At 32.2% G+C, this 72,089-nt stretch overlaps 2 protein-coding genes and 1 long non-coding RNA gene across 4 annotated transcripts in view; all 3 read right to left on the reverse strand.

Moving 5' to 3' along the window:
* LOC143072260 (max dimerization protein 1-like) overlaps positions 1-2,661 on the reverse strand; it is an 8,332-nt gene extending 5,671 nt beyond the window's left edge. Inside the window, exons 1-2 of the mRNA XM_076247118.1 lie at positions 2,486-2,661; positions 2,285-2,372 (exon numbers count right to left, since the gene is read on the reverse strand). Of these exons, the coding sequence (XP_076103233.1) occupies positions 2,285-2,372; positions 2,486-2,543 (146 nt within the window). The 5' untranslated portion in view covers positions 2,544-2,661. The remainder of the gene's footprint in view (positions 1-2,284; positions 2,373-2,485) is intronic.
* Positions 2,662-11,510: 8,849 nt separating this feature from the next.
* On the reverse strand, positions 11,511-58,397 carry LOC143072261 (protein mono-ADP-ribosyltransferase PARP6-like). Of its 2 annotated transcripts, none has more exons than XM_076247119.1 (23): positions 58,232-58,397; positions 53,042-53,137; positions 52,135-52,224; positions 51,393-51,553; positions 50,280-50,374; positions 47,925-47,988; positions 47,568-47,658; positions 44,840-44,909; positions 44,361-44,459; positions 42,237-42,386; positions 41,543-41,801; positions 40,338-40,433; positions 39,591-39,683; positions 36,223-36,348; positions 35,385-35,518; positions 34,125-34,173; positions 33,594-33,706; positions 31,741-31,813; positions 30,799-30,903; positions 30,263-30,326; positions 29,047-29,131; positions 27,823-27,939; positions 11,511-15,894 (listed from the first exon to the last, which is right to left on the reverse strand). In XM_076247119.1, the coding sequence occupies exons 1-22, from the start codon at positions 58,317-58,319 to the stop codon at positions 27,858-27,860; spliced, it is 2,283 nt and encodes a 760-aa protein (XP_076103234.1). In that variant the 5' UTR covers positions 58,320-58,397; the 3' UTR covers positions 11,511-15,894; positions 27,823-27,857. The 2 variants fall into 2 exon arrangements, with proteins under 2 accessions (XP_076103234.1, XP_076103235.1); XM_076247120.1 differs by lacking the exon at positions 11,511-15,894 and adding an exon at positions 26,734-26,836.
* Positions 58,398-67,715: 9,318 nt separating this feature from the next.
* On the reverse strand, positions 67,716-71,640 carry LOC143072262 (uncharacterized). The gene is made up of 3 exons (XR_012977093.1): positions 71,488-71,640; positions 70,683-71,271; positions 67,716-68,979 (listed from the first exon to the last, which is right to left on the reverse strand). It is a non-coding gene; the product is annotated as an uncharacterized LOC143072262 (long non-coding RNA).
* Between the last annotated feature and the right edge of the window lie 449 nt (positions 71,641-72,089).

Consider the following 72,089-nt stretch of genomic DNA (forward strand, 5'->3'; position numbering starts at 1 on the left):
CTGCATGTACATTCAACATTTTTTTTTACAATGAGCAAAACCCATACACTTTACATGTACATTGCTCTCCTTAAGTATAATCTGTTATTTCAGCACTAAAAACTGGCATTGACTATTTATATTGCTCTTTGAGTGACCATGTTGAAAAATATGTGCATGTAATTAATATATGCATTGGTAAGATTGGATACATTACAATTTACAATTTTACATACTTCAAAATTTAGATGCTTGTTTTCGTAGTTTTATTGGGGTGGAAAAACATTTTTAAACCAAACATATTCCTATGAAGTTCAGAAAGGCTTCATACTAAAAATGTGCGTAGGGTCAAGCTTTTACAACCATATAAAAATCAAAAGCATCACATTTCAATGCAAAAAGTTGACATTCCAAATGAAATCATGTTTTGTTTGTTTTGTTTAAAATATTCTTACTATTTGTTGGAACGTTGTCATGGAAAGCATCATGGATCTTGGGTCTTATTGGTACATAAAACACCAGGTAACATTGTTGTCATCTAAGCAAAATGATGGGATCCTTATATACAATGTATAATTATAAAACATCCATTTAATCATTGTAATTTTATATTTGTTTAAAAATTCTCTATGTCATTGGGGAAAGAAAACCAGGCACATCCCTGTATTTTTTTTTAATTTTTTATTTATTTATTTTTTTTTGGGGGGGGGGGGTTGATACATATATGTGAACATATTACTTTCACTCCATAATGGGTTGGCTTAGGTATTAAGTTACTGTTTTCTATAACTTATAAATCTGGATCTACACAGGACACTAAGCTAGCAAATATGAATATATGTACATGTGTAGCTACAGATGCACAACAGTGTTCCTTAGTAGATTGCCTATTTAGAAATCCTCATCTTTTAGACTTTTACATGTTAACCCAAATAATTAGGTTACTAGGGAACATACATAATGACAAAATGTGTATCACATACATTTTTGTAATACATTACCACATTAATGGTACCAATTTTGTTTGCGCACTTCAAAAAATATTACCTCTTCATCAATGTACAAGGCCATAATAATCGAAAAATCAAAGCTTATTAAAAAGATGAAGAGCTTACATGTATAAACAAAAAAGGACAAAAAGTATAGCCAAAGCTGGTCAAGGAATCAGAGCTTTGCATCAGGGAGATATATATATTGCTTAATTTTGAAACAGCAAATTTTAATTACACAATATCTGTATTGTCATGCCAGTACCGCAGTACTGGCTACTAAATGATTGTATCCTAAAGGTTAAAATTACAAAACTAGATCTGTCATTTTAATTAAACATGTGCCAACCCTTTACATTTTGCTAATCAGAAACTTAGTTATTGGTTAAGAATAAGAAACAAAAAAATAGATTTAAACAATATAACATGTCATATTATATATAATAATTAGTAAGCTATTACAAACTGGTTTTCTATTGTAAATATAGACTGAATTAACCATACAAAGGAATTAATGATCCAAGCCAATAACTCGCATGTCAAGCTATTTCCACGTGGGCATAGTAAAGCAAAGTTTCCGTTAATTCTTGATAGTGATTTCATCTGAATTTAAATAAATCCTAAACCACATTAAAAAAAAATTTAAAGGGAGAAAAGGGAAATTTTAATATTTATTATTCCCTCTAAACATATTTATTTTTTTAAATCATTTGCAGTAGATGCATTGAAGATTGGGAACATGTGGATTGAATATTATTACAATACACGAATACATTTGTTTTGTACTAACAACTTTGCAAATTTCCCTACTTCCATCAATTAAGTAGGAAGAATTTGGAAAACTTCCAAGAAAAATTAATGGCCATTAAAGAATTTGGAAATTGTCCTCTATAAATTAAAGATTCACTTTAATATTAAATCAAATTGTTAATTGTATCCCTTTGGTAAAAACAGAGCAAAACAATAGTATAAGATATAACTTTTTTTGTTATTGTTTACATTTTCTTCGGCTGCTGTATTTTGTAAACATCAGCGTTTTATCAAAGATGGCCGTCCACATCGATTTGGGTCATGGTGATCCAAAATATTAGGAGATAAAATGCATTCATATTACATTGCAGTATACAATAAAAACTAAAATATTTGAAGAAAAGTACTTGAAATCTAATCCTTTTCATTGGAAAATAATCCTTTCGGTTCACAGAAAAGAATTCTGCTTTCGTTTCAATTTTGTTTTGGGAAACTCTCATCAGCTGATTCCAACATGGCGGCGATGAATATTGACACGTGAAATTGACACTTATCGAACAACTTACCTATTACCCTGAGATTTCTTTGGTTTGATTTTCTTTTTGCTCACATAATCTGGCATAGGAGCTGTGGATGCATAGCCATGCTCTGCCTCTAAAATACAAAGTAAACAAACATTTGTCTATATCCAAGAGTACCGTTGTCAGCAAAATTTGTCAACAAACGATTAAAATCCGCTAAGAAACGCATTAAAATGATAAATATACCTCTTTCACGTCTTTCTAGATATTCAGCAGCTTGTAGTAGTGTTGTTATATTAAACATATTATCAAAAATTAAATTTCTTTACAAAAATATCAAGCAAGCATTCGATATCGTGTGTTCCCTAACAGTAAAATTTCCTACTGTCAAAGTTACACGTTGAGGCAAGCGATGTTTGTTTACTTCGGGTGTTTGAAAGCGACTGGTTTTGATTGGTCAAATCTTTAACATTAACCTTCAACCTCGGCTAATGAAAAACCATAACATATAAATGAAAACTTTTGTAGACACGCCCATTACAAAAAGGCTCCAAAATTAAATTTATAGTAAAATTGACCTAAATCGAATCAGCGACTTATCTCAGAGATTTTAGATTAAAAAAAAAGAGGGGGGGGGGGGGGGGGGGGGATATCTCTTTGGCCTAGTTACTGTATTTTCGTAAACAAAATGGTGCATTTTTCTTTAAAAAAAATATCGCGTAATTGGTCTGTAGATATTTTATTTTCGACTTTTATTTTATATATATGATCATATATGTGTTCTTTATTGTGTATATTATCAAAAAGTAGGAGGGGGGGGGGGGGGGGGGGCTCATTACATTTACATATTCTGTACTTTTTCCCCAATTTTTCTCTATTCTAATTATTTTTGCAATTTTTCTCTACCGTGTTAATCATATCAAACCAAAACCATTCCTTTTGGTTTAATATTTCTTGTTGTTATATATAGTTGTTTAAATTACATTTGAATAATGTTTCCGGCACACAAACAAGGTTGTTGAGACCCCGGCGGTCCCCATTACTCATGATATGGCAAAATTTTGATTTAGTACATTTTCCGACTTTTACTGACCGCCCCTTTTTTAATTTCGTTGGTGTCGCGGTTCCTTCGGAGATCCGCCATGGCCTTAAATGTTTTATTTTTAGCCATGCAGAATTAATATACAGAGTCCACCTGTAAAACACAACGCTTCGTGTAATGTCAAATCATATCTCCTTAATATTGAAAAGAGAAGTCGAACTACATGGCTTTTGATATGAAAAATGTATATATCGTCGAGTTGTCATGCTTTTCGGGAGGGGACAAGGAGCATGACTGAAATTATTCAAAACCGTCCTGGTAGGAACTGAAAAAGATTATTCCTGCACAGTAGATTCTGCAACTCAAAAATGAGAAATGTTGTCTTGAAACCTCGACACTCGGATATAAGCTAGATCCATGTCGCCGAAAAGAAGATGGTTGAAATAATACATTTTAGTCATGCTATATCTGGGACTTAAAACAAGGACTTGAGTTAAATATATACAATTCCTTGATTTAATTGATAATATTATCCATTGTGGGTCCTAAATTGTCAAACTACGCTAAGCGCCTCATTTCTCTCAAAATAGAAAATCTATCTACTGATCATGATTACTGAAAAGTGTGATAAGCCGGCTATTTCGTCATATTAATTTCGACGATTGACGTGAAACTTGATGCAACACACGGAAGCAAGGACTGGTCATAAACAGGAAGATTCAGGAAGGATATCCGGATAAAAAATTAAATCCTTGTTTTTTTCATGTTCTTTAATATAAATTAATAATTAGTCAATTAATCGATCCATCTAACAAATTAAATGCATCAGAATCAACATTATATATTTTTTTTAATATTGATTTTTTCGTTGAATAAATCAGACCAGTTAAAATTTAGCCGATAGAAATACACAATGAAACAAACAGAAAGGTATTTAAACAGCTTTTTATTTCAATCACCAAAATATTGGAAATTTATAAACATCAGAAGAGAATCAATGAAAAAAATGATAAACATAACTATACTTAGTGATGCGCGCATGTCGAAGAGTAGACTTTTAAAGCACCTGCAAGATAGGTGACCGTATTGTAACGGTTCTTGCACACATTCAAGGAGCCATCTGCCAGAACACAGCACAAACGGCGGCGCGTGTCATTATTGATCTTGGGTATCATTACAACCCAAAGTACAAACAATAACAACTTTGAAAGCCCTTTGTTGGTACCAAAAGAAGTGGACAGGTGAGACCAATAAAAGATGTTGAGTGTTTGAAGGAGCAGTCGTACACCAACCATTTTTGGCGGGATAGTCCTCATTGTTAGATGTTTGCATACTCACTAAAACAGACAAATCACAGGACTGAGATTTGTAAATTGACCACTTTCATCGATTATTTCAAACCAGTTATGCAAATAAGATTAGAAAAAGAAAATCAAGCATAGTACATGAATTTATTAATCAGAATCGTTCAAAGCGCCCTTTCTTGATATACCTCCATCAGGAACACCAAACATTTGAAACGGGAGGAGAGTGTATAAACACGTAGTAAAAAAGAAGGGTATATTTAACGAAAAAAGGACTTTGATAAAAGACGAATTCGGCTGATGTCAAATTTGCCTTAGAAATTTGCGGGAATCTTGGTTTGTTAGTGTTTTTTTTAACTTATCAACAGGGAATTTTAGAGAAAATTTTTTTTGGGGGGAAACTGAGAAATAGGGGATAATTATTGAGAATTCAAAATTTCCACAGGACTTGAGTCTAACAGAAACTAACGATTCATGATTGAAACACAAAGATATTTATCTTCAATCCTCGTCTTGATTGTATACGCCATGTACCGTTTGTAGTTAGACATTGACAGAAGAACAAGTTGATTTGTTATTTTGCATGAACCTAGTTGTTAATTTTTTTATTTTGTTGTAAGAAGTAATTTTGCAAATTGTTATAGCGCTTGGGGTTTCATCGTTGTACAATGGCATATATAATGGACAGTTGCAATTGTAGAACCTTATATTAATTGTCTAATTCAATCTTTTGGCATTTCTAGTATATATGTATATTTAATCAAAACTCATTTGACTATAACAGGTTGAACAACTGATGTTCTTTAACCCTGCTGACTGCCATTGGCGATTGCCAAATAAAATTGATCACAAGATGTAACAAAATGGATCTTAATATAAATTTAATACTAAACAGAAAACAATAAACTTGTGGCCAAGATGTTATGCCACAAATATAAGGAGTCAATATTTTTTAGTACACCAGATCCGGATTTCGACAATAAATGTCTCTTCAGTGATATTAGGCATCGAAACGGTATTTGGAAGGCCATATAATTTACCCTCATGTATTACCCTTATGCTGAAAAAATAATATACATATATATTTTTTCAATATTTTCTTTAGTATAATGAAACTATTTCTGTAGTTTTTTTTTACACAAAATATGCATAATGTCTTCTATACTCAAATACAAACGAGAGGTGACAGAGGAATAGAAAGATGGTCACTAAACCGTTGACAAGCCGGAAGGGGTGTCCATTTAGCTGTGCGAGATAAAAACGTACGCATTCCACGTTCGGTCAGTATGAGGACGTTAAAGCCGATGCCTCGGGTAAAAAGGACCTCGACTCTCTGCACGTTATTTTAAGAACCATTGCAACAACTCTTTGAAGGACTGGTTAAGTTGCCTGCTGCAAGGCAAAACTAGCTCCCTATATACCTAGTCATCATTTTCCAGTGACACTTAAACTATGCCCGATCTTTGTCCCGAACATTGTCTATAACAGGACCTACCCATTGTATTTATTGTTAATTTGTCCTTGTCATGAACATGCATGAGATATTTGTCACTGGACGTTGAGCAACCAACAATCAATCATCAATCTATCATATTCAAGTATTATTGAGATGGTTTTTATTGAATAAAACAACTTGACTGGGGTTGGAGCTGGCATGTCTGTGACTGCGAGTAGTCCTTTATGTAGATCATTATCATTATGTTCAGTTTCTTCTTTTATCTATACTAGTATTTCAAAAATCGGACCCTGACTTCTTTGAAATTAAATTTTACTGTGCGTGTTGCTTCCTGTGTGTTTGTTTATTCCACATTGGCTAAAGTTATAGGGGGAGTGATGAGCTATCACAAAAAAATATTTAACCAGGCGTTTCAAGTAAGGAAATTTATTTTTTTATACATATAACAGATGGAGAAATCATATATACCCGAGAAAAATTAAATCCATCTCGAAGATGGAAAATTTCAAAGATCTTTCCATTCACGATGTTTTATTGACAGTTAAATAATTAAATAACCAACTGAATGAATTAATTGCAAGAATATTATTAGACGCTTATGTAACACTGTTTTATATGTACCGGTTTTTATCTTGTAAATATAGATAATTTAAAATAAATCCACGCAACTTGGGTATAATAACCAGGACGTTAAACTTTTACCCTTTTCAACTTTTCGGAGATCAATAATGACGAACTGTAAGTGAAAGAAGTGAAAGTGAGAGCTACACGAGGACGTTGAACTATAAATAAAATGTTTATTACAGATGATTACCAGAATGATCAATCTGATTATTCAGCAGAAAATAATCAATTTCCATTTCGCATATCACTGGTAAACATAATTTAGCACCTAAGATACCTATGAAACACCATGTGCGGAATCATTAGACACCATGAAATTAAAACAATTAATTGAATAATTTTCCCGAAAGTTATCTTTCAACGAATAAAATTAAATAAAAGCTGGAAATATAATTAAAAATATTTCGGGTAAATCAGTTTACATAAAATTGGCTAAAAAACTTTGCAATCTGTCTTTTAAAATTATTGCCTTATTGAATTGTAAATGTTTTACCCAAATCGTTTCTGCATGGTCGATCATAAAAGTTTCAGGAAAATTCAGAAACCTATTAATTTTTGTATTGATAAAATCAATTGGTCATTTCGAACGGAATCTAAAAATCTCAGTACAACATCAAATGCGGATCAACGATTTTGAAAGGGGGAAAAGGGGGGACTATACAAAAAGTAAGTTAGGAATACAACATGTAAAAGGTCTTCGCATTAACCATATATATATCTAGCTTAATAGGAGGGGACATACTGACAACCCTAAATCCACATTTGTTGAGTACCCAATATTTCCGAGTTACTTAAGCATATTCTGTGTAAATAACTGAAGATTCAACTATTTCTTCTTAGAACGAGTTTCAATGGTTTTATGTCTTTAGCTTTCTAACGCAGTTTTGTTTCGAGTGCGTATCTTTTCAAAAGATTTAAATGATCAGAACAGATATGGGTATACGTCGAGACAAAAACAATCAGGATTGTTTCACATTTTATGGTCATGGCCTTTTTATAGCTGATTAGATATGCAATATCAGATTTTTTCATTGTTGAAGGCCGTACCATGCGCGTAGCTACGTTTACGTCAAAACGCCCGGGCGTACACTTGAATTTTGAAAATAAAACAAATAATCGACATAGAATAAGAAAAACTGGTCAAAAGCACATCAGCCTTGTGCTTCTTTTTTTAATGGATTGTAATTTTGAATAAAAAGGGACTAAATTTACTCAATAGATCAATTTAATATATTTTGTTCGAATCTTTTGTAAAAGTCTGAATCCACTATGAATTCTACGTACTCTTATATTTAAAGCAATTCACTATCTGCTCAGATTCGATAAGCTGTTTGTATTTTTGTCGAGCCTGTGATTTATGTCCCATAAGCGAGACAAAGCGGCGTCAATATTTAGGTTCCGAATGTGGATAAAGTCTTTTGAATGACTCTCCGTGAAATTTTACGAAAGTTGTACAGAAACTGTTTATGATCAAAAGAGTATTCAGGGCAATATAATAATGCAATTATATCTTTAATTTTTACCGCATTTTAAGGACAAAATGTATTTCTTTCTGCAATTAATAAGTGGTCGCAGTTTGGGCTTACATTTTGTTATTTCTGAATTACATTATATGAAAATGCCGAAGAAGCTTTTTCTATGACTAATGTCTAAAGCTAAAATTTTAAAAGCATTTCTTTTCGTTCATTTTTCGGTTCTTTTCTGATAGACAGATAGAAGGACTCTTCTTTATGCAATTTATTGTTTTACATGGTCAATTTATAAACCTTCATAGATTGTCGTGAAATATTCCAGATCAAGAAAAAAATATCAATAGAAAATTTTAGACGGGTAGATTTTTTTTAATCCTTTTAAAGGAATGATAGATTGATTTACTTTTTGTGGAAGAAATTCTAGGTGTTCCAGAATTTTTTTATATTGCACCTCTTAGAAATATTTTATTTCCGTATTCATTAAAAGGTGCTTTTGTTGATTGTATTCTCACTCACGGCACCATTTAAACTTATTTAAAAGTTAAAAGTAATATTGGTTTGGACGTTTTCTCTAAAACCAATGACCATTAGCCTAGCTTCCAGTGTAACACGATGAATAAGTTAACATATTACAAAATTAAAAAAAAAACAAAAACACATTTTGATTCAAAAGTATGTTGTTATCATTGATTTTTTACTGACAGGAATCATTATGGCATCTCATTCTCGATAGCTTTCGGGGGCTTCGTCCCTTTCGAACCCACTACCAACAGGTGCTTTGACATTGAGCGATTGGCACTCCTCAAATCCCTCGCCAAGGTTCGGGCGTACACGTAAAAATGACCCAGCTACGCCACTGCGTACGGTGACCCACAACTCGGATTGTATTTGTTTAAAAGTCTCAATCTCATTTGGGGATTTAAGGAGAGAGTAATTGTGCCTACATCCACGTCATATGAACTCTGATGGATAGTTGTCCCATTGACAATCATACCCTAGTATCTACTTATTGTTGTATTTAAAAGACACACATACATATTTATCATTTGTATATTCAGAGAAGTAGGTCAACATAAGATTCTTCAACAATAGACAAGTGTCTGTTCAATAAGAGCCCCGAAGTCGAGAAAAAAACTGAGCCTGTAAAAGATCTAAAAGTAACACTATACAGATCTATAAAGTTAAACATAGATATGTGTGAAAAAGGGGAACCAATATGGCAACATTACGGTTGGACTGCATACCATACATTTAGCCCAATAAAAACGGGGGTTGCTCCCATGAATATGCCTATGGTATACAGCACGCATGTAGTACTGCAAATGCTAGACAGGGGCGATTTTTCTGTGTGTGATGTTTAATTTCTTAGCCACAGGCCGGAATGTGGCGTTAGCAGTTGTCATGAATCATACTTCCAGAATAAATCTGTTTGTGGTATATTTTTTGACAAACTTATGATATCAATATCCCTCATTGGTACATTTACTTTAGTAAAGGAAATTTTATTTTCATTGAAACCTGAACGTTATACATGAAAGCTTTAGATGCATTTTGTAATGTTTAAAAAAACTAAACATGCAATGAAATTTAAGCTGTAAGCTAACTTTATATTATAACTAAAGTTTACATTAAGGTATTTTAGGGACATTTAGTCCATGTAGCCTTTTCAGTCCGCCTTCGGGCGATAAATGACTTTATAAGGAGATTAAGTGTCACTTGACCGGTATGAATATCCACATAGGGCGTATCAAGCCATTTCAAAAGGGTGTTCCCAACCCAGGAAAAAGGGGGAAGGGGTCCAAATATAATTATTTCCTCATTCAAATGCAATGATCGTCGAAAAAAGGGTAGTCCAACCGCGGACCCCCTTTTTGAATCTGCTATTGCGGCACAGGTCAAAAACGCTGTAAAATGGTAGATCATTCCTGGTTTTATAAGCTTGCCAAACCTCTCACTTGTATGGACATACTTATTACAATGCTGCTTATATATATGTTATAACGCAAAATATCTGAAGAAGTTTCTGTACACCCATAAAATGTAATATATATAACACTGCCATGATCCACCTTATAACCATCATTTCTGCCATGTCAAATTACCCAAATTTATTACGATATTACAATTGATTAATTGCTGCTGGTCACCTGTTTCACATTGGAATCACTTGTGTTACCAAATAAACCTTTTGTGGTCAACAAGTGGTCAGTAAGTCAATGGAAAGGTTATCTCCGGCCAGCGAACTGTATGAATAACCTACGGACACCTGTAAAAGTCAGGTATTTCTTGCGGTGTGTTATTTAAAAGACGTCTAAAATTTAAATCTAAAACAAAATTGTTTTGCTAGCAGCTGGTTGGTAGATCTTGAATACAATACCTGTTGCTTTTCAAAAATTATAGATAATTTATTATATATAATGAACAAGGAGCAAGAGAAATAGTTTTCTCTCTTCATCTTTAGAACCTTCTAACCAAGGATTTGTGTATATACAAATCCATGTTCTAACCAACCGTGTGTTTCCAAATAATTATTTTTTTCAATATTTTCTAATACATGTACATCGTATTCTTTAAATACTTATTTAACCTTGCTGAACTATGATAAGACAACACATTGTTACTATGTATATCTCTCGGATATCAAAAGGTTAATTGACCCTGACAGATGTTAGGCAAAAAGTTCATCCTTACTGTAGTGAATCAGAGGTAATCAACATGTATGAGTTACGATGCACAGATATGACAAGTACATTTGGGCATACATGTATTTGTGTATGTGACATGACACAGAAATTGGACCCTCAACAAATTAACTGTCAATAAAACGTATGGTCACTTGATCCAGTCTTTACATGGCAGTCACTGAACTTTACCAACTTGTTCTTAAAAGTTATATAGTGAGCTCTCAGCCGAAACCAACCAGCTGTTGTTAAAAGGGATCTCATAACCTCTTTCTATGAGGTCTGATATCTTACCTACCACACCATATGTGTGGACCCCCATTTTTTGAAATATGAAATATGTATTTAAAATACCTTAATGCATATCACTTTAATTTGAAATGTGCTGTCGATGTCAAGCAGTTACTGTCCAATTTATAGATTGGAATGACTTGTATCTCTTACATGCTTTCATCTGTAGATACTTCTTTCTATAAATCCATTTGACAAAGGTACTGACTGTGAAAAATAATAGTTAAACATGCAATGCTGAAGGTATTTAATGTCCAAGCTTACTTACAACAAAATCAATCTTTCGCCCTGCACTATATTTGATCAATGTTTGCTCTTTTTTTGGTCTCTCTGTTATTATTATTTTATTATATTTCGCATATACATTTATGACAGGGTTTAAAATATTAATTAATACTATATTATAATTATTGTAGCCTTTTATTAACAAATTCATTATGTATATTACAAATAACAGTAAATCAGTCAGAAAACAAAACAAAATGCATATAAAACATATAATATTTTGATCTAAAAATAAACAAAAAAAAGATAAATAGCTTATAAAACAAAATATGAAATATGAAAACAATAACACAGTATTTTCTATTATAAAACTGTTCTTTCCTTATCTATAATCTCTTATCAAAACTAACTTCTGTTAATCTTTTTCTTAAATTGCACAATTCTAGATAACATCTTTACTTAAGTTGCTTGATGTGTGGATTAATAAGGACTGTTAGTGCACATGTATCAGAAATGTCCTTACTATACATATCACAGTGTAAATTATATATGGATATCAGCAATCTACCAATGAAAGTGGTTGTTTACAACTAATGTATATGTGCTGACAATGATGGATTTAGTTTTGAGAAATGTCCAGTGACAAACATTACATACACAAGATCATGTTTATGAGAAATAAAATATGAACCCTGTGTTGTACTAGTCCAAGACTAATGCTTTTTTAATATGCTATTCAAAATATTTTTACTTCAGTTTTCAAGAAGTATCTTTTGCTCACCTTGCACCTGAAAACCAGTTCAATAGTTTGAAAAGGGATGTCACAAGATTTTGAATGTCTAATAAACTTAATTAGGTCATTCAAAGCATGAGTTGACAATAGCTACTCATCGAATAACCATTATTTTCAATAAGTTATCCATGTTTATAAAGGTAACAATTCTGTTAATATTTAAATTTTGTCAATTCAAAATTTTACTTTAACAACCTTACAGAGAAACTTGAAATTGTCAAAGACAATATATAATACTTAAACATAACAATTCCATATAAGTTCACCAGAGAAAATATACCCTATTTGAACTGTTTGCCAACTGCCTAAAATGATATCAAAAGAAGGTCAACCACGTTCACACATATGATCTCACAAAAATACCAGCTCAATATCGGTCAGAAATGAATACAATAAATGTGAAAGCTGGCATTGTTCTAATGACCACAATTAACACTACCCGTCTATGAGTCACTATATGAAGGTTTTTACTGAATGACCTAACCACTTTAATTTAGTAAGATTATGTATAAAGTTCAAGAAGAAAATATGACCATGCATCACAGATGCATCTATCAGAGGTAGATTTAGGGGCGAGGGGGGATGGGGGGGGGGGTAAGGGGTAGGGTGTCGGTCCCCCCTTTTCTAGAAAAAATTTGGTTGATCATATAGGGAATCACTGAAGCGTGACTGGAGAGGGCCCCCTCTTAGACAGTCAGTGGGCACCCATTTAAAGTTTTGACAAGGTGTTTGTACACTAATTTAGCTTAAGTAAAAGATACAAGGTACAAAACATCATAATCTCTATCAAAATTTGTAATTTGTCAAAAAATGATAAATTAATGTTCCCTTTTTATTTTTTAATTAGTTCAAATGACATAACACTAAGATGATCCCTTTTTGTTATTAAAGAAATATGCAGTTGTAGGATGAACTGTTAACAGAGATCTACAAAATTATATGATCAACTGTTAACAGACATCAACATGCATATATGATCAACAGTTAACAAGAGATCCAAATAATTTTATGACCAACTGTTAACAGAGATCTACAAAATTATATGATCAACTGCTAACAAGAGATCCAAATAATTTTATGACCAACTGTTAACAGAGATCTACAAAATTATATGATCAACTGTTAACAAGAGATCCAAATAATTTTATGACCAACTGTTAACAGAGATCGACAAAATTATATGATCAACTGTTAACAAAAGATCCAAATAATTTAATGACCAACTGTTAACAGAGATCTACAAAATTATATAATCAACTGTTAACAAGAGATCCAAATAATTTCAGGACTATGTGTTATTTAATTTATTATACTGAATGTCTAATCATTATTGTCTTTAACAGATTAATCTTATTTTAAAAGTATGTTCTATGACGTCATGTACATAACAACGTTGTTACAGGTAGAAAATATATTAGGAAAAATAACAAAAATTAAGCAAGATGTTTTATTTTTTTATTTAAGTGACAGTCAAATAAGAAACTCTGAACCAAAACGTAGAACTTAAGCCTTGTTTTAATAACTTGACGTAAATTCAATTCATTTCTTTTAAATTATCGATTTTGTCTGGACGAGAGGGTAACATTAAAAAAAATAGTCACCCGCTCAGTCATGTGATAGAGTAAATTAACACCCTCATATTAGCCAATCAAAATATGGCATTTTAACGTGAAAATAATATGTTCAACTGTTAACAGACATCAACACACTTATATGATCAATTGTTAACACGAGATCCAAATAATTTAATGACCAACTGTTAACAGAGATCCACACAATAATATGTTCCAGTGTTAACAGACATCAACACACTTATATGATCAATTGTTAACAAAGATTTATTCAATTAAAAGACCAACTGTTAACAAAGATCCTAGAAATATATAAATAAATATATGACCTACCAAACTGTATAACTATAGAATATTATAGAAATGCTTTCAAAAATGAAAATTCATTTTTATAAACAAAATTGCTTAAAAGCTATTGCACACTTTACGAAAATTATGCCTAAAAATTAAACATCATATTTCTTAGAACTAATAAATCTGTAAATTAACCAATTGATAAAAACGTGAAATGAATAGTAAAGCGTTTACCAGAAATCACATTTCAAATTCCTTTCCATTATTCATATATTTAAATTTTCCAAATTTGCATAAATTAATTTCATATTTCTGTCAGTAATTGCAATAATACATGCATGCATTAATTTCTGAATTCATAATATCTCATATGTCTAAAAATGGTAAAGTCAACAGAACAAAATATAGGGTAAACAAGTATATTATGACTTTGGTTCTCTGATTATCATCATCAATAGAAAAAATAAGATTCTGTTGAACCAGTATCACATGCAGTTGGCTTAAAACTATCTCTTGATAAACAGGTTTTTTTTTACAAATTAAGTAAATCAAATCAAGAAATCTTCCAGAGCAATAGTGACATAGTACAACTTATTTTTCCTTATTAAAATTAAAGCTCCTATTAGGATTTTTGTTTTTATTTCTATTGTCAGGAATGTCATCATCAATCACAGGGGGAGGTTTAATATAAACTATTATTTGGCTCCTAAAGTCGCAAATATATAGAAAAATCATCAATCCTTGAAAAATTACACGAATCTAGTCTTTACTTATGAGTGCAAAAATGTCATTTTGATGTCTCAATATTGTCATATCTATGTATTTAACAAAAAAATTACAGTATCTTGCAGGGTATTTTTTTGGGGAAAGGTGGGGGGGGGGGGGGGGGGGGGGTAGTAGCTTATATTTATTTTGTATCTCAGAGTCTTCCTGATTAAGCATCATTTTCTCCTTAATCTAAAAAGTTTGAAGCCTAAGGAAAATATATCAGACAAGCTATTTACGTTAACACATTTGTCATTTAATGTATGCTGACATGTTGGTTAATCAACACGAAAAATATCAACTTTGATGGTTTCATGTGAAAAAAGTCAGTAACAAAAATATCTTTCACTATTATTTGGACCTTTTCAGGTAGAAATTAATCACACAATGTAGTGGTAAGGCAAAATAAAAAATATTTTGTTTATGCCACATAATTTTTACATTTATAGTTCTGGCTTTTGGTTACAATACACCTTATCGCTAATCCCGGCTGACCAGGCTGCTTAAACTTTTGACGCATACAACAATCACTTTTCCATTGTGGCGTCAGATATTTTGTTTTATGAGGTCAAAATTTTACAGGAACCGGTGTGATATCCAGCAATGACGGACAAATAGCAATAAGGTGTGTATAAGGGCCCGTCACTGGTATTGGTAAATTCTGTCACCTTTGTTTATTGTATAATTAATCAGTTGCATACTGATATGTTGGTGAAAAGTGTGTGGAAGAAATTGTCATAAAACATAAGATTCTGTCAGGGAAACCATAAACACATATATATTTTGTTTTGTTTGGCCTTTTGTATATATCCTCATGGAGGAAGAAGGAAAAAAGTAACAAGCTTGTAACAATATTGTCAGTCTCTACTTGAATTTCTATTCATGCAAGAGTAGTTTTACTGTGACAGCACTACTTGTGAATCATTACAGAGACATTTCCTGAATAAATTAATACATTAAACTGAAACAATAATCCTGGTTTATTTGATTCACTGCTTTTGTTATATTCTCTATATTTGGCCTTTAAATCTGGTGCAACCTCATCACAAAACAATCATCAAAAGCAACACAATGATGATGAATTTCTGCCAGCAAAGTACATTGTATCACTTACACACCAAACGTCCATTTTTAAACCTAGAAAATAATGAAAAACATCATGAAATACAAGATTTAATGACAATCTGTTCAATTATATGTAATTTAAAACTTAAATTTGCATTAAAATGTATTGACAGATAGTTTAAGTGTGATAAGTGTTGACTTTAATATCCTAAAGACTTTTACATAGGTTCAATGGCTGGTATAAACATAAAATTAGATGTTGATTGCCAAAGAGACAACTATCCAGCAGAGAATATAGCTATAAGTCTAGTAATAATCTGTATTTACAAATCCTATATTGGGGAAAATATACATTTACGTATATGGCAAACAAACAACACACACAATGTGATGAGGAAGGCTGTATATCACAGACATTGCCTCGTTATTAATAAAAGTGTAGGAGCTTTTGACTAATTTGTGCCTCTTTTTTACAACTTTTATGATCGCTGCATAGAAAAAAAACACATTGACTTCTAATTTCCATATTTGCTGATATTTCATTTTATGTCACTGACATTTACCATACATCATCAATAATGTTTCAGACCCTGCAGCATTTTGTTATTTAGATGAACAAAACTGCAATACTGTAAATTCAGAAATTATTGCGAGGTTTTTATTATTGCGAATAATGCGTCTAAGTTGTAAACGCAATAATTAAAACTCGCATTTTGTAATATTTTAACTGAATTAAGCATGACTTTTCTCAAAATCGTAAAAATTAAAATCGCATTCAAGTGTAAATTGACAGAATCGCAATAATAAATGCACGCAATAATTTCTGAATTTACAGTAATCCCAATGACTAATTCTCATTCTCATCCAACAGGCCCACAGAAATATTCAACTGAAGTCCAAGTCCAAAGCATTATTATTTTCAAAATTTTAACAAGACCTTTCAGCAAACTGCAGGCTAGGAAACAATCTTAAATTTCATGCATATATTACCCTCAAACAGTCTTCACTGTTAACCTCTAGTCCAATACCCAAAACTAGTAAAATGCTATTCTGACTAGTAGGTATTTACAAAATTTATTTAGACACATTAGACAAATGTTGGAATATACATCTCTGGACTTAGACGACTAATAATTTGAAAAGATTTTGGTGTCGAATGCTTAAAATCAATAGACTATAAAGATTCTTAACACTTCTCAAGTAAGTGTTTCTTGCTCTTGGACAGTACCTGATGTCCAAAATTCTAATATTGGTAATTGTTATAAAGTTGTATTATAATCTTATCAACATTACTAATTATTTGTTTATTTCAAACCTAAACTTAATGTTGTCCTTTGAAATAAACTATAACCTTTTTCTGAACATTTAAAATCGTCTGAGTTTAACAATACATTTAACAAGGATATTGCTAAGTGGGAAATTTTGCCTGGGGTTTATTTTCACTAATTTCATGAATAAGATAAAATCATAAAAAAAAGTTTCTCCAATATTTTTGATTTATTGGGCAGATAAGATTACCAGGAAAAGATAAACACAAAAATAAAACCTGGCGAACAGGATTGGTAAATGAATTTCTGTGAAAAAATTTATTTTACAGTATGGAAGTTAAAAAAGATACTGTGAATTCATTTATTTTCGTGGGTTTCAATTTTCTTGGATTGTTAAAAACTTGCATTTTTGTGGATATTTGATTTCGTCATATTGTCGATCTCTATACAAAGCTCATTGGAAATATGCTATTAGTTGAACATTTGAATTCGTGGTTCACATGTACCCACAGCAACTTAACAATACAATAAAATAGACAACACATTGTAAGGGATCATATGATCTTTTAAACCAATAGATAAGCACATAAATATTAAACCGTATTAGACCTTTCAGAAATGCTGAAATACCATTAACCAAGTAAGAGATCTGACATGTACCATTTTATGCCAATTTTTGACAATCATGCCTCTTAAAAAAAATTATCTTAGAAACTTGCCACTTCACTAAAAGTCAACAATTTTGTAATGAAATCTATCAGTTTCTTTCTGCAGAGAATGGAAACTGGGAATGTGTCCAAGAGACAAAAATCTGACCAAAGTGCAGAAAAGAGACCAAGGCCACCAATGGGTCTAAGATGAATTAACCCTACAAGAAAATTACCCACCCAAGTAGGCTTCAGCTGGCCCCTAAACAATAATGCAAAATAGTTCAGCGAAAATGAACACCATGCACACTAAACTTCCAAACAGTATTTGTATTTGTAACTTTTTGACTGTACTGTATATGTATCTGTATTCAGGATTTATATAATTATTTACATAAAAAAATCTATTAACCTTAAAATATAAGTCCTGTTGATAATTATACCAGGGAAACAATGAAAACCTGTGAAAACAAACTGTAACCTTTCTCTAAAATATCTAAAAAAATATTTTTGTTGGATAAAACATTGAACAAGCTTATCCAGTGTATAGAAAACTTTGAAACATTATATAACCTTTGGACTGCTGTAAATACCATTACCCTAAGCAACAAATTAAAAATAATTGAACTTGAACTTGGTATAATGCATAATGTTACTACTAATTGAAATTAGTAATGTAAATGTCCAGTAAAGTGTACAGTAATGACTAATGTCAATGTCCACTATAAAGATATGAACAGTGACCTTGTTTAAGTCGGTCAACGGGTAAGCTTATATAATTACAACTAATCCTCTTTTGTTGTATTATCACAAATGCGAAATCAGGATAATATTCTAACATAGATTTTTAAAGGAACACATCAAAATTTTTCCTGTCTTTTTATCTTTTAAGACACCCACATTGACTTAAAACAATTTCTATTTTTGATTTTGATTTTCTAAAAGATTGATATCCTGTACTTTTGAAAAACGATAAAAAAAACTAGAAATCAAATAAAACTTTTAGGAAACAATTAAACATTAAAAAAAAATTATACAATAATTTGCATAATGTTTAAGAATTATGATAATTAAAATAAAAATAATTTCTTTATGCCAAACAATTTTCTCCCAACACTGAAATCATTTGAAAAAGATTCAAAGCAAGAAATGTTTAAATGTAAATGTTACTCTTATCAACGGGATCATGGCACTTATTAAAACACCATTATTTAATATACGATTTAAATGTAACAACCAGTAATCAAAAATAAATGTTTGTTTATTATTCAAAACATTTACAATCACTTCAAATTAAAGTTCATTCAGGTTCATTCTTCATTAGCCCTTAGTACCTAAAATCTACCTTTAAGCTCCAAGGTTTATAAGCAAACACAATGTTGATTATGCTAAGCTGGCCATAATACAATTTGGTTATGTAATTTTATAGGATTAATAAAAAGAGTTTATTGCAGGGAAAGGTGTATCAGTAAGCCTAGAGCTAGATTATAGGTCAAGTACAAATTACACTTATCTAGTACATAAGTCAAAATTCAACATATCTAAGAGAAACATTGTTGTTTACAAACAACAAACAAATGTATATTTCATTGTCTATTAATAAAAACTCTGATTTGTGTGACAAAGTAAATATAATACTGTGGATTCATTATTATTGGTGTGAAACCATTTTTTGTTTTTTTGTGGGTACAGATGAACAACAAAAAATGTTCTCTATTAGCTAATTTGTGTGCAGAATTTTGCAGAACCACCAAATCAAATATCCACAGAAATGCAAGTTTTCCTCGATCCACGAAATCTACAGTTAATGACTGAAATAATCATAGCAACAACAAAACAAGAATGTGTCCCTAATACACCGATGCCCCATCTGCATTATCATCTTCTATGTTCAGTGAAAATGGGGTAAAAACACTAATTTGGCATTAAAATTAGAAAGATCATATCATAAGGAACATGTATACTTAGTTTCAAGTTGATTGGACTTCAACTTCATCAAAAACTACCTTGACCAAAAACTTTAACCTGAAGCGGGACAGATGGACAAACGAACGGACAGACAAACAGACACACAAACCAGAAAACATAATGCCCATAAATATGGCATAAAAATGGGGCTTAAAAACTCAGAGAGAAGCTATAGTATAAAAGTTAAACAATTTATTTGTATAACAGCCCCCCTGTTTTCAGTTCTAATGCTTCTTTGATAAAGTGTCTGAAGCTTTCTACTACTTTTGACTTTTACAGACTGTTATGACAGATCACTGAAGCATATCTCTCATTTTGAAATATGTAGGTGTTTGTGTATTGGGTCATATTTATTTACAACCCAAGGTGAAAGAATTTACAAATTTCCTGTAAAGTTTTACAAATGTTTGTTTCAATACACTTAGTCATCTGACTAAAAATAACACTTTAATTTCCAGGTAACTTGTACAATATATCTACTATTACATGTGATAGTATTTCGGTGGGTTTTAAAAGTACAGCAGATTTACCTGAAGAATATTTAATCTAATTGAATTTGGAGAAATAATCTTGATATGAATAAAAGGAAATATGACGCCTATCTCGATGACAAAGCAACCCAATGCCACAAAAAACCAAAAGATGTTTTGAATATAAAAATAAGAAGATATGGTATGATGGAAAATAAGACTACTATATATCCAGCAGAATTTAAATGACATGGATATATATAAAGCAATTATAGGTCAAAGTACGGCTTTAACATTGAGAAAAATCCATACCTATAGTCTGCTATAAAAGGCCCAGATATTAAAAATAACAAACAATTCAAACCAGAAACTAAATGGCCCAATTTTTACAACAAAAAAAATATGACAGACATGAACCAATGACAACCACTTAATTACTCTACTTGGGACAGGTACATAAAGAATGTGGCAGAGTTTAATATGTTTGCAAGTGCTCAACTGTACCCTTACCTGAGACAGAGGTGTAACAGCACAACAGAAGACATTTGCAAATTATGCTCAATGTTACAGTGTTAAAATGTCTGCATACAAGTCTATTTGTTAAACCTCTACCCACCAAAACCACAAAAAATTAATTTTCTATATATTAATCCACAGTAGTCCATTATTTTCGATATTTCCTATGCCATTTTCAAAATGCTCCAAAAGACAGACCTTGGACTCTATTACAATAGTACCTAAATATCTAACGTAAACAAGGAGAAGATGTTGAAGTTTGATACATAAATATCTAACGTAAACAAGGAGAAGATGTTGAAGTTTGATACAATCTATGCAAGCATGCATACATTTTGTAAGGAAACAATCCTAGGGGGCATATAAAAACAATAGTGCAAAAGAGAAATACTTATACATTTTAACATAAACAACATATAAGATAACATTATACAACAAAATAAGATTTCCTGAGATAATTGTACTATTGTTAAACTAGGATGTAAAACTTGTAAACTGCAACTGACATATTGAGATAGAAAGCTTGCAATAGATTCTCATAAGAATATCTACAAAATAAATCGCACTGATCAAAAACATGTATGCAGAAAATTATTTCCCCTCTAAATAAGGTAGTGTTATTTCTTGAAACATTACTGATTGGGAGTGAGTTTCCCAGACTTTCTTTGATGTGCACATCAAAAGGGTATAATTATATTTATATTAACTTAAATGCATATCAGTCATTATTCAAGCTACCTTTTCATTGAAATGTTTACTTCTCATGTGCACTTTTAAATTTAATTGTTCTGAAGACCCAAAACATAAAATAGATTGGTGACAGACACTGGCAGAGGTTATTGCATCATTTATTTTGTTCCCTTATATAGTAAAGTGTACCATGACAAAAATACAGACAAATATGATAATGTTTTTTGAATAGTATTAATCTCAACAGGGGACAGTCTAAAATTATAAAACATCCCGATTTATTTGAACATGGTGTAACACGACATTTCAATACTGTTTGGTCACAAACTGTTCACGCACATTTTCTCTAATTGTTTGATTGACTGTTGCTGTATGTCCAGTGGCAACTATTTCATGAATATTCAAATCATCAATATATATGTATGATATGAAAAGAAGCTAAATTAAAAGCAGGTGCAGATAATTTTAGCTGTCACTGTGAAGTGAGGTTGTACGTATCATGCAAGATCTGAAGTTTGATTTACAAGTAACCTTCATATCCCTCCTATGAGTAAGTCCAGTACCTCTTTTACAAGCAGCGACCACATGAGCATGGGCCCGACTTTCAGATGAAAGTATAAAAAGAGTCATATTTTTATATATAGTTTTGAGGTCTTCTCAGATTTCCTGATTTCTTTCCACAAATTATTTCTTTTTCCATAAAGGTTAAACATGACCAAGCTTTCCATCAACTTTGCAAAATATAATGTGGTGTCATTTACATTACATGTACATGTATAATAATAATATTGCAAAGGTGACAAAAGGACATTATTAATGATATGAGTATAATAATAATATTACAAAGGTTACTTAAGTACATTATTAATGATAGGAGCTAGTCAAGGTCATGAAAATTATTTCAATATACATTTTCTAAATCAGAGACAATCTATATAAGAAACTGAAAAATCAGTTCTGATCATTTACTGATCCAGAACAATCTTTACAACTATGTCATGTTAAACTTTTTTCAATAAATTACATTATTTCATTAAACTTTTCACAAATATTTCTAGGAAAGACAAACACTATTGAAGAAAGATAAAATTACAAAAGAACTTGGCTTTCTTATGCAGGTAAAGTACACATATGTTGACACTAAATTGTTATCACAGAATTGGTGATGATGTACATGTACATGTATCATGAAAGCAATCTCATATCAGCATGTAATTCACTAATGACTTGGGGCCTTCCATTAACTAGGTTCAACAATCTGGTACACATGGCCCCTTACCTCATCAATAACAGGAAATCAATAGATTCATGTACCAATTACAGTTGATTGTCCTTGTAAGTACCTTAGCGACACTTCTCCATTAAAACAAATACGGAGTGTAGATAAGTATACCCTCGCATCTCTAAAGGGGTGGTACAAATAATGAAGGAATCTACCAGTAGAGACAGAGGTAAAAACAGATAGGGAGTGTAGTTCTTCTGTACCCTTGTAGCTCTAAAGGGGTGGTACAAAATGATAATGAAGGAATCTACCAGTACAGACAGAGGTACTTATATGGTTTGTATCAGATGACGAAAACTACCACAGTAACCAGATATTGTAAATAAGATTTAACAAACCCATAATTTCAAGTCAATTACAATCTAATTATTAATTTACAGTAAGATGAGGAATTAATCAATGAAACCTGCAGAAATTAGTTAAGGTCATACGTGGTTACAGTTAGAGAATCATGTACAGGGGAAACACATATGACTAGAAAGGATCCCAATATATCACCTCAAACTCACGGATGAAAAAGTTACAACCATGTAAAACATATATTAAAATTCAGTCAAATAATGAAGATAGATTGATATTTTAACAACATAATAAAATTGAGAATGGAAGTCTGTTTACAACTATATCAGTTTTTTTCACATTCTGGACTTCAAATATAGACTGATCAATTCATCTTTCAATAAAGATTGTATCAGTGTCACAGGAAGATAGAATCAGGACAAAAACACAGTGTGACTAAAACATTAAAGCCTGGATAGTTTTTATCAAACAAACTTCTACATCATATGGTCTCTGGGGGATAACTGTCTCCTTGGCAATCAAACCACATCTTCTTATTTTCATATTGTAGAAACGATTAAATATATCATGGTAGGAGAGAACTGCTGGAGACAATTAAACACACTAAGCAATAAAAAGTTGCAAATGAAGGACAAATAATATAGGACAAAAAATATCGGGAATGATAAAATATACCTGTTACATGAGTGATACATGAATATTTTAATCTGATTTAATCCATTATACAAACAAGTCAAAACTTGTACTAGCAGATACTATCAATAAATGACTGTGCATAAAGCACACTCAAACTTTCATTTTTATACAAACAATATTGATTAATATTTCATTAAATCATATTTAGAGTCTGAAATTTATTATTAATCAGCCTATTAATTTGTCATCTGCATAATTTGTGGTCGACATGATCTAAGGGCAATAACTCTAGATTTATTTTCTTTAAAGATACAGATGTCTTTACATTGTGACAACCTCTAACAAGGATCCTGACTTGGACAAAGGTATATATCAGTCTGCACGGTTAGCCACTAGTCCGATGCCCCAGACTAGTAAAATTTCATTCGGACTAGTAAGTTTTTGCAAAACTTTGTTTGGCCAAATAAGAAAAATGTCAGAATATTGGTCTTAGGACTAGTAGTTGAAAATTTTTTTGGTGCAGACTGTTAATATATACATAAAAATAATAGGGCAGGGTTATACTATTATTATAAGACTGTCTTTTTACATCAGTGGACTATCATGAACATAATCTTCTTAGATATTTTAAAAAGACCACTGATCTTACTTTGCTTGATACCTTTCTTGAAAACAGGTAAATCTTAAAGAAATAAAGCTCCTTTTTTAGTCAATCATAAAAATGATATGCATCCGAGTTTCTTATACCATTTGAACAGAAATAGAAATGTTATTACAAATTAACATCTCTTGTGGAGAGTTGTCTCATTGGCAATCATACCACATCTTCTTTTTAAGGTATTTCCTCTACGCGAGGAAAGACCTTATTGTTTCTTTTTATATTTGTATTTCTATTTGTACCTGTCTTATCAGTTAAGCCTTTTTCCTTTGATTTTTATAGTTTGTTCTTATGTTGAACTGTTACACCACTGTCCCAGGTTAGGGGAGGGTTGGTAGCTTCAAACTAGTTTAACCCTGCCATTCTATATGTTGTACTTTTACACCACTGTCCCAGATTAGGGGAGGGTTGGTTGTTTCAAACTAGTTTAACCCCGCCATCCTATATGTTGTACTTTTACACCACTGTCCCAGATTAGGGGAGGGTTGGTTGCTTCAAACTAGTTTAACCCCACCATTCTTATCTGTTGTACTCTTACACAACTGTCCCGGGTTAGGGGAGGGTTGGTTGCTTCAAACTAGTTTTACCCCCCCCCAATCTATATGTTGTACTGTTACACAACTGTCCAGGGTTAGGGGAGGGTTGGTAGCTTCAAACTAGTTTAACTCCGCCATTCTATATGTTGTACTTTTACACCACTGTCCCAGATTAGGGGAGGGTTGGTTGCTTCAAACTAGTTTAAACCCGCCATTATATATGTTGTACTCTTACACCACTGTCTCAGATTAGGGGAGGGTTGGTAGCTTCAAACTAGTTTAACCCCGCCATTCTATATGTTGTACTGTTACACTACTGACCCGGGTTAGGGGAGGGTTGGCTGCTTCAAACTAGTTTAACCCCGCCATTTTATATGTTGTACTGTTACACCACTGTCCCAGGTTAGGGGAGGGTTGATTGCTTCAAACTACTTTAACCCCGCCATTCTATATGTGCCTGTCATGAAACCTGTAATTTAGTGGTTGTCATTTGTTGCTGTATGACAAATTTGTTTTTCATTCATATTTTGTACATAGATTAGGCCGTATGTTGTTTAGTTTGAATTGTTTATCAATTAAACACCTTTTTAGTTGTGCTAATTGTGCATTTTAAAATTAATATTTTAGTTCAATTTATTGCAGTGGTGGAATCAGACCCCACCTCTATAAAAACTCTTACTCCTACTTCTAGGGAGTGCTCTCTACCAACAAATCCTGGCTCCACTCCTGGCTCCAGTATGTATGACTATGTATCTCAGAATACTAGTGAATGTAGCTGGAGCATGATAATCATAATTATATAAAAACATCACATGATCAAAACAGAACAAGGAAAATAACAGATGAAAGAAATACTGAGGAAATGCAGGACTTCTGGTTTTAAAATGAAAATAAACTGGATAAAAGGTTACAAATAGATATATTTCTCTCCTCCATAACCTTAACACAAACTTTAACAATCATTGATGCCTTATAAACTGACTCTGATGCAAATTTTTTTTTTAAATTCCCAAAATTCATGACATTGATTTAAACAATCTATCACTTTAAATGGTAGCTCCAAGACACAATCCAGGTAATATACAAAGGTTTACTGTTTACAGTTCATTGCATAACAGTCTCCAAAACGTCAAAACTCAAAACACCTATTTACTATCATGTTATTGTTAAAAATATTCCTTCTCATGTACAAGGGTAAGTTCCTGTTAAATGAGGAGAGACCCCTGTGAGACGGGTATATGTGTACAATATGTAAATTATCCAATCCAAGTGAAAAGAACATGTTTACCTATTATATTTGCATGTACTACAAATTTTTATGCCTTGTGTTACAGAGCTTGTGAGCACTGAAGGGTAAAGCTTGTATTCATTTTGCAGTGGGAATTAAACATAACATTGTATAAACACTGAAAGGCAATAAAACAACAACAATTATGGACCAAGGAAGATAACTCCAATTTCAAATATAATTTAAATAATAACAATGATATTTTTAGAACAGATACTAGTTGATGCACAATGCAGACTTTTGGTAATTTTGTTAAACAAATATGGTTTTACATTGTAAATATGGTTTTACATATTCGTACACATCATTTAGTAACTTGTATATCTGTGTATATATTTCATAGATAAATTTCTCGAAATTTTAATGATTAAGAGTATATTTAAACTCCTCATATATACCAGGATTAAAATTTTGTAGCCCAACAGATGTTTCTTCTTCAATTTATCAGTGATTAGATATAAGAAGATGTGGTAAGAGTGCCAATGAGACAACTCTCCATCCAAGTCACAATTTGTAAAAGGGAACCATTATAGGTCAAAGTATAGTCTTCAACACAGAGCATAGAGTCACACATAACAGTAAGATATTAAGGGCACCAAAATGACTAAAAAGAGGAAAACCAAAGGTCTTATCAATATCAAAATCCAGAAACACTTCTTACCACAACAACAAACGACAACCACTGAACATCAGATTCCTGACTTAGGACAGGTGCAAACAAACGCAGCAGGTTTGGTACCAGCCTTCACCCTTACCTGAAACATAAGATGCCCAAATAATGCTGTGCTGAATGCACTATGTTTTGTTAATCTTAGTAGGTGTGATAAAGTTGAGAAAATTATTAACTATCATGCTAGCCATATAAGGCTTTTGATAGCATGAATTCAGTTATTAGGACTTCTTTAGGGAATAACATAGCATGAATTCAGTGATGAGGACTTCTCTTGGAATAAAATAGCATGAATTCAGTGAACTTACTTGGGAATAACATAAAGTAGGAAAATAGTTCATATATTTTTCAAACATTAATTTTTTCCAGAATACAACATTAAAGATTCTGTTGTTAAGATTTGATGACTGAAGTGCAAAAAACACCTAGATGTCAACATTTTAGGGGTCTTTTAAAGCAACTTCTAATTTCAAATAGTTTTTAGCCTAATTTTAATACTTTTTTGCCTTAAATAACATTTGCCACAAGCATGGACAGCCATAGAAAATACAAATATATAAGAAGCTGTCAATGTTGTAAAAACAAACAGCAGAGAGAAAACGGGTGAAGTTCAAATAAATTTGAATATCTAAGATTGTAAATATGTAAATATAGAATTTCCTAAATGATCTTAAAAATTTGGATTTTAAGGTCAAATTTAGGCATTCATGGTCATACTCCTGTGGCCAGTGGTTTAAGAGGAGAAGATGAATTTTCTAAGGACAAACATATGGGCAACAGACACAAGTTGATGACAAAAGTTAACATGGCCCTATAGGCAAGGTTAGCTATTATAGAAGTACTGTGAATTTAGAAATTAAAAATGTTTGTATTAATTATTGTGAATCCTTGAACACTGGAAAAAAATCCAAATTTAATAAATGTGAATGCAAAAGTTTTAAGAATGATCACTTCTGAAATTATGAATGCAAGTTTTTATTATTGCTGACCTGATACTGCCATATTTTTTGGCATCAATAAAATCATTGCAATAATTTCTGAATTTACAGTACTTGTGTATACAAAACCTACTTGTCTGTATTTTCCAAGATGTCTATAAATAAGTTTTATTTCAATGCCTTCAGTATAGCCTCGTTATACTGTTTCTGTTGTGTGTCTATATTTTCATGTCCTGTTGCTTCTTCGTATCTAAAAATAAAGAAAAATAATATAACTCCTTAACTTGACACAGAGAAATATATGTCTCACAAGTGTTATTTTGATAGTCAAATGCAAATGTTGATATTAAAAGAGGGGCACAAAGGGGAGTATCTGCACGGAAGAACACGAAATAATATGAACGAACAATCAAAAATTTCTTGCATGTTGATCTTTTTTACTGATTTCACGAAATACATGTCAATAGACCATGAATAAAGGTTCAGGGCCAAATTTTGTCCTAGAAAATAAGATATACTACTGCTAATACAACTGTATACCAATTATCATTGACCTATATGATTCTCTTAAAACTGACCTAATGTCAAACTTTAACAAGTATTGACTTATCATTAGTGATTGGGCACAAACTGACCTTATCAAAAACTTTAATTAAATTATGTAAAAATTTGCAAATCTGTAGTCCATAACTGAAGGGGAAAGTTTAAATAATCCCTATGGATATGAGATGTGCTAATGTTTATCAAACTACATGCCAAATATCATTGACCTTATCAGAAACTTTAACATTTGTAAACTAAGCAAAACTTCAAGTCAATTGACAGTATCTGCAATGGATGGTCAAATAATCTCCATGTAATTGGGAAGTTACAATGACATTCCAACTCCATACCAAAAATCAGTACAATGTAACCTACAATACCTGAGTGGTTTTAATTTTACAGACCTAGTCACAAACTTAAATGGCGTTCCCTTGACACCATATGCGAGTACGGTCTTGAGGAAACGATGATAGTCCATCGGAAGGGGATAATAAATGGCTGACCCATGTTAAGAGAGAGCCATGTCTCTTGCACGTAAAAGACACCCTTGTAGATTTCGAAAAAGAGTAGGCTAATGCTGCTACAAGGCAGCACTCGCACCCGCAAAGTGGAAAGGGATTAATATAAGTTGCAAAACTTGTTTCCCAATCCACTATAATTAAATATGTTTAAATTAAACTTTAACAAATGGTTGATACTGCTGTTATCTTCATTTAACTGACCTAGTCATCAACTTTAACAAATGGTTGATACTGATGTTAACTTCATTTATAATAATTCATTTCTATTTCTGTCTTTTGATTGCTATACTTACACAAAGAAAAATCTTGTACAAACATAATCACTCTCTGGACAAACCCAAATCTGACCTGATTTCTTCAACTGTGGCCATGTAATCACTGCAAATAAAATGCAATTTTTCTTTAGATATACAATGCATTCAAATACTTTGAATTCATTTTTTTCCCTCTTGGATTGAAGAGTGAATTTCAATGTTTAATGGAGCACAATTTGTTTAGGGACGACATCAAAAGTTCAATGTAGGATAAAAAACTTAATTCACATAGTTTTTTCACTGACACCCCCACCCCCCTCTTAACTTAATTTGGGAAAAATTGATTTACCAATAGGGATATATGTAAAAATCGATTTAAGATATACAAAACTTGTAGAATTTTAACCCCCCTCCCCCCACCCCCAAACTATTTGATTTAAGTTTTTTATCCTACATCGATCTTTTGATGTCATCCCTTATTTGATGTCATCCCTTAATGGCTTGAATGCAGACTTGTGCCAAAACCATAAAATCAAGCCTGTAAAAAATTTCGCTCCATTAAACAATGAAATTCACGCTTTACCTTTCCCCATGAAATCCAAAACAACTGGTACCACAAGGATATTAATAATAAAACCATAATGTAGGTTTTGTGAATTTTTTTTGCTGTGCATTTCTGCTTTTAAACCATAAATTGTAAATGATATTGTTATACATATACAATATAAAAACAAATCTGCTGGACCATACTGGATAATTTGTGAAAGTGTTACAATGGACATGTAATGATATGACTGTGTTATGTTTTTAAGGTTAGGCATTTTTTCTATTTTGATTTAAATCTGTTGGATGTGCATGAATTGTATTTCTGGCTTTGGAAACATGATTGTATTATTATTTGTTGTAGTTATAATTGGGTTTTAACTAGGTCTTAGTAAATGTCAGTTATTTTGCATTTATATAGAAGTTGTGTTTTTTTGTCCTTGCGTTGATTTTTGTGTTTTAAGCAAATTTAATAAGTTAAGCAATTTAAAACTGACTTTTACAGAATTGTCTTATATTGTGCTCTTACACTACTGTCCAATGAAAATAAGAGGGGTTGAGTACTTGCAATCATGTTAAACCCAGCACATTCTGTATGTGCCTGCACCAAGTCAAAAGACTGTAATTTAGTGGTTGCCATTGAATGATGTTTATCATAGTTCTATTGACAAATCTATTCGTATAAATATATGATTAAATACTAGAGACTCACCTTCACATAAAGCTATACAAAACAATGTGTTATTATCCCCTCTTAAAAATCTTTCTGATCTGTTCTGAAATAAAAAAACATGCTATACTTAAAAATATCATTAATTTATATATTTCTAACTTATTTGATTCATTCAGAATTTATATAATAGTCATATGTTAAACTTCCCCCTCAGTGAGCACTGAGTCAATATACTTCTTTCAGGTCAATATATCCATATATATTGACCTCAAACATACTCTATAATGAATACAAAATATAACAGTTTGTCAAACTTATTATTGAACAATTTGTTATAAAATTAAAATTTCGGATAACCAATTCTTCTTATCTTTACCCTTTAAGGAATTACTGTAATATTTTTTCTGTCTTTGAAGATATAACATAAACCAGTTATAGTGCGAAAACCAATGTGTCTTCGAAGGACGACGACAAGGACGACGAAGACGAAGACACCAACGTCATACCAATATATGACCGCAAATTTTTTTAAAAACATTGTATTGTTTCATCCATTACTAGTATTTCTAACTTACCTCTTTCTTTTTGCCTCCCCCACTAGCATACATTCTAGAATAACCAAATGATGTCCCTGCATTAGGACTTAAGTAGATTCCTTTACCATAAGCTGCACCATTTACCTATAATAGTAATTTATACATAAACAAATATCATCTCATGGAATCTTAAAATATTCCCTTTAAGAACAAAAATAAACATATTGGCATTATGGTAAACAGGAAGTATGTGTATGACATTATGCGCTCATCCATAACAAATCATGGAGAACAAGTGAAACTGTGAGCTTCTGCTCACTGATGATACCCCCGTCCAAATGTGTTCGGTAAACAGGAAGTTGTCGAGTGATGAATCTGAAAACGCATCACACGGTATAGCTGACTTATATCAAGTCTGAAACCAAATATCAGAAATCCTGGTAGTGCAGTTCCTGAGAAAAATGTGACGAAAAATTTTCAACTTGGCCATCAGGTGTAAAAATGATACAAGTGTTCGGTAAACAGGAAGTTGTCGAGTGATGAATCTGAAAACGCATCACACAGTATAGCTGACTTATATCAAGCCTGAAACCAAATTTCAGAAATCCTGGTAGTGTAGTTCCTGAGAAAAATGTGACGAAAAATATTCATGGGACGGACGGACTGACGGAAGGACAGACACAGGTAAAACAGTATACCCCCCTTTTTTCAAAGCGGGGGTATAATGAAGACGGAGTGCATGTAGTAACCACTGACCCACAGTAGGAAAACTGTCAATCGGTAGTTAATTAAGATTGACTTCAAAATCTCAGTGTTTACAGGCTACTGATACAGTAGTTCCACTCCACTAGTTAGACAACTTGGTCACAGAGGCCTCATTAATAGAACTATATTCATAATCATTCTTTTTATCTATGTCAGGTTGTCTTGCAATTAGCAATGATTTCAGGTTCTAATTTTATACATAATTGTCATACTAACCTGTTTATTGGTTCCTGATGCTACTATTAAACCTTGTCTAATTATAGAATGCCAGTTTTCTACAGCTGAACCACTACAATAATATAAAACAGATTGTGATCACGTTTTCTTTTAATCATTGGAAATCATGTCAATTTTTGCATTCAGTATTACCCAGGAGCAACCATAGTAACTGGTATACAGAAAATCAGATGTCAGTAATTTCTGTTACAGTTTCATTGGTTATCTTTACCAATACTCATATTTATAACTTAACATTAAAGATTTTTTGAATTTTGGTGAGAAGAATCATTTATACAAAATAGATATTCTTACTGTTTTTTTACTTTTATCTATAAAGCAAATATGCCCACAATAAAAAAAATCTTTTAATTTCATTGGGTTATTTAGTAACATAACGTCTATTCAAGAAAGGCAGACAATTTCTGTTGAATTACCAGCAAAAGTTTTCAAACCTTCAAATAGAATTTGCCAAACTTGAAAGACAACTATGTATTATTATGATATTAGCATGCCTTCCTATGGATGTGTTATGCTGAAAAGAAACAGTGTTAGGAGATTAGAATTTTACCTAATAAATTTGAGATTTGTTATACTTCATGAATTTTAAGTATATCAACTTTTATAATAGTAATACAAAGATGACAAAAAATACATCATAATGTCCTCCACAACATCCTTGCAATGTATAAATGTTTTGGTCATTCAATTCTACAAAACTGCACTGAAATCAAATTGAATACTGATTGCATGGGAAATAACTCTTCATAATTCCCATCCTTTCATCAATTCAAACAAAAGTTGTCTCCCTTGTAGTAAAATTTTCAAACATTAGACGTGTTTAGATTTCTGAGCTGATCTAAGATTTTTTGGTAAAATTCTTCATAAAATTAAAAAAAAAACCATTATTTTCTCATAAAACATTTGTCAGAAGGTATTCATATAAACCCTTAAATTTCAAATTTTTCATTCCATAACTGTTAGTTTTTTTTAAAAATCTATTATAAAACCGATTGTATGGTTTTAAAAGACCCCAAACTTTGAAAGTAAAATTATTATAAATTTTATAGAACATCAAATGAGAATTACTTTGACTTGAAAATTTGCCATGAGAAAAGTGAATTTGCAGTTAGAATAGTTTAAAATAAATTTAGACCAGAGGTGACACCTGTTTATATCTCTTAGCTGACACCTTTATCTCACCAAATTATAAATAACTGCATTCATTTGATTTTGTGTGTATTGATTTTTGTTGATCTAAGAAAACAATGCATTTTTGTGCTTTCACCAAAGTCTGCATATAGAAAATATATGGATTACAGGGCTTCCAAAAAATATTTGAGCCAGCCAGACATTTTATATCTGATCCCGATTTTTAATCCCTTAAGACTAAGTCACAAAAGGCAATTATGGTAATCAGACGGCCATTCCAATGATTGACATTACATTAAAAAAAAAAAACGATTTTAAACTTTACTTTGATATGATATGAATTTGATATTCGGATGTTACTGTTAAATTGGCAGTGCATCATTCAAAGTATGCACATCAGCGTGCTCCTATCTGCCTTAAACTTTTTATTTGTGCAAATTGACATTGTCAAAAACTACTTTCGTTTTCAATCGTGAATTACGTAAAAATGACCGAAAAAGCCTTGAAAACTAAAAATTATATGACCGTTTCATGCTTTGCCCAGCCGGACTTTTACCGGACATTATACAAATGACCGGAATATATGACCGTTTTGGAAGCCCTGATGGATTACCCATGCCCATAAATCCATGAAGATGGGTACCCCACGAATAAAATAATCTACAGTCATGACAGTATACTACAAATAATAATCTACATACTGAAAAGCAAAAGTACTGCCATATTTGTCTTTAGCTTCTCTAAATGCAGCCTCTTTTGCAGGTGGACTGCTGAGTAACAAATACTGGAATGGTGTCTTCATAAATGGTATTCTCTAACAATAAGAAAATAATATAATTCTATAATATGACAGTGGATCTGAATTACAAATAAAATAATACAAAGTAAAACCTTTTGCTATCTTATGATGACCTTTACTTTTATAATGTAATATAATAAATTTTATAAGCGTTGTTGGTTTTTTTTTTGCAAAAATTACTACACCTGCAGGATTGTGTAAACTACTTGCAAAAATATTCATGATAATTAAGACCGAGGAAGCAGGACCTTTTTTTTACATTTATCAAACACTTATAAACTGTCTTTAATAATTCTGAAAGGACATATTCAAAAAACTTTGCACAAATTGCTGGTACTGCCATTGTAAGTAAAGCCTCATTTCACAACAAACATTGATCTTTTTTTTTGACTTAAAGCTTAATTCAAATGCAAGTATAATTTATACATCTTACCTTTTCTGGGGTTAATTTTACAATATGAGACCTATTACTGGTAATTATCCTGAAAAAATAATACATATATTAGATCTGTTTGACATGATTTGTCATATAATAGGGTTTGGAGGGGATTAACAGAATAGAGAATAATTAGCCAAACAAATTAACAGCATAACATTGGTTTTAGAATTTACAGAATAGAGAGTAATGGACAACAGAAATGAAGAATATAGAACCCAGTGTCTTGCCTATTTTAAGAAACTTATAAATGTTTTAAAAACTTTAACTGCAAACTGTATGTAATGTTACATAATATTAACCAGAGTGAATATTGTGGATGCCGCCAACGACAGGATGCAGGATCGCTATGTCTCGCTTTTGCGACAAAAGTAGCAGGCTTGACATAAAATGTAACCCCATCCAGTCCCTCATATAAAATTGTGATAGAAAGATGAATTTACCTCATGTAAACTGGGGTATGGTTGTTGCTTATGGTTTACTCTATAACAGATCATCAAAAACATTGTAAAAAAAGTTTGTAGCTTTTTTTTAACCCATTAATGTTAGACATGTTATAAATACACATATACTAAAAGTCTTATCTACACTACAATAATAACAAACACAAAGCAATGCATTTAGCCGTGCAGCTGGCCCCTCAACAAAAATGTGTACCAGTTCAGTCATAATGGGTCATACTTAACTCCAAAAACATACTTATTCATAGGTTTCATAACAACTGAGAATGGGATATCACTTGATATCAATATGAGTTATTTAATTTCAATCTAATAGTAAACAAGGAAGTTAACTATTAAGGATGATATACAATTACTGTCTTTTGATGAGGTAACTATGCCATTTTATTGACTTTTGAAAAACTGATATTCACTGAGACCGATGGCCAAAGTGAATATCATTTTTTTTAAAGTCAATTAAACCACATATTTACCGAAACAAAAGACAGTAATTGTTTTATTCCATATCTAAAGAGAAAATATTGTATTTAATGACAAATATTTATCCAAACCAATTGTAGATCATTGTACATCAATCATTTTACCATAACGTTACATGTAAATGTGTGTAACGTTTAGCGCAGTGAATAACACTTTTCTGCAGGAGAATATGCTTTTTTAATTTAAAATCCAATTCATATAGAAAAACCTACTAAAAATAATACTAATATGGAATAACATTATTTATTTTTTTCTAAATATATACTCTCCACTGCGGTAAAAGATGACATAATTTATTTTCATGATCTATACTCACCATTGAAGTAAAGGATAACATAATTTATTTTTAGAATCTAATGTTTTCTTGATATCACCAGAAGACAATGCTGTCATTTGTTCCATTGACATAACATGCTTCAATATTTTATCTACAGCATCATAATCTTTATGCTGCAAAATAAAGACAAAAAATCTCAATAAGTCTGATAAAGCCATAAAACAAACAAAAACTAGTTTGAAATATTTGAAACACTTAAGTTTGTCTACTCCCAGGCATATATGTCTTAGCTGTACTCGACACAACTTGTTTTAAATTTAGAATTCTAACTGTTTTGATATAGTGCTACTGATGAGTATTATTTGTAGAAGAAATGTATGTCTTGGCTCTCAGTCATAAAACTTTACTCAGTACTCAGAGTTCAAAATTTGATTGGTTGATTTCTGAATCTGAGTATAATAAACGTGCTTGAAACTTTTATGACCACAAGGTCGGGAGTAAATAGTTATGAGCTTGGTATCTTTGATGAACTATCAGGTATAAATGTAAATTTTTTTTTTTTTTTTCTACAGATCTCCACAGGTTAGATATCGATTTATTTATCAGTACTTTTAGTTAAGCAATAAAATTGCAAAAATATATACCCACCCCTAAATTCCATCTGTTAAAGAATGATCACAAACAGGGATACAACAAACTGGAAAATATACCTACTGAACAGGTATGAACCTAGAAATCACAAAATTCAGACTCTACCAGAACCAACTTTTTTAAAACAAAGAAGTGTTTTTGCTTAATTTATAAAATTATTTCTGATTCAATCATAGATCTAAAATATATGAATAATTTCAATATTTTTAATTCAGCTATAACTTACTTTAGGATTTAAAGCTAGTTCATTAGGGTCACATGGATCTACAACTGTTGGATATGGGTCAAATATTATGTTGCGTCTACTATGTTTACTTGCAGCTTTTGTCATGGTTAATAATAAATCTACTACCTGCAATGAAAAAACAAAAACAAAAATAATCATAACTCATTGTTTGGAAGGACTCAGTTTGGTAAGGGCTATATTTGGCCCCAATTATAAAATTGAATGGTATAAGATGAAATATGTTTTAAGTTGTCTTAAAGTCACGTGAGAAAGTAAAATAGAACTATTTGTATCAAAGTTTTATTCTAAAACGTTGATTTCTACATCAAAAATAGGTCAAAATAAGAGATTTTGACGAAATTTGGAAAAATTTGTCGGATTTCAACCAAATTAAGGACCAGGAAACATAGAGTGCAGGCTTCGACAAGCTAAATATTCAAGTAAAAAATGTAAAATGTCATTACAAACATTGTGTTCAAAGATCTTTTCTGTCGACATATGCACTCTATGTTTCCTGTCCAATAATCAATGCAAAATTTACCAATTTTCATTGATTTTTCTTGAAAATAAAAATGAGTACTGTTTGTGACATCATCAGTAGAACAAGAAACGTAAATTTTCAACAAAACGCTTGTTTCCTATCTCGTCAATGAATTAGCCATGAATCATTTGGATATAAGTCAATAAATCCTACTTTGAATTTTAAGGTAAAAAAGAGGGCCATTTTAGGGCATTATCGAACCTACTCCTTTACATCACTCATGATTTAAGTAAAATTTTCGTCACCATTTTTCTGGCTTCTATGATCTTCTAAGGGGAAATGTTTAGTATTCATCTGCAGCATAATAATATTAATTGTTGCAAGTTATCAATCTTTACATCAGGTGTGCATTCACTTCTTATTTGACAATAGTTTGAAACTTTACACCACCCATTGTAACCATGAACAAACTTTTCTCAACTCCCATTGAAGAGAATTATCTAATATTTGGTCTGCAGCTTGTCTGGCAAAAAAGCTGTTGGACATCAGTGTAATCTCGGACTACTGATACAAATATAGTTTAAAGGTTTACAGCAATAATTGTACAAGGTAAACTTTCTTTAAACTTGTTTGCTCGTATTAGTTAAAAAACTATTTTTAGTCTACAGCTTGAAAATGTTCAGTTGTAACAAGTGAGCAATTTTCACATCTTCCACACAGCCTCTTCTGTTTTGCTGATAATATATAGTTTGATATTTTACAAAACTTTTTGTACAAGGAAAGTTTTCATCACAATTTTTTGTCTTTAATGAAAGGAAATAATCAGTTATGCTTCAGTATACATGTTTTCTAAATCAATTTGCCTTTTCAGTGTCTAAAGGACTATGGGTAATCTCATTGTTCGTACACCAAAATGAATCTCAGTGTCTAAAGGACTATGGGTAATCTCATTGTTCGTACACCAAAATGAATCTCACTCTCAGTGTCTAAAGGACTATAGGTAATCTCATTGTTCATACACCAAAATGAAACTAAGTGTCTAAAGGACTATGGGTAATCTCATTGTTCGTACACCAAAAGGAAACTCAGTGTCTTAAGGACTATGGGTACTCTCATTGTTCGTACACCCAAATGAAACTCAGTGTCTAAAGGACTATGGGTAATCTCATTGTTCATACACCAAAATGAAACTCAGTGTCTTAAGGACTATGGGTAATCTCATTGTTCGTACACCAAAATGAAACTCAGTGTCTAAAGGACTATGGGTAATCTCATTGTTCGTACACCAAAATGAAACTCAGTGTCTTAAGGACTATGGGTAATCTCATTGTTCGTACACCAAAATGAAACTCAGTGTCTAAAGGACTATGGGTAATCTCATTGTTCGTACACCAAAATGAAACTCAGTGTCTAAAGGACAATGGGTAATCTCATAGTTCGTACACCAAAATGAATCTCATTGTCTAAAGGACTATGGGTAATCTCATTGTTCGTACACCAAAATGAATCTCAGTGTCTAAAGGACTATGGGTAATCTCATTGTTCGTACACCAAAATGAAACTCAGTGTCTAAAGGACTATGGGTAATCTCATTGTTCGTACACCAAAATGAAACTCAGTGTCTAAAGGACAATGGGTAATCTCATAGTTCGTACACCAAAATGAAACTCAGTGTCTAAAGGACTATGGGTAATCTCATTGTTCGTACACCAAAATGAAACTCAGTGTCTTAAGGACTATGGGTAATCTCCTTGTTCGTACACCAAAATGAAACTCAGTGTCTAAAGGACTATGGGTAATCTCATTGTTCGTACACCAAAATGAAACTCAGTGTCTAAAGGACAATGGGTAATCTCATAGTTCGTACACCAAAATGAAACTCAGTGTCTTAAGGACTATGGGTAATCTCCTTGTTCGTACACCAAAATGAAACTCAGTGTCTAAAGGACTATGGGTAATCTCATTGTTCGTACACCAAAATGAAACTCAGTGTCTAAAGGACAATGGGTAATCTCATAGTTCGTACACCAAAATGAATCTCAGTGTCTAAAGGACTATGGGTAATCTCATTGTTCGTACACCAAAATGAAACTCAGTGTCTAAAGGACTATGGGTAATCTCATTGTTCGTACACCAAAATGAAACTCAGTGTCTAAAGGACTATGGGTAATCTCATTGTTCGTACACCAAAATGAAACTCAGTGTCTAAAGGACTATGGGTAATCTCATAGTTCGTACACCAAAATGAATCTCAATGTCTAAAGGACTATGGGTAATCTCATTGTTCGTACACCAAAATGAAACTCAGTGTCTAAAGGACTATGGGTAATCTCATTGTTCGTACACCAAAATGAAACTCAGTGTCTAAAGGACTATGGGTAATCTCATAGTTCGTACACCAAAATGAAACTCAATGTCTAAAGGACTATGGGTAATCTCATTGTTCGTACACCAAAATGAAACTCAGTGTCTAAAGGACTATGGGTAATCTCATAGTTCGTACACCAAAATGAATTCAATGTCTAAAGGACTATGGGTAATCTCATTGTTCGTACACCAAAATGAAACTCAGTGTCTAAAGGACTATGAGTAATCTCATTGTTCGTACACCAAAATGAAACTCAGTGTCTAAAGGACTATGGGTAATCTCATTGTTCGTACACCAAAATGAAACTCAGTGTCTAAAGGACTATGGGTAATCTCATTGTTCGTACACCAAAATGAAAATAACATTACATCATTGGTTGAATTTGTATTGTTTAGAACGTTTAAACCCATCATAATGTTTCGGTATAAGCTTTTGAAAATATTACTCGGAATGCATAAGTTTTTGAAACAGCCAATTGCATGCATGATTTTCAGGTTACATAAAAAGAATAATACTTACCTCAGCACCAGTAGCAATATCTTCAGCAGCATCACTCATGACACCTAATGTTTGGAAGGCAAATATACATAACTCTCTGGAACATACTGCGGGCTAAAATTAAACACAGTATAGGTATGCATGTTTATAAATAGTTGGAAAATATAATGAAACTTCAAATCAAAAGCTTGAAGTATTAAACTTTAAAAGGGAACTTTACATTTTTCAAAAAATGTAAACTGTTTTGAAAAAATTGATTTATACTTTGCCCTTGCTTATTAAAATAATGACTTTTTAAAAATTAAATCTGGTCTATCTCTTCCTTTTTTCCTAATGATTAAAATATGAAATCACAAAAGTCAGTTATCTCTTATAAAAAAACTCCAAGCAAATAAGATAACTAGAATGATATAGTCTAAATATAGACCTTGTCCCACTTTTGATACAGGGCACACATGTGCTATCCTAGAATGAAATCAATCTAACAATAGCTGTATACCGATGAAAATTAATCTTATTCAAAGAATAAAAGAGTTCCAAACATTCAGAAAAGGTAATAAAAATAAATAAAAACAAAATAAACCAAAATGGGTATAAAAAAACACACATGACAGGATCAGGGAAAACACTTTAACCCAAAGTACCTTGTATATTTCAATAGAACCCCTCTAAATATTAAGAGCATTCAATGTTGAATTTGTTTATGATAAAGTAAAAATACATAATTATAAAGCATCAATAATATTTAATAAATGTTATATTTCTTACCTTAAGCATAGCTCCATTTTGAAAGACATGTGGTTCATCACAAACAACACAATACTCATTCAAAGTTGGTAATCTCTGTCTGGAATACTGAAAAATCTATAAATAGACAATAGAGATCTCATTTAAAGTTGGAAATCTCTGTCTGGAATACTGAAAAATCTATAAATAGACAATAGAGATCTCATTTAAAGTTGGAAATCTCTGTCTGGAATACTGAAAAATCTATAAATAGACAATAGAGATCTCATTTAAAGTTGGAAATCTCTGTCTGGAATACTGAAAAATCTATAAATAGACAATAGAGATTTATTTAAAGTTGGTAATCTCTGTCTGGAATACTGAAAAATCTATAAATAGACAATAGAGATTTATTTAAAGTTGGTAATCTCTGTCGGGAATACTGAAATATCTATAAATAGACAATAGAGATCTCATTTAAAGTTGGTAATCTCTGTCTGGAAAACTGAAAAAAATATAAATAGACAATAAAGATCTCATTAAAGTTGGTAACCTCTATCTGGAATACTGAAAAATCTATAAATAGACAATAGAGATCTCGTTTAAAGTTGGTTGTCTCTGTCTAGAATACTGAAATATCTATAAATAGATATGAGATAGTTAATGTAAGCATACTATATCTTATAAAATAGACATCATAACACTCATTCAATTTCAGTAACATATCTTTTTATCTACATATTTTAAACATGTTCATAACCTCAGTTTGTCAGACTTAAATATCCTTCATGACATCTGTTTTTTATTTAATGCAAGAAGTTTCAAGAAGGAAGCAAAATTGTAAGACAAAGTTCCAAAAAAATAAATACTGATATCTGAGAAAAGAAATTTTTGAGAACATCTGATATATTCATAATAATTTCAGATATTTTTACTGAAGATATTGCACCTTGTTTTATAATAATCTTAAATATATTTCTTTCTGAAAGAATGAATGGGACTTGATTTTTACAAGAAATTTTGGTTTAACAGAAGACCTCAATGGGACTTTAAGATGACGAACAGCAATGAAAACACTGCTGATTTGCATATTGTGTTTTTTGCTGTGCATGTACTATTCATGCCCCATAATCCTTCTTTATTCTATAAACAGAGTTGTTTTATAAATTTTGTACCTACAACCTCATCTTTTAAGTGAGCACAGATTTAATTAGGGTAGGAATTCTATAATCTATAATAAATCATACCTGGACTAGAAAGCCAAACTCAGGTTCAGGAATTCTTTTAGAATTTTTACCAAACCAGGTGGATGATGGTTTTAAATATAAATCAGCTGTTTCTGAAAGTTCATGTGATTTTCTAGTAGCAGCACTGCCATGACTTATTTGTCTAAATATCTTTTTCTTCTTTCTATTTTCATGTGGCACAGAACTCTGTCTTTCTGTTGTTCTTAATTCTTTCACTTTCTTATCTTCTTTCTTTGTTGATGATGTCTCTGACTGCAAACTATAGATAAACAAAATATAATCTAAATTTGTGTTAATATATATAAATCTCATGAACTGCACATCACCTTTCTATCAAATTTATTTTTCTAACATTTTTTAATCGTATACTTCAAAAAGTTTTTAAAAAAAATGAATCCACAATATTTTAAAAATGTCACTTCACAGGTGTACTAAGTTTCAAGTTGAACTGACCACCATTTCAAAGTTAACTTTGTCTGGAATATGTGAGATATATTCACAACTGGACCTTGAGGAACAAACAATTAATCAATCATAGCTAACTACCCAAAACCAGAACCCAAAACTTTAACTTGAATGGTATTAGACAAACAATCATTGGCAGAGCATAAAATACCCCCCCCCCCCTTTTCCCTCCGCTAATTTCTGTAACTCATAAAAACCAAACGGATGTGTATGAAACCTCAAAACTTACCTATCTTTATTAGCAAATAAATTATTTATAGCCTCTAAAAAATCTCCTCGACTAAGAATAAGGGCATCTCTAGCTTGTTCAGCAGAAAACCCAATCTCCATAATCCTGGCTAAATCTTTATCCTCAATCATTAAAGCTGCCTCTTCATCACTGTTACAAATATACAATTCATTCAAGGTGAAATAAACTCAAGTAAATTTTGTTCCATTTTGAGCTTTAACGAGGGATAAAATTAACAAATATCACAACCCAGACCATGTGTAAATTTACAAAAAATCTATGGCTTCCATTAACTATTTTGCTTCTAATAGGACAAATAAAGTCACTAAAAATCTGAAGCAAGGATGGGTATGCCATGTGTGCAGCTGTTCTATTTTACCCACTGTTAGATAATGTACAAAAAATCTAATAGATCTGTAGCTTGCATGAATCATTTCTTAAATAACCTGTAGAAAATATGTGATTGATTCATTTGCCATTTTAATTTACATTTTTTCTCGTAAGCTACCATCAAATTCACTGTTGACACTTTGTAATGAAAAAGCAACTATGTTGACTTGCTGAAATCAGTAAATGTGTGAATAATGCATTAGAATAGAAAAAAGTAACATCTAACTCAAACTTTTATTTTAATGCAATATCATCCGAGTTTAGAAGGTAAACCTAATGGAAAACCTTTACTTGGTCGTTTTCATTTGTATGACGTTATGTTTTGAAGTGAGGTTAATGCGCCAAAAACATTAATGGAATTTCACGGAATTTTTATTTATTTTGATTTTGTACATGTATATATCCAATCTCTAATGCATTAATTATTTTTGTTAAGCATCGAAATCGACATAGCATTTGCACTTAGGTTATGATACATGTGGACTTACGTTGGAGGTATATTCTAACAGCCATTATTATGTACATCTTAGAGTCTGCCCCAAGGATCCGGAAATTTTTTCACCTAATTTCGGTCATTTTGGGATAACTTAAAAGTTGGTGCCCTTTTTAAACAAAGATTGTGTGTATGCTCATACAGTCATATTCGTAGCATCAACGAACTTGTTTAACTGTTGCATCGCATTTACTTCAGAAATTTCCCTACCATGTTCCTTAAAATCGATCTTGAGTAATAAAAGGAAGGCACCAGTTTAAAAATGAAATGATTTTAATGACTTAAAACAATAAATTTCTCAAACTTCTCTTACGTTTCTTTCGATTTTGAAGACAAAATTATAACCGGATATTTTACGACAATAGTAAAACGACCAATTCCGGACTCATTTCCGGGATTAGTTTTGTTTATCAAATTCACAGGAAATCGTCGGCTTTTTAACTGTTTTACCTTTAATAGTGTTTGAATATTAATTATAATAGTTGGACTTGTTTAATTTAGCATGAAATCATTTTTAATTTACGATTTAGTGTCTAATTTGCGGAAGAGAATTTCAAGCATGCGTATTAGTAAACAAAGCACGTGTGTTTGTAGTGAAACAATATTTTGTTCTACGTAAATTAATTTAATTTTAATTTAATTTTAAATCAGAATTGACAATTGTCTAAGCTGAGAAAAGTAATTAAATAATGCAGACAGTTGTTATGAACTTTTAATTTCTTTTAGATATTAGTTCTCAGCTCGTGATTAATACAAAAATTAATTAAAAACACAGGTAAAGAAAAGAGATTAGCGATCATTAGCCAATATTTCCCCGAGGCATTACTATAGTTATTATGAGGGCCCTCAGGATTATAACACTTTACTGGAGTGGCAGTTTTATTACAGGAAAAGGATAGCAACAAAAAATAAGTTCAAAGTGGCGATTTAGACAATGTTAGAAACTCGATCTCAACGAAATGACATTGAATGACCGAAATTATTTCTGTAAAAAAATAAAATTTGTCCTAAATCCCAATTACTCATTTAGGACAAACTACTTTCAGTTTAGGTCAAGACTGGCATATATGACCGTTTCCGGACCCTTGGTCTGCCCTAAGTATATAGATATATCAAAAATTTTAACATGGTGTTGTTTACAAAGCAAAAATAGAACGTCATATTAGAATCGAAGTTTTAGAATAAGTTATTTTCATCAATGTTTTAAGGAAATGTTGCCTCCATATTCTTTTTATACATACCTTACTTGGTTAATGACAATTTCATGTCGCTTATGATATTCATCAATCATCCTGTTACTATTTTTAGGCCATTGATGAAATACAAAAGTCTCCATTACCCTACAAAGATATCAATTTGTAAATTACTTATATACAATATAAATACATCAATTTGTAAATTACTTATATACAATATTCAGACATCAATTTATAAATTACTACATACATTATGAAAGTTCTGTGAATAAAATTTCTATTAATATAAGATATCATAAACTTGTGTAACAAGTCTAAAAGTAATTGCTTTTTGAATAGTCTTGTTAGAACTGCTTCTTGCTACCTCATTTAAAAGTAAATTGTTGTAATATAGAGCAATAAATAAATGTAATTATTTATAAATAACTGCCAAATATAATTAATATATTCTAGTGAAAAATCAAAATAATTTATATATAATAACTTTTTCCAATATACATTGTATGTACAAGACAGGAACTTACTTGTTCATCTGACTTGAAATCCCATTCTTTTCATTTCTAGATGTCTGAAAAACTTCCACTTTTGGAGGACCTTGCAAAATAAAGAATAAGTTAGTATGAACAACGTGAATGTATCGTGAATGAATCGAAATGTAATTCTTATAAGCATGAGTCTTCAATGGAAAGTACCGGTATATGCTATTTATACAGCAGCTTTTCATTAAATTGAACCAGGTGCTCCACAGGGCGCAGCTTTATACGACCGCAGAGGTCGAACCCTGAACAGTTGGGGCAAGTATGGATAAAACATTCAAGCGTGATACAGCTCTGAATTTGGATTGTGATCAAATTTTTGACATTACATGGTTTTTGTTTACACAAAACAAATGTCAAGATTTTACAAATCAATTAAAGATTTCTTCTTCAAACTTTTTAAATCTAAAATTAAATAGTTGATCATGACACAGCATAGGTTTCTGACACAGAACGAATGTGGTCTAATGAACTTAAAAGTTTTTTTTTGCCTTTGAGCAATTCACTATGCTGTTGAATATTAATCCTCTCAAAAAAATGTTTGAAGAAATTTTCTTTTTATTTATGAATTCTGAAATGAATAAAATTTAACCCCCCCCCCTTTTTTTTCACATCCCCGTTTCCCTTTTTCCAAAACTGATATCAATTCAAATTTCTAATGGAGTTTGCAACAATAACTACTCTTTTAAATACATCATAAAATATTAAAATGTAAAATAAAGTGCTTGTTATCACTGAATGGTAAAGATTGGTTGGTAGTAAAAGTGAATATACATTGTTTATTGTATAAAACAATAAAAAAAACTTCATCAGCAACATTTTATATTGGCAAATTTCCAATGAAGTTATTTACATAAAGTTATTTGCAAATAAAAATAGAAAATGACATCATAGTCATGTCTGGCAAATGTCCAACATACATTATCTAAAAACATTTTAGATAAGATAAGGAAAAAAAGCTTCATCAGCAACATTTTATATTGGCAAATTTCCAATGAAGTTATTTACATAAAGTTATTGGCAAATAAAAAAAGAAAATGACATCATAGTCATGTCTGGAAAATTTCCAACATATATTATCAACTACTATTCTATACAAAGAAAGATAACTCCAATTGAAAATTAATTGCTATTGCACAATATTGTGCAATTAGATATTTCTTGCTATTGCACAATACTTAATATGGAATCCTGATTTGGACCAACTTGAAAACTGGGCCCATAATCAAAAATCAAAGTACATATTTAGATAAAGCATATCAAATAAGCCCAAGAATTTAATTTTTGTTAAAATCAAACTTAGTTTAATTTTGGACCCTTTGGACCTTAATGTAGACCAATTTGAAAACTGGACCAAAAATTAAGAATCTACATACACAGTTAGATTTGGCATATCAAAGAACCCATTTATTCAATTTTTGATAAAAATCAAACAAAGTTTAATTTTGGACCCCCATTTGGACCAACTTGAAAACTAGGCCAATAATTAAAAATCGAAGTACATTTTTAAATTCAGCATATCAAAGAACCCCAAGGATTCAATTTTTGTTAAAATCAAACTAAGTTTAATTTTGGACCCTTTGGACCTTAATGTAGACCAATTTGAAAACGGGACCAAAAATTAAGAATCTACATACATAGTTAGATTCGGCATATCATAGAACCCCAATTATTCAATTTTTGATGAAATCACACAAAGTTCAATTTTGGACCCTTTGGGCCCCTTATTCCTAAACTTTTAGGACCAAAACTCCCAAAATCAATATCAACCTTCCTTTTATGGTCATAAACCTTGTGTTTAAATTTCATAGATTTCTATTTACTTATACTAACGTTATGATGCGAAAACCAAGAAAAATGCTTATTTGGGTCCCTTTTTGGCCCCTAATTCCTAAACTGTTGGGACCTAAACTCCCAAAATCAATACCAACCTTCCTTTTGTAGTCATTATTATTGTGTTTAAATTTCATTGATTTCTATTTATTTAAACTAAAGTTATTGTGCGAAAACCAAGAATAATGCTTATTTGGGCCCTTTTTTGGCCCCTAATTCCTAAACTGTTGAAACCAAAACTCCCAAAATCAATCCCAACCGTTCTTTTGTGGTCATAAACCTTGTGTCAAAATTTCATAGATTTCTATTAACTTAAACTAAAGTTATAGTGCGAAAACCAAGAAAATGCTTATTTGGGCCCTTTTTGGCCCCTAATTCCTAAAATGTTGGGACCAAAACTCCCAAAATCAATACCAACCTTCCTTTTGTGGTCATAAACCTTGTGTTAAAATTTCATAGATTTCCATTCACTTTTACTAAAGTTAGAGTGCGAAAACTAAAAGTATTCGGACGACGACGACGACGACGACGACGACGCTGACGACGACGCCGACGCCAACGTGATAGCAATATACGACGAAAAATTTTTCAAATTTTGCGGTCGTATAAAAATTTATAGCCATACTAGGAAAAAGGCCACAAATGCAATAAAAAAGTATTGATACACTTCAGTTATACATAGCATTTGTGCAAACTTCAGTTTTGGAAGCAGAGTTGTAAATATGATGATGAAATGACCAAAACAAAATGTGCTACTTTATTTTCTCGGTTATACCGCTACCTATAGCTAATTATTCATATTCTTCAAATAAAACATCTGTAAGCTAATGAAATGTAAAATAATTGATTTATATTTTTATTCAAATATGTTGATAAAACTTACTTGGTATGTCGAGATAATTTGTATATGACAGATGAAGACAAACACTTAATGGTTCTTCCTTATTAAGTTTCCATGCTTCTGCTACAGAGGCCTGCAAAAAATATAAAATACGTAAATGTTATCTGCAAGTCTAATAAAAAAAAGAAATATTGAAAAAATATTTTTGAAATTTTGCATTGAATAATGTCTTTTACTAAAAAAGAAGTTTCTGTCAAAGAGTTGTATGGAATAAATGATCACTATATCTTGCTTCAAAGGCTTTTGATGCAGATGTTATCAAAATTTTTCCATCTTGTCACAACCAGTTTAAATGATGTGAATATCAGAATAAATGAATCAGCATAAAATGTTACTTACATCAATAATAGAACTAAGTGGTAGATTAATCTGTATATCTATCTCATCTATGGCATCTAGTAATCTGGAAATATATATAGAGAGACAATTCAATTTTTTGCAAATCAAAAAAACAAACTTGAGGTTCACTAAATATAACTAGAGGCTCTAAAGAGCCTGTGTCGCTCACCTTGGTCTATGTGCATATTAAACAAAGGACACAAATGGATTCATGACAAAATTGTATTTTGGTGATGGTGATGTGTTTGAAGTTCTTACTTTACTGAACGATTTTGCTTCTTACAATTATATCTATAATGAACTTTGCCCATTAGTAACAGAGAACTATATTTGGTAAAAATTTACATAAATTTACCAAATTAATGAAAATTGTTAAAAATTTACTATAAAGGGCAATAACTCCTTAAGGGGTCAATTGACCATTTAGGTCATGTTGACTAATTTGTAGATCTTACTTTGCTGAACATTATTGCTGTTTACAGTTTATCGCTATCTATAATAGTATTCAAGATAACCAAAAACGGCAAAATTTCTTTAAAAATTACCAATTGGAGGGCAGCAACCCAACAACCAGTTGTCCAATTCATTTGAAAAATTCAGGGCAGATAGATATTGACTTGATTAACAATTTAACTTCTTGTCAGATTTGCTCTAGATGCTTTGGTTTCATAGTTATAAGCCAAAAACTGCATTTTACCCCTATGTTCTATTTTTAGCCGTGGCGGCCATCTTGGTTGAATGGCCAGGTCATCAGACACATTTTTCAAACTAGATACCCCAAAGATGATTGTGGCCTAGTAGTTTCAGTGGAGATTTTGTAAAGATTTATGAAAAATGGTTAAAGATTGACTATAAAGGGCAATAACTCCTAAAGGGGTCAACTGACCATTTTGGTCATGTTGACTTATTTGTAGATCTTACTTTGCTGAACATTATTGCTGTTTACAATTTATCTCTATCTATAATAATAGTCAAGATAATAACCAAAAACAGCAAAATTTCCTCAAAATTACCAACTCAGGGGCAGCAACCCAACAACCGATTGACCGATTCATCTGAAAATTTCAGGGCAGATAGATCTTGACCTGATAAACATGTTTATCCCTGTCAGATTTCCTCAAAATGCTCTGGTTTTTGAGTTATAAGCCAAAAACTGCATTTTACCCCTTTGTTCTATTTTTAGCGGTGGCGGCCATCTTGGTTGGTTGACCATGTCATGCCACACATTTTTTAAACTAGATACCCCAAAGATGATTGTGGCCAAATTTGGATTAATTTGGCCCAGTAGTTTCAGAGGAGAAGATTTTTGTAAAAGATTACTTTAATTAACAAAAAATGGTTAAAAATTGACTATAAAGGGCAATAACTCCTAAACGGGTCAACTGACCATTTTGGTGTTGTTGACTTATTTGTAGATCTTACTTTGCTGAACATTATTGCTGTTTACAGTTTATCTCTATCTATAATAATATTCAAGATAATAACCAAAAACAGCAAAATTTCCTCAAAATTACCAATTCAGGGGCAGCAACCCAACAACCGATTGACCGATTCATCTGAAAATTTCAGGGCAGATAGATCTTGACCTGATAAACATTTTTACCCCATGTCAGATTTGCTCTAAATGCTTTGGTTTTTGAGTTATAAGCCAAAAACTGCATTTTACCCCTATGTTCTATTTTTAGCCATGGCGGCCATCTTGGTTGGTTGACCGGGTCACACCACACATTTTTTAAACTAGATACCCCAATGATGATTGTGGCCAAGTTTGGTTTGATTTGGCCCAGTAGTTTCAGAGGAGAAGATTTTTGTAAAAGCTAACGCCGGACGACGCCGGACAACGGACGCCGGACGCAAAGTGATGAGAAAAGCTCACTTGGCCCTTTGGGCCAGGTGAGCTAAAAAAGAAGATGTGGTATGATTGCAAATGAGACAACTCTCCACAAGAGACCAAAATGACAGAGAAAGTAAGCATGTTAACTATATTTTTTTTTTAATTTGAGTGTTCATAGTGGGGAAAATGTCTTATTATGAAAGTAAGGAAAAGGGTGATAAACCTGTGTCTTCAATGTCATTAAGACAAAATGCAGACAAATTTGATATTTCTCTTTCAATGATCTGCAAAAAAGATCGTGTTCATCCTTTAAGATATCAAATAAGTTTTTATTATATATACTTCATAAATTGCGGAAAACAATAAAATTTACAGGTGAAACATGACGCGATAATCAATGAATCAAAATATCTTGTGAATTATGTATGTCACACATCTATCAACATTTTAACTACAGAAATTTGTTGACAAATTTTCAAATAACTTTGACTTCCACTAAAAAAGTGATTTCTGTCTTTTACCTGTATGATATAGCTGCTTCTCCATACAATTCTACTAATTTTTCCATATCTTTTTCCAAAACAGGACAAATTTTCTGACCAACACTACCTTCTTCCTGTAACAAAAATACTTTGGTCTAAATCTAAATGAAATGCTACAAAACGTCGACCCTTCATGTATTATAAAATGATCTTACATTCTCAAAGAGGTCATGGCTGTTATCCTGGAACAAAATTATCTCCCTTGAAGTTCTTTTTGATTGATTTCTTGTCTTAAACTTTTTTCTTGCTCTCACTTGCTTAAAATGACAAAATGTATCTATGTATCATTTTATCAGGGGAAATGTTTACTTTTTTATAAGTTAACTAGTATATCTGAAATTGAAATATTGGTAAAATTTGACAATCTAAAAGTTATCAGTAAAAAAAGGTTGAACTGTAAACAATTGCTCTTATTTGGTAAGCAGGAAGTTAATGAGTTATGAACATGAAAACACATCATACAGTGATGCACACATGAAGCAAATTTTTCTAAAACAAAAAAAGACTGAATATGGAACTCTGAGAAAAATCCAATAAAAATTTCATGGAATAAATAGAAACACAGAAACACAGACAAAACAAACGTATAACAAGATTTTTCAAGTGAATATGAACAAATAACTTGTTCAATATATATATAATATGTGAATAAACAATTAAGGTACACCATATACATGTAAGAGGTTCATATAACAAATAATAAATGAAGACTGGAAGTTATTAAAGTTAATAATAAGTGGACAGGGTAAATATGTGTAAAATTAAACTAAATTGATTCAAGAATTTTGATGTAAATGTGTACCAAATATTTATGTTCTACTGTTATTATTTCTGGCCTTTCAGTCATAAAACTTTACTTAGTTCTTGAAGTACAAAATGTGTGCTCAAAACACCAATTACAGAGTTTTTATTGGTTGGATTGCTAGACAGAGTACGAGAATTATACTGCAAATGATAAAGACCACAAGGCCACTTGGTAAGCTTAACATTTCAAATATTAAACATATGTGTTTAACGAAGTAAGGCTAAACGGTTTTGAGTGAAGAATGCATGAATACATGTATCATTTAGAGCAGAGATAAATCAATATACCTTATAATAGTAATCCATATCTTCTTCTTCTGATTCACTGGACACAGTAGATTTACAGTCCATATAACTAGAACCTGAAGACTCCATACTGATGGATCTCTGCGTAGAGGGAGGGACAGACAATGATGACTGACTCATCGTCTCCAGAGGGCTGGTTAAATCTAAATTTAAACAGAAGATCAATTTCATGGTTTATAATAGTACATTATACTCATTACAAAAAAAGAGAAATGATATTTAAAAAGAATAATTACATCATACATGTATCTGAAACTTGAATTAAAATAACCCTATAAATCAACAATATTTTGTGATTTAGAAGATATGTAACTGATAATTATTAAAATAAAAGTTCTTTAATTTTGTTCTTCAATCTGTAAAATTAGGTATCCTCAAAAATATAAATCCCCAGTTTAAGAGTACTAACCATTATGTAGTTTGACCCAGTTTAAGAGTACTAACCATTATGTAGTTTGACCCAGTTTAAGAGTACTAACCATTATGTAGTTTGATCCAGTTTAAGAGTACTAACCATTATGTAGTTTGACCCAGTTTAAGAGTACTAACCATTATGTAGTTTGACCCAGTTTAAGAGTACTAACCATGATGTAGTTTGACCTAGTTTAAGAGTACTAACCATTATGTAGTTTGACCTAGTTTAAGAGTACTAACCATTATGTAATTTGACCCAGTTTAAGAGTACTAACCATGATGTAGTTTGACCTAGTTTAAGAGTACTAACCATTATGTAGTTTGACAATTATTACTGGTATTGTGCTGTTTATTATCTCTGTCTCCTCTTTCTCTCCAAATTTACAAATAAAGGTATTTTCTGAAATATGAGTACGGTACATATTATTCAAATATTAGTGGTCAAATTGTCTATTAAATCATCTTCACCATGCTAAAAACAATGTGTCATTCTCTGTCTTTTCCTTTACACTGAGGGGTGGATGGACCTTTTTCTGTAAGTTTGAATTGAGCCTGATTACGACTTGTGATTAAGGTCAAGATGACGTTTCTAGTCATTCATAAGTTCTACTGTTTACTTTGATGTTACAGAGGTTGGAAAGAAATGAAACATTTTAATCCTTAGTACACTGTCTGGATATGACCATGATGAAACAACTTCAGTGTTCTGCTACAGACCTTTAAGCATCAATATGATACATGTATATATTGCTTGTAAATGATGCTATCTGGAATGTTTTTTTCCTTCTAGTGTAATAGACATTTCCCAGAATCCTATAGGAAAGTTAATAAAGGTTGAATGGTATATGACCTTATTTGCATTAAATGAAATTTGAACATAGACATGATAGACATGCATGTCATCTGAAGAACAGAAATATGTTCAAACATTATTGCTGTCCATATCACATTTCACGTTTCCCATTGTAGAAAATCTTGATAAACCATTTATAGTGGGTCTCATTGGGGTCTAAGCGTGATGCAGGATTACCGATTTTATGTAAGCGTGTCATGTGAAAGTCAAATTATTGTTCCGTGAAAATGGGAAATGAAGTCTAGCGGGACACAAGAAATTACAAAAAAAAATGAGAATTGCTCACTTACATGTCAAAACAGTAAGCTGGATCTGGGATGATCCCCCAATGAGAACCCATTTAAAATGATGCTAAATAATTTACCTGGATAGTCATCTGTTACGCAAATTGTACATTTTTCAAATCTAGGTGTTTCCAAGGTAACAGCAAATGAAATGGTGGATTCAGAGATGGAAAAATCTGAAAAATAATCACAGCATAACAGTATACAGTGGAATCTATTAAATCAATTTTATCAACAGTTACTTCCCTTTTGACACCATGTTAGAGGTATAATGCACAACTTTCATCATAAATCATCCAAATTCAACTTGTTCTACTGTTTGCTATATCATGTATATGTAAATGTATGATGAGGAATTATTCAATTTTTATTATTTATGATGATACTGCTATCCACTATCATTCAGAAGAAGTGGAAAGCAGCTGCCTTATTCCTGACTAGGTACAGGATTTTTCTGACGAAAATGGTGGGCTAAACATGTACATGCTTTTGTAGATACATGTAGCTAATCTTCTTTCCTACATGTAGTATATGACAGTTGTTATAAGTTCTGTACACTAACAATATTTGGTGAGCATTTAGTTTTCTCTTTTGAATTGTTTTACTTTGTCATTTCGTGGCCTTCTATAGCAGACTATTTCATAAAATTTTCTGTATGTAATTGTATGCTTTCACCCTGGAAGTTTTGTGTAATCATGGTTATTGGTGTTCAAAATTAGGGAAGCCCCTGTTTAGGGAGTTCTAGAAATATAAAATAGCTGCCGATTTGACTAGATCTAGATTTAACCAGGTGTTGATTTGACTTTTTCTATGGGTGCCGATTTGACCGGGTGCTGATCTGACTTGTACCCACACCCGAGATCACACTGTATACATATATTTTTTAGAATGTCACTTTATTTTAAAACAAAACAAAACCAGGTGCTCCGCAGGGCGCAGCCTTATACGACCGCAGAGGTCGAACCCTGAACAGTTGGGGCAAGTATGGACAAAACATTCAAGCGTGATACAGCTCTGAATTTGGATTGTGATCAAATTTTTGACATTACATGGTTTTTTTTTACACAAAACAAATGTCAAGATTTTACAAATCAATTAAAGATTTCTTCTTCAAACTTTTTAAATCTAAAATTAAATAGTTGACACAGCATAGGTTTCTGACACAGAATGAATGTGGTCTAATGAACTTAAAAGTTTTTTTTTGCCTTTGAGCAATTCACTAAATCTAAGTACATTTTTAAATTCAGCATATCAAAGAACCCCAAGGATTTAATTTTTGTTAAAATCAAACTAAGTTTAATTTTGGACCCTTTGGACCTTAATGTAGACCAATTTGAAAACGGGACCAAAAATTAAGAATCTACATACATAGTTAGATTCAGCATATCAAAGAACCCCAATTATTCAATTTTTGATGAAATCACACAAAGTTCAATTTTGGACCCTTTGGGCCCCTTATTCCTAAACTGTTGGGACTAAAACTCCCAAAATCAAACCCAACTTTCCTTTTATGGTCATAAACCTTGTTATTAAATTTCATAGATTTCTATTTACTTATACTAAAGTTATGGTGCGAAAACCAAGAATAATGCTTATTTGGGCCCCTTTTTGGCCCCTAATTCCTAAACTGTTAGAACCAAAACTCTCAAAATCAATCCCAACCTTCCTTTTGTGGTCATAAACCTTGTGTCAAAATTTCATAGATTTCTATTCACTTAAACTAAAGTTATAGTGCGAAAACCAAGAAAATGCTTATTTGGGCCCTTTTTGGCCCCTAATTCCTAAAATGTTGGGACCAAAACTCCCAAAATCAATCACAACCTTCCTTTTGTGGTCATAAACCTTGTGTTAAAATTTCATTGATTTCTATTTACTTTTACTAAAGTTAGAGTGCGAAAACTAAAAGTATTCGGATGATGACGTTAACGTGATAGCAATATACGACCAAAAAATTAAAATTTTTGCGGTCGTATAAAAATTAACTTACTTTAAAGATGATAAGAAATGTATTCAACAATAAACCGTGTGAACATTTAGGGTGAAAACATAACAGGGGGCGAACATGAATGGGAGTGAACATGCATACATGTATGTTAGGGCAACAGTCATAGATTTTGTTTACAGATCAGATGAGGTGTTAATGGCGTCACTATCTTACAGGGTTCTCGCTAGGAATTTTTCATGGTGAGTCCTCATCACTTTTAGAAATGGTGAGTCCCAATAGATTTTGATGAGTCTAGGATTCAGGTTATTTTTTGTATTTTGAAATAATGAAATATGAGGAAATAAAACTTAAACGATGCATGTTGGATTGGTAGTTTTTATCATATCAATAAAAATTGTTAATAGTTATTGTTCATTACGAAATATCTAAGAGACTTCTTTTTGGGTCTTTCAATTCTTGGTGTAGGGCCACACTTGTTGGTTTGTCAAAACCAGAGTGCCATCAAAAAGATTAGGATGATACATCGGGTTTTTTTTTTTAAAATATAAATTGAAATAGACTTTTTAGTAATAAACTCAGTTAAAAAAGTTGTCTCTGTTCTTCTTGGTGATTTTATTTAGTTATTGGGCATTTGATGCAGTAATGATTAAGATATTTCTAGATCAGCTCATTATTTTACTGGACCAAAATGGAAAAAAAATATAAAACATCAACTTTACAAATTAAACTCTTCCCTTTTACATCCTTTTCCCAATTAAATTGGTGTAGATTGAATCATATATATACCAAGTTTAACTATTTTCCTGGCCCTCCTATTTCATCAGCTGTTTATTGTAAATGTTATGTAATTATAAACATACAGACAGGGTTGTCTGTGATATAGATTTGCATCATTTCATATGTGTGTGTTGTTGATTTTAATGCTCACAAATTGATATATAGATTTGCATCATTTCAGTGATCTGGAAGGATTTTTTCTCTATGGGCCCAGGGCCCTCAAAAATAAATTCAATGGGCCATTTTAAAAAATAAAGGGCCATGTTGTCAAATGAGTGGGCCATTTGAATTGACTACAGAAAAAAAATTAAAAGTGTATATTTCAGCAGAGGTGGTGGTACTTACCTTTATGATTTTAAACAATGTCATGGATATTGTTCATGTGATTCTGTAATTTCAAGTTCAACGAATATACAATAACTTCTTCCAAACGGGACAATATTTAAGATTACTTTTATTTACATTTGTTTAACTGTTACTGTTGCCTTGTTCTTGTTCATGTTTTTTTTACATTAAATTTGGGTCTTCGTCGACACCATACTGTCTCCGGACGTTCCGTATTAGAGGACGTTGCTGTCATTTCCTCTACTTTTCTGTATTATTATTACTTCATCACGATAACAAGAATACTTCAAACAGTAGAGAGTATCATTAATTGGTAGAACAAAACAACAATTCGCTGAAGGCATGTTCACAAAATGTCAAAACGAGCCAAAGACCAAAAAATGACAAGAACAGTTAAACGCCTTTTATGGAGAAAAAAACTATATTCATAAAAAAGCTATGGGGTTTTTCAATCAAAATAATAGCAAGCTAAACTAACTTAAAAGATTATAATTAGAGATAAATCTTGTCTGTAATAGCCAAATTTCAAAAATTTAAAGTTGTTTATAAAAAATTATATCATGAATGATGGTCAATTATGTTTTTTGGGTAATCAGATATAGCACATGGTTCTATTATTACCAAGGGAAAACACCCGAGACGTCCCAAAAATATAAAGATGCTCCTAGCATTGGAGGAACATTACACAGTTGGTTACATACATTTATACATGGCCAGGGGTGTGGAAATATTTGTTGTGAGCACTTGTCCCTGGGCAAGTAAAACTAAAAATTTTACTTGTCCGGAAAAAAATTTACTTGCCCTGATGATCCCAATAAATATTGAAGTATTTCTTGTTAGCTTATATATGATTCTTACTCAGTACTATAGTGCATCACAAACGAATAAAATCTATTTGTTTATATGTGTAAAAAATTAGGAAAGTAGGAAATTGGTTAACATCAGTGGGACAGAAACCTAACAGCAAACCAACCAATGAAATGACATGTAAAGGACAATTTTGCAGCAGTTTTGGAATAAAAGTTGTAGCCAGTAGGTACATACTATACTAAATTTGAGGACAGTGATTCTCGCTTCTGTTTCCTTTTTTTTTTAAATACTCTGTGTCCTCCGTTTGCGTTTAAGGTTTTCTACTCGACTCATGATTCTTTTTGTCTTGCTTGCCCAGCTTTTTATAAAGTATTTGTCAATCTGAATCTTGATACAAAATTTAAAGAAATGACACAACTGGTAAATGATGGATAAAACTTAATCGACGATCCAGGGTCAATGGACAAAGCCAATGCAATGTTACGCGACTCTGGTTCGCATACTTATTTTTATTTATTTTGGTAATCAATCTATTTCCAGTATCATGTAATAATTATTGTCATGAACATTGATGTTTTTACTTGTGGAAGATTGGTTTCTTTTACACAAATTAATCATCTTTATACGTTTTGAAATTAATTTTATGTTTTTGTTGGATTTGAACTTTGTCTTGTACAAATGTTGTATATTTTTTTACTTGTCTATGGGCAACCAAGACAAAAATAATTACTTGTCCGGTTGTTCAAATGTATGAGTCGGGCGAGTCGGTCATATCATTTCCACACCCCTGATGGCAGCATGGAACATTATCGGAAATCCATTTGACAATATCTAAACGCTTCAAAACAAAGTGAAAAATATAGTGTAAGCGCCAATTTGTCACTCTATGCGCCATTTCTGGTCGATATGTGCAATAGGCACACGTCCTTCCCGATCACTGCAATTCATATGAGCGTGTTGTTGATTTTATTGCTCTAGTGTGTTGTTGATTTTATTGCTCTAGTGTGTTGTTGATTTTATTGCTCTAAGTTCACAAATGTGAGATCATTTTTTATGTTTAGATGTGGTAAATGGTGGGTGAAAACTGACTTAAAGATAGACCATCATTCACAATAGCACTATAAATCTGATTGCTAAACTAGCCACTGAGATCATTTTAGTTTGAGAGTGAAAGTGGTTTAGTTTTTTTTTATTATAAAATGTCATTTTTCAGGGCAAAATAATCTCTTTCATCACACAGTTACTCATACAAGGAGCTACTCTTCATGTTTCGTGTTGCGTTAAATCTGTAGAAAATACAAACAATGTAACGTAATTAAAACGAAAGTAACCGGTAAACGACTTTGGGGAAAAGCTTTCATAATTTTCATCTGAGAATGTCATAGAATGATACCTCCAAAGGGCAGAGAGTTTGTATTGCAAAGCTCTTTAGCTGCATTAGCATCTTCGACGAATTTCTGTTTTCTTGCAGATAAGGACATCCTCCCTAGATATAGATGCTTCTTACTGTCTTTAGTTGAAATAAGTTGTGCAATGTAAATAAATTATAATCTCCCTTTGAAATGGGTACAGTAAAAGTCTGAATAGATAGGAATCTGGATCTAAGGACTATTCTTGCTCGTACCTATGACTTTGTTCCAAAAATCGGCCTCCTGGGAACCAAAATATTTGATTAAAAAAAAGAAAAATTAAAATTATCAGCAGACTGTTTTTTCAACACGATTTTAAAATATTTCCGTTTTGTGGAGCATTAGGTCAGTCTTTTTTCTTTAAGGAGGTACCATTTGATAATTAGGGGGGTTAGGATAAAAATAAATGTCCTGCATTTTTCTGTTTGTAGTCTCTGTCATGCCATTTTATTATTATTTTTTTTCAGTCCTGACCTTTATTTAAAAAAAATATCTTAATGTCTTTTTATGACCCAAAACTCATGTCTTGTATTGTTTTTTTTTTAAATTACCTTCTAGCCCCCTAATCGTCAAATGGTAGCTTCCTTATATTGACAACACAAATGGCTGCTAACTGGGTAAGTATTTTCTTTACACATTTATATGAATTTTTAACTTTAATACCAAGGACGAGTTAAAAAAAATTCACAAAAGATTATGAATGTTACGACCACTATTAGATATCTTTAGCGTACCGTACGACAATTTGTTTTTCTGGTGAGGGAATTTCAGTTTTCTCTTTATTTTCAAATTGTTTACTATAAAAGTCGAGTGGACCGGTATGAATATGCGTTGTAATTTAAAATTTAAATCGATAATTGTGTAAAAAAAAAACAATTGCACTGCAGAACACCCACTCCACTCTACAGAATATAATATTTTTTTATTTATTTTATTTTATTTTATCTTTTATTTTATTCATGTTGAAAATACTATCACATAGTTTAAATTACTTAAATGCTGAAAAATTTCAAAAAAAAATTTTAAAGTGTTGTTGAATTTCTAATAATATTTATATTTTTTATTTGTGCAATGTGAAACCAAATAGATATGGCTGGGTTTTTATTGTTTTATTCACAGGCACGGTTTTTATTGTTTTATTCACAGGCACTTGTTTCTGTCGAAGTAAGATTTACAATCCACATGATCCACACCCGTACGAAAAATCGATGCAAATAATGGATTTATTTGCGTATGGGTGCACATTGACAGAAACAAGTGCCTGTGGTTCTATTAGTTTTTAATATCATTGTATAATATGTATGCCAAGCAATATGTGACACGATAATAAAATAGATTTTATGCCCCCTCCACAAGCTACTGAATAAAATTTTCTAAAAGGTGGTATTTTTTGTATAAAGTCAATGATAATGTAGACATTCTCTATTTTATTTTGATGCTCAAAATTTCTATCGCCTTAAATAAGCAAAAGAAAGTTCTGAAAACTATTCCAATACAGAGCAAAAAGTTGGTTTTTTTTAGAATAAAGCAAAACTTTTGTTTTACAAATTTTGTTCGTCATAGCAAAAAAATTTAACTTGAAATATCTGTCTTTTTTCCCTTAACCAAGTTAACCCCTACATGCCCTATTACTTATTATGATGTGGACCAGTTGAATTAAATATCTTACACAATTTGATTGGATTAAGCTATAATTAGTTTACTTTCAAACTGTTAATCAAGTTTTTAGCTCACATGGCCCGAAGGGCCAAGTGAGCTTATGCCATCACTTGGCGTCCGTCGGCGTCTGTCGTCGTCTGTCGTCGTCCTTTGTCGTTGTCTGTCGTCATCTGTCGTCGTCCGTTGTCGTTTGTCGTCGTCTGTCGTCGTAAACTATTTCAAGAATCTTCTCCTCTGAAACTACTAGGCCAAATACTTCCAAACTTTAACTGAATGTTCCTTAGGGTATCTAGTTTATAAATTGTATCCGAAGTTTTGATCTATTTAGAGCAAATCTGACGGAGTAAAATTGATTATCAGGTCAAGATCTATCTGCCCTGAAATTTTCAGATGAATCCGACAACCCTTTGTTGGGTTGCTGCCCCTGAATTGGAAATTTTAAGGAAATTTTGCTGTTTTTGGTTATTATCATGAATATTATTATAGGTAGAGATAAACTGTAAACAGCAAAAATGTTCAGCAAAGTAAGACCTAAAAATAAGTCAACATGACTGAAATGGTCAGTTTACCCCTTAAGGAGATATATTGCCCTTTATAGTCAATTTTTAACCATTTTTCATAATTCTTAGTTATCTTTTACAAAAATCTTCTCCTCTGAAACTACTGGGCCAAATTGAACTTAACTTGGCCACAACCATCATTGGGGTATCTAGTTTGAAAATTGTGTCCGGTGACCTGGCCAACCAACCAAAATGGCTGGCATGGCTAAAAATAGAACATAGGGGTAAAATGCAGTTTTTGGCTTATAACTCAAAAACCAAAGCATTTAGAGCAAATCTGACACGCGGTTAAATTGTTTATCAGGTGTAGATCTATCTGCCCTGAAATTTTCAGATGAATTGGACGACCCATTGTTGGGTTGCTGCCCCTGAATTGGTAATTTTAAGGAAATTTTGCTGTTTTGGTTATTATCTTGAATATTATTATAGATAGAGATATAAACTGTAAACAGCAATAATGTTCAGCAAAGTTAGATTTAAAAATAAGTCAAAATGACTGAAATGGTCAGTTGACCCCTTTAGGAGTTATTGCCCTTTATAGTCAATTTTTTTTTTAACCATTTTTCGTAAATCTTAGTAATCTTTTACAAAAATCTTCTCCTCTGAAACTACTTGGCCAAATTAATCCAAACTTGGCCACAATCATCTTTTGGGTATCTTGTTTAAAAAATGTGTCCGGTGACCCGGCCATCCAAAAGATGGCTGCCACGGCTAAAAGTAGAACATAGGGGTAAAATTGTCAAAAACCAAAGCATTAAGATCAAATCTGACTGTGGTTGAATTGTTTATCAGGTCAAAATCTATCTGCCCTGAAATATTTAGATGGATCGGACGACACATTGCTAGGTTGCTGCCCCTGAATTGGTAATTTTAAGGAAATTTTGCAGTTTTTGGTTATTATCTTGAATATTATTATAGATAGAGATAAACTGTTAACAGCAATAATGTACAGCAAAGTAAGACCTTAAAATAGGTCAACATGACCAAAATGGTCAATTGACCCCTAAGGAGTTATTTTTTTCCCCTTTATAGTCAATTTTTAACAATTTTCACAAAAATTTGTAAATTTTTACTAACTTTTTTCACTGAAACTACTGGACCAAGAGATAGTTATAAGCAGCAAGAATGTTCAGTAAAGTAAGATGTACAAACACATCACCATAACCGAAACACAATTTTGTCATGAATCTATCTGTGTTCTTTGTTTAATATTCACATAGACCAAGGTGAGCGATACAGGCTCTTTAGAGCCTCTAGTTTATTTTAACAAACTATGTATTATTGGTAAATTAATATGCCAAGTATTGGGTTGCCACAAATTACTTAAAACCTGTACTAAATTATTCGTTCGTCCGTCCGTTCGTCTGTGCGTCCGCTCAGGTTAAAGTGTTTGATCAAGGTAGTTTTTGATGAAGCTGAAGTCCAATCAACTTGAAAGTTAGTACACTTGTTGCTTATGATATGATCTTTCTAATTTTAAAGTCAAATTAGACTTTCGCCCCCAATTTCACAGTCCACTGAACATAGAAAATTAAAGTGGGAGTTTCATGTTAAAATTTTTGGTCAAGGTAATTTTTGATGAAATTGAAGTCCAATCAACTTGAAACTTAGTACATATGTTCCCTATAGTATAATCTTTCTAATTTTAATGCCAAATTAGATTATTGTCCAATTTCACGGTCCATGGAACATGGAAAAGGATAGTGCGAGTGGGGCATCTGTGTTCTTTGGACATATATTCTTGTTCTGTGTCTGTTTATAATATAAACGTCTTTACAATAAATCCATTAGATGTTGGATGTGTACTGATTGATATTTTAGTGTTAGATGCAGGATTTTTTGTCATGTTTGTTGAGTCTGCGACTTTTGTAGCTGTGGCTATGTCAGCGGCTTCAGCTAACTTTTTGAAATCTTTATATTTTAGAAGGTGGAATACCTGGATGCTTCATTTTTTACATAGATGCCTCATGTTACGAAGATTTCATCTGTCAAATGTTTATTTCCTTGACCTCATTTTCATGGTTCAGAGACTACTTAAAAAAAAGTTGTAATTTTTTGTAATGCTAATCTCTCTCTCATGAGTAATAGGATAACTATATCTGGTAATGTATGTAATAAACATGCAAGGTCCTCACAAAGCCTCATGCCCGGCAGACAGTTTTCACTTGACCTCGATCTCATTTCATGGATCAGTGAACAAGTTTTAGTTTTAGTGGTTAAGTCCATATCTCAGATACTATAAGCAATAGGTATAGTAATTGGAATGATTGTTTCATGTACATGTCCAACTGGCAGGTGTCATCTGACCTTGACCTCATTTTCATGTTTCAGTGGTTAAAGTTAAGTTTTTGTGTTTTTGTCTATTTTTCCTATACTGTATGCAATAGGTTTACTATATTTGGTGTATGGAATGATTGTAGGGTGTACATGTCCAACTGGCAGGTGTCATCTGACCTTGACCTTATTTTTATGGTTCAGTGGTCAAAGTTAAGTTTTTGAGATTTGGTCTTTTTTCTAACACTATCATGACTATATGCAATAGGTCAAATATATTTGGTGTATGGAAATATTTTATGATGTGCATGTCAGTCTCCCTGGTTTTATTTGACCTTGACCTTATTTTTACTGTTCATTGCTCATGCAGTGTTAAATTTTTGTGAATTGGGGTCTCTTTTTCTTAAACTATAAGCAATAGGTCAACTATATTTGTTGTATCATGTATGGAAGAATTATAAGCTGTATATGTCTGCCTGGCATGGTTCATCTGACCAGTTGACCTTATTTTCATGGTTCAATGGTCAGTGTTTAGTTTTCATGGTTAAGTCTGTTTCTTAGAAACTATAAGCAATAGGTCAACTGTATAGTGTATTGAATAATTGTAAGGTGTACATGTATTTGTTTATTGGTTTATTTGACCTTGACCTCATTTTTTTGGATCATGTTAAGTTTATGTGAAAGTTGTAGTGAAGCTTTATATCTAGGACTATCAACATAATATCAATGATCAGTAAAGAAGGTGAGACAGTTCAGTGTGTGCACTCTTGTTTTATTAGTTGTTAGATGCTTTTGAACTAACTGTCAGTAACTGCGAGTACTCTCAAATCTTAACTTAGTCTTTTTGTTGTTAGAATGTACAAGTACCCAGCTGATGCCACTTGTATTTGTAGTACAAATGTATTTGTATTTTTATCCATTTGATGAGTTAAACCTTTTTGGCTTTTATAATTGCTTCTTATGTTTGTTACACTGTCCCAGGTTAGGGGGAGGGTATGGATCCCGCTAACTTGTTTAACCCCGCCACATTCTCTATGTTTGTGCCTGTCCTAAGTTAGGAGCCTGTAATTCAGTGAGTGTCGTTTGTTTATGTGTTGCATATTTGTTTTTTGTTCATTCTATACATCCTTCCTCATTGATGGGCGTCAAGTTGGTTACCTATTCCCTATTCCCTATTCGTTACCTATTCCCTATTCCCTATTCGTTGCCTATTCGTTACCTATTCCCTATTCCCTATTCGTTACCTATTCGTTACCTATTCCCTATTCCCTATTCGTTGCCTATTCGTTACCTATTCCCTATTCCCTATTCGTTACCTATTCGTTACCTATTCCCTATTCCCTATTCGTTACCTATTCGTTACCTATTCCCTATTCCCTATTCGTTACCTATTCGTTACCTATTCCCTATTCCCTATTCGTTACCTATTCGTTACTTATTTGATTTTTAATATCCTTCCCCCTTTTTAATTATGGCATGGAATAGTTTAATATGGCTGCCGTTACCATGGAAACGGCACAATTGTGAAAAAAATGAGTTTTTGGTTTTTGGTGAACTGTTTGGATATGCTTCAACTCAGAATCATCATATTTTAAAACAATGTAGGTGCCCACTATATACAGGTGTTGGATGATTTTGGCGATCATTGGAACTACTATGTTGCCATGGAAACTACACCAAAATTTTCAAAATTCTAAAAATGCTCAAAACTTCATGAAACTTCACAGTAATGATGAGCAACATTGGAGTTGGAATTTCCAAAATAGGTCTTGTTACCATGGAAACAATGCAAAAAGGTCAAAAATTTCAAAAATAAGAATTTTCCGCAAACTGGATGAAACTTTACAGGAATGGTAACTGGCATAGGCAGAGTTGGATTTTGAAGTTAGAATTTTCAAAATGGCCGCCGTAACCATGGAAACAGCAAAAATATCAAAAATTCAAAATGTTCAAACTTAATGAAACTTTGCAAAAATGTTACTAGACATCTGTAGATGCTCTCTTTGACTTTGGAATTGTCAAAATGGCTGCCGCTCACCTGGTAATAGGGGGAAGGGGTGCCTTCCGTTATTGCTAGCAATTACAAATCTAGTTGTTAATAGTCTTACATATGGTAATAGTTCTGAATTGGTTGAGGTAAAATGATCTTTTTATGACCTATTTATATGTGTTTGTGCTCAACCGATCCTTTTACTTCATGTTCGATACGCATTTGTTCCTTACTTGTTTTTTATACGTTCTACCTTTTAACTGCTTTATGTCCGTATGTTTGAAGATGGATCTTGGTTCGACGGGATGAAATCACCGTGTTAGCGCTTGCGTAAAAACGAAGATGTGGTATGATTGCCAATGAGACAACACTCCACATGAGACCAAAATGACACAGAAATTATCAACTATAGTTCACTGTACGGCCTTCAACAATGAGCATAGCCCAAACCGTGTAGTCACCTATAAAAGGCCCAGACATGACAACCTCATACAATTCAAACAACAAAACTGACGGCCGTATTTCATATACAAAAAAATAAACGGAAATATGTAACACAAAAACAAACGATAACTACTTAATTTCAGGCTCTTGTCTAGACACAGGCACATACTTACATAATGTGGTAGAGTTAAACATGTAAGCAGGGTGTACATCGTTTCGGAGCATGCTATTACCTTGTTTAATTCGTTCCATCACTCGCTTATAATTCGCTTATAATACGTGTATCTTACGTTGCACCTTTTAAAACATGATTTTCAATTGTTTTGTTGTCTGTGGTTGAAGATTTGGGCTCTTAGAGGTGATATAACTCTATAAGTGCATTTGTATCCGTTCCTGCGGTCGGATAATACCCTGTTAAAAATTCGTTACTAATTCGCTTTTAAAAAGTTTGTTGTACGTTGCACCTTTTAGAAAAGGATTTCCAATTGTGTTCATATCTCTGGTGGTAATAATGTGTTCTTATAGATGAAATACCCCTTGAAGCGCATATGTACTCGTTCCAGCGATCGGGTAATACCCTGTTACCTATTCGTTACCTATTCGTTACCTATTCACTTATAGTACGTTTGTTGTACGTTGCACCTTTTAGAAAAGGATTTTCAATTAAATTCATATCTCTGGTGGTAACAATGTGTTCTTAGAGATGAAATGACCCCATTAGAGCGCATGTACCCGTTCCAGCGCTCGGTAAATAACCTGTTACCTATTCGTTACTTATTCGCTTTTAATGCGCGGGGTATACGGTGCACCTTGAAATAAATAGTTTTTTAATTGTGTTCAGGTCTCTGGTGGTAAGAATGTGTTCTTAGAAATGAAATTACCCTATTAGCGCGCATGTACCCGTTCCAGCGCTCGGTTAATACCCTGTTACCTATTCGTTACCTATTCGTTACCTATTCGCTTATAATACATTTTTTTATACGTTGCACCTGTTAGAAAAGGATTTTCAATTATGTCCAGGTCTCAGACGGTAACAATGTGTTCTTAGAGATGAAATGACCCCATTAGAGCGCATGTACCCGTTCCAGCGCTCGGTAAATAACCTGTTACCTATTCGTTACCTATTCGCTTTTAATGCGCGGGGTATACGGTGCACCTTGAAATAAATCGTTTTTTAAATTGTGTTCAGGTCTCTGGTGGTAAGAATGTGTTCTTAGAGATGAAATGACCCTATTAGCGCGCATGTACCCGTTCCAGGGCTCGGTTAATACCCTGTTACCTATTCGTTACCTATTCGTTACCTATTCGCTTATAATACATTTTTTTATACGTTGCACCTGTTAGAAAAGGATTTTCAATTATGTCCAGGTCTCAGACGGTAACAATGTGTTCTTAGAGATGGAATGACCCCATTAGAGCGCATGTACCCGTTCCAGCGCTCGGTAAATAACCTGTTACCTATTCGTTACCTATTCGCTTTTAATGCGCGGGGTATACGCTGCAACTTGAAATAAATCGTGTTTTAATTGTGTTCATGTCTGGTGGTAACAATGTGTTCTTAGAGATGAAATGACCCCATTTGAGCGCATGTACCCCCGTTCCAGCGCTCGGTAAATAACCTGTTACCTATTCGTTACTTATTCGCTTTTAATGCGCGGGGTATACGGTGCACCTTGAAATAAATCGTTTTTTAATTGTGTTCAGGTCTCTGGTGGTAAGAATGTGTTCTTAGAGATGAAATGACCCTATTAGCGCGCATGTACCCATTCCAGCGCTCGGTTAATACCCTGTTACCTATTCGTTACCTATTCGCTTATAATACATTTTTTTATACGTTTCACCTGTTACCTAAGGATTTTCAATTATGTCCATGTCTCAGGTGGTAACAATGTGTTCTTAGAGATGAAATTACCCTATTAGCGCTCATGTACCCGTTCCAGTGCTCGGTAAATAACCTGTTACCTATTCGTTACCTATTCGCTTTTAATGCGCGGGGTATACGGTGCACCTTGAAATAAATCGTTTTTTAATTGTAAAATTAAATGAGGCTTAGTTATAAGACGATATTTGATTAAAATTTTTATAAACCAATAGTTATGCTAAGAGTTAACATGAGAAGCGCATGCGCAGATAGAGGTCACTATTCAGAGATATTCATGTATAATTGAATAAATTTCTGGGTGGGTAATGATGAAAAAAGGGTGGGCATGTTAACTCTTAGCATAACTATTGGTTTATAAAAATTTTAATCAAATATCGTCTTATAACTAAGCCTCATTTAATTTTACAATTTTTATAAACCAATATTATGCAAGAGTTCCCATGAGATTTGAGAGCCAATTTACTTGAATACGTGTAATTTATACCTGTTGTGTAGGATTACAATAATGTATTGGATTATCAAATTACTATAAATTAATATAGCAATCAGCTCACAATTAGTTATATATATATCTATAACTGTTTCAACGACATACGGAATACCAATATATCTGTAGGCAACAAAGCCATTTCATAATATGGATTTTGGTAATGATAAAGACATTTTCAAATAATATTGTATTAACTTATATACATCATGAACATTGGTACATTATAAGCAAAAACAAAACTATTTTCCACGAAGTACTCGTACACTATAGTTATCATTGTACTCTTGATCAGTAACTGGTCTATTGTAAAATTGCCTAAAAGTAGACTCATTTGTCCATCCTGCTGATTTTAAAATAGAATTTACTGACACCCCAGCTCTAAGTGCTGCTGATGTACTAGCTCCCCTAGTACTGTGTGTTTTAAAAACAGAAGTATTTACACCTGCAAGCTTTAAAACCAATTTAATCCAATTACTAATTGTTGACTTTGTTGGGTGATGGTATGGTTTTACAAATGTAACAAAAAGTTTTTGAGATGTACGTATTGCAGATGTTCTTTCGATATAGGCGTTTAAAACTGTTACAATACACAGTCTTGTGTCATCAACAAATGCTGGCAAACATATTGGTGATAAATGTTTTCCTGGTTTTGAGGTTTTCAAAACCTCATTAATTTCAATTACAACATTGTCTTTTGTAATTTTCATAAAATCTAAATCTACACAATGTAACGTCTGTATTCTCTGTCCAGTAACTAGTGCTAATAACATGACTAATTTCAAAGTTAAACATCTCAGTGACAAAAGCTTTACAGGCGATAAAGTAATCAAAAATTCTAATACAACATTAACATCCCATGTTTGCTGATATCTAGGGAACATTGGTCGTTTATTATAAACTCCTCTGAGGAACCTTTTAGCTAAAGGCCACTGACCAATCGGCAGTGTTTTTCCCAATGTCAAATATGACGATAATGCAGATCGTGCTGTGTTAATAGAACTATATCCTACACCGGACTCGTATAAAACTGTCAAAAATTCCACTACATCCACCTCAGTTGGCGTAAAAATATCAATCTTTCGTTGACAACAAAATGTACACCATTTTTTGAGATATGTCCAATACTGTTTTTGTGTACTTTGTCTCCAGGATGAGATGACAATTTCTGCAGCCTTTTTTGATAGTCCTGTATTTTGAACAATTTGCCCGACAATCTGAAGACACCCAAAATCAGTTTTTTCAACGTATGTTTCTTTTGAGGATCTGTTGGCAGTATCAACAACTGTTGTCCTTTTTCCCTGGGTATTATGTAAGAATCCTGAACAATATGATGCAGTATTTGAGGGAACCAATGTTGAGTGCTCCACAAAGGTGCTATTAAGGTTATTTCTGCTTCCTCCAAAATTAGTTTTTGGATAACTTTTCCTACCATGCTAAAAGGAGGAAAAACAAATGAGTTAAAGTTAGTCCATCTTATAGAAAAAGCATCTACTGCTTCAGCATTAGGATCAGGTAAGTATGAAATATACCTCGATAACTGATGATTTATCCTTGAAGCAAATAAATCAATATCATGCGGACCATATATTGAATTAATACACATAAAAACATTAGTGTTAAGTTTCCATTCTAGATCTGTATTATTAGAACGTGACAATTTGTCGGCTTCAACATTTGTTTTTCCCGGTAAATGACAAGCACTTAACCAAATGTTTCTGTGTATACACCACTGCCATATTTCCCTTGTTAAGGTATTAAGAGATTGAATTCTACCTCCCATTTTGTCTATATAGGTCACAGCTACCATATTATCCATGTATATTCGAACATGTTTATCAGATTTTGTTGAACAAAAACATTTTAATGCTCAAAACGCTGCTTTCAGTTCTAAATAATTTATGTGTAATTTCTGCTCTTCATAAGACCAAAAACCCTTGGTTTGAAGTTGTGTATTGTCGACAACACCACCCCAACCAGTTTTTGAACTGTCTGTTTTTAAAATGATCTCAGGATCTTTTCGTACTAATGGTTTAAAACTAGACTCAACATGAGAAATCCACCAATTTAACACATCTACTGATTCATTTGAAATGATGATTTTAGTGTCAAAATCACCATTGTTTTGTTTTAAAAACTTGTCTTTTTCTATTTCTAAAGATTTTATATATATAAGTGCATGTTCAACTCCTGGTTCGGCAGCAATCAATTTGCCTATAATCTGTGCAAATTGCCTGATTGACATTTGTCTGTTTTTAACATATTTACAGCATGTAAGTTTTATTGCTTGTGCTTTTTCAGTTGTAAGTTTAATTGTCATTGTTATTGAATTCAAAACAAATCCTAAAAATGTAATTGTTTGTGTCGGTTCAAATACAGATTTGACAGGATGAATAGTAAAGCCTAATTTATCCAATAAGGTGACTGTATCAGAAATATTAATTGCACATTGCGAATAACTATCACTGATCAAAAGACTATCATCAATGTAAGCTACATTTTTGTGTCCAATTTTTCTTAAATGTGAAAATGGCACTTTCAAAACTTTTGTAAATATCCTTGGCGCAGTTGTCAGCCCATTAGGCAAACATGTATATTCATACAACTGATCATTCCAATAGAACCGTAAATATTTTCGGTCTTTGTGGTCAATAGAAATAGAATAATATGCGTCTTTCAAATCAATAGAAGCAAACCAGCAGTTTTGTGACACACATTGTATTGCTGACTTTAATGTTTCCATTTTAAAATGGTGTTTTTCAATATCATTGTTGAGAACTTTTAAATTTAAAATTACTCTACATGTACCATCCTTCTTTGGTCTTGTAAAAATATTTGAAACATATTGATTTTTAATATACGTCACTGGTTTTATAATTTGTTTCTGTAAAAATTTATCTATTTCTAACTGTACCATATTTGTTTCATCTTTATCAAATTGTAATAAATTTGGTTCTTTGTTTTGATATGGAATTTGCTCAAACTCAATTTGATACCCTTTTACAACATCTAAAACCCAGTTATCTGAAGTAAGACTCATCCAATTATTTAGGAATGTTTTCACTTTCCCACCAATGAAATTGTCTGGTGTGTTTTAAAATGTAAATTGTGTATTCAATTGCTGAACTGAAGTACTCACAGGCAAACTAATTTGCTTTGGCAATTCTAAAACTTCTTGTCCTGCTCTTGGAACTTCTTTTTGAACTTTTTCTTTTTGTAAGTGGGTTTCCCTAAAAAATCTTTCTTGTTTGATGGTTTGTCAAAATGACGTTTTGGTACATGTACATATGGCTTCTTAAAAGTTTTCTTGTCATCATGTGATTTCTTTCCAACATTAAAATTGGTTTTGCCCAGTTTCTTCCCTACTGTATATTCAGCATCCATTTCTTTGACTTTATCTTTGATGTCATTTCCAAAGAGAAAATCAGTTACTGGAACATCATCTTTGCATAAAGCTTTATATTTTGGTTGTATTTCTGCTTGTATTAAAGCTCTTCGTCTAAAAGTAATGTCTGCATACGTGACTTGAGTCATTTGGTACGCGTCCTTACAGAGTTGTGTAGCAGAGTGTACCTCTTCTGTCGTGAGTCCATCATTGGTTTGAGATTTACCAAGAAACATGTCCATTAAATACAGCATAGGACACGCTGCTTTGCCCAATAGGTTTTGAATTTTTTGTAGTTTGACGTCGTTCATTCTATTAGATATTGACATCTGTGACCAGATACCTGAAAAGGAAATGAATTCCTGTATTTTATGTCGGCCTCAATCAAATAATTTATATTGATTTGAATTAAATTTTAAAAAATACATTTACATGTACATGTATATAAATATATATTTATTTTCAAAGAATTGAATTTTAATTAATTTTAAAATTTAACATGTACATTTTTGTACATGTATCATATGTTTAATAGTATATTTACTTTATATACACTCACCCAAATTAATTTTTGGGACTGTCAAACTGTGTACATTTTCTGGCTTTGCATACTTTTTGGTTAGCTCATCAACTTTGTTTTGCTTGGCCTTTTTTCTCAAGCCATCATTGACAACAGATGCCAGTTCATCATTTATCTTTGGACCAGCTTTCTCTTCAGGTCTCTGGTGGTAAGAATGTGTTCTTAGAGATGAAATGACCCTATTAGCGCGCATGTACCCGTTCCAGCGCTCGGTTAATACCCTGTTACATATTCGTTACCTATTCGTTACCTATTCGCTTATAATACATTTTTTTATACGTTGCACCTGTTAGAAAAGGATTTTCAATTATGTCCAGGTCTCAGACGGTAACAATGTGTTCTTAGAGATGAAATGACCCCATTAGAGCGCATGTACCCGTTCCAGCGCTCGGTAAATAACCTGTTACCTATTCGTTACCTATTCGCTTTTAATGCGCGGGGTATACGGTGCACCTTGAAATAAATCGTTTTTTAAATTGTGTTCAGGTCTCTGGTGGTAAGAATGTGTTCTTAGAGATGAAATGACCCTATTAGCGCGCATGTACCCGTTCCAGCGCTCGGTTAATACCCTGTTACCTATT

Source organism: Mytilus galloprovincialis, chromosome 4, assembly GCF_965363235.1.
Source record: "Mytilus galloprovincialis chromosome 4, xbMytGall1.hap1.1, whole genome shotgun sequence".
Taxonomy (NCBI): Eukaryota; Metazoa; Mollusca; class Bivalvia; order Mytilida; family Mytilidae; genus Mytilus; species Mytilus galloprovincialis.

Excerpts from the sequence above, each read along its gene's own strand:
- LOC143072261 (XM_076247119.1), bottom strand. The coding sequence starts at position 58,319 with ATGTCCTTATCTGCAAGAAAACAGAAATTCGTCGAAGATGCTAATGCA. Across the intron at positions 44,910-47,567 it reads AAATTATCTCGACATACCAA|GTCCTCCAAAAGTGGAAGTT; the intron begins GTAAGTTTTATC and ends TTATTTTGCAAG. Across the intron at positions 29,132-30,262 it reads TTGTATAGCTTTATGTGAAG|TGATTACATGGCCACAGTTG; the intron begins GTGAGTCTCTAG and ends TTTTATTTGCAG.